We start from the raw sequence: 72,089 nt of genomic DNA on the forward strand, positions 1-72,089 counted from the left end.
GGCTTGCCCAGCGGCAGCCTCGGGCGGCGGCGAGGGGGGAGGGGAGGGAGGAGGGCTGCGGCGGGGCTAGGGTTTGGGGCCCCCGAGTCGTCCTGGAGGGGAAGACGCGGGGGGAGGGGGAGGAAAGTACCAACTCACTGTCTCACGAGCTTACAGAGGAATTCTTCTCAGTAGCCTGGGCCTAAATCTCCTTGATGATAGTGTTGTATTTTCCTTCTGACCCCTTCTTAATTTCCTCCACAACTGTCTTGCAGTCGCACACAACAACAATATGGTCTACATACAGATTCTGAGCTAGGGCAAGAGCCTCACGACAAGCCAATGCTTCCAACATAGGTGGATCACTTATTTCATCAAAAACCATTGCTGAAGATCCAAGGAAAAGTCCATCATGGTTCCTGCATATGGTAGCGGCTGCCCCTTTTCTCCCATTTCTTGAAACTCCTCCATCGACTTGAATTTTAACAGTTCCAACTTCGGGCGCCCTCCATCCTTGCCTGGCAATAAACCGTGCAGTTGTGTGTGTCTCACCATTTGATGGCCCCGTCCCAGTCTGGAGAGTTGCGAGTTCCGCGATAAAGCTTTTTACAAATGAATGAGTCGCGTGTGGGCTTTGCAAGTCTCCCTCATGGATAGCCCTCCGTCGCGCCCACCATATTGCCCACATAGTCACCACCATCGTCACCAGATTATCTCGAGGTAAATGATCAATAGCTGCAAATAACCACACCTTGGCATTCGGCTCCGCCGATGCCTGTAAAAATTCAAGTATGTCTTCATCTACTAGGGCCCAAACACACCTGGCAACTGAGCATTCAAACAATGAGTGTCGCCATGAGTCTCTCGTCCCGCAAAGCTGGCACTTATCATCATCCGCCATTTTCTAGCATGTCTTACGTCCTCTGTTGGGATCGAAAGCTTGGATAACGTCCACATGAAATGCCAAATTTTCCAGGAACTTGAACAGACCACAAAGTCCCCCAAGATTTGGCTTCTGCTTCAATATCAGAGGAACCGGACCTTCCTTCTAACCACTCCTCCCTTCTACGTTTTGTGTTAGTGAGCATTCGGTATGCAAATCTTACCGAGAATACTCCGTTCCTTTCAAAGTTCCAAGCCCAGTGGTCGTCCATCTGCCTGGTACAAACCGGGATGGCCAAAATTGCCAAAGTACCCGTCGTAATAAAGTTTGCATCCAAGGCTTCTCTGTTCCATGCTGCTTTGTGTGCATCGATCAACTCGCTTACTAAATGAGGGGGGTTGGCCGAGAGACAAACTAACGGCCTCATAGTAGCGATCCTTGGTATCCAGTTATCCGCCCAAATTCTTGTTGTTGCACCATCTCCAACTCTCCTAATGATCCCTTTCTTGAGTACATCTCTCCCCTCCATAATAGCCCGCCATACTTGAGATGGCCGGTTGCCTAGTTCAGCTTCCAGAATTGTGTTTTGAGGGTAGTAGACTGGCTTCAATATTCTCACACACAAAGAATCTGGTTGCTGTAGAAGTCTCCATGACTGTCTTGCCAGGAGAGCTAGGTTGAAAAGCTCAAAATCACGAAAACCTTGCCCTCCCATATATTTTGGCTGAGTCATAGACTTCCAGGAAACCCAAGCTGGTTTCCTTTTACCCTCCTTGCTACCCCACCAAAATTGTCTTATCAACTTGTTTAGGTGCTCACGTAGCCCCCTTGGTAACTTGAAACAAGACATTGAGAGAAATGGCACTGCTTGTGCCACTGATTTCACCAGGACTTCCTTTCCTTGAGATGACAAGCATTTCTCCATCCAACCCTTCACCTTGCTCCATAGCCTATCTTTCAGATACTTAAAAGCCCCATTCTTTGATGTACCTATATCAGAAGGCATCCCGAGGTACTTTTCGTTCAAAGATTCATTGGGAACATTAAGGTGTTTTTAATTCATCTTTAATAGTGGTTGGGCACCCCTTACTAAAAAAGATAGAAGACTTTGAAGGGTTGACTCTCTAACCTGAAGGCTGGCAATAGTTCTCCAACAGGTTTGATACCTCATTCGCCCCTACCCCAGTTGTTTGAAAGAACAGCAGGCTATCATCCGCGAACCACAAGTGATTAACAGGTGGTGCCGAGGGCGCCACTTGTATCCCACCCAGTTGAGATGTCTGACTTAAATTTTTCAATAGGCCTGAAAGGCCCTCCGCTGCCAGTAAGAACAGGTAAGGGGAGATAGGATCTCCCTGACGAATACCTCTGCTAGGTCTAAACTCCTCCAATTTCTTTCCATTAAATAAAACTGAATATGAAACTGATGTGACCATGTTCATGACAACATCAACCCATCTATGAGGAAAACCCAGCTTCAACATTATTGCTCTTAAGTAGTCCCATTCCAACCTGTCATATGCTTTCATCATATCCAATTTAAGAACACAATGTCTGTGTTTGATAGCTTTGTTACACTTCATAAAATGCAAGCACTCATAAGAGTATATGTAGATATGTTACCGCGCTGCAGCTCCTAAGTGTCTTGATGGGCCTAGACAACCAGCCCAAAGCTGTTGGCCCAATGATAAGTGGCCCATAGCCCTGGTAGGATAGAGGGCTACTGACAGACAGGGTTAGGGTGAATGTGAGCGAAGGGGAGATGATAGGCCAACCGACCACCTGAATTTTATCATACCGTGCATGGAATTCCCCTAGAAGCTAACGCGCGCTTCGTTGCGCCGACTTTCATTGTCACGCCTGCTTGTGCACTTTTTTAGTTGGACGGCATTTTTTTTTTGTGGGCGTCTTTTGATTGCACATCAAACGAGTGTGTTGCGTTATTTGTTTCCGTAGGCCATTTGTGTAGCTCGCTTCATCCTTGTCTTTTGATTAGACATCAAATGAGCATACGAATTCTGGATGCTTCTGCTGTTCCGTTCTACAAAGGATTTCGAAGTTCATATCAACTAAAATATGCGCGTATGGAGATACCTTATTTATACTTCCTCCGTTTTAAATTACTCGTCGCTGAAATGGATGTATCTAGAACTAAAATACATCTAGATACATCCATACGTGCGACAAGTAATTCGGAACGGAGGAAGTAATATACAACACCCCGGATGCATTTATGCAAGCGGAGCAAATGATGCCCAATCGTTTATGTTGGCTGCTAGTGGCTGCTTCAGTTTACGATCAATCCATGTCCGAGTGGCTGATCCTGCTCTCATTGGAGATGGCATCTTCATTTGTTGTATGGGCAATATTCGACAAGTGTTTGTTGGCCTGGATGCTCGACTTGTCCCTAGAAACATACTACCTCGGTCCTAGTTTATTGTTTTGCTTTGCATTTCGTGGCAAATTTGACCTTAAATTTAACAAACAAAATGTTGATACATGTAATCAAAAATAGTATCACTGAAAACTATGTTCAAATACAAATGCAAGGATATAATTTCTTGTGACATGCATTATTATTTATTTAGTTAAATTTATGATCAAACTTTGGACAGAGGTAGTACTTTGCTGCTTGACTAAGAATTTCAGTGATCTGCAAAATAAATAAATAGACACTATCATTTCCAAAGCGAAACAAAAACCCACTGAGAAAAAAAAGAAACTACTTTTAGAAAGAGAGTTGACATAGCATACTTCTCATCAATTAAATATGAAAAGAACATTTAATGTGAACAAGCTGGTGCTGTGTATTTTCACTGTTCAAATCTATCTACACTTGAAAGTAAGTTACGTGGATAGCATAGTGCACTTTTCAGATTGGAATAAATTAGCCATCAACTTTTTGTCAAATGCAGGAATCATTCCCTGAAAACACCATCTCACATAGGAACTGGAAATATAATAATAAAGATCTACATCAAACATGTTACATGTTGTTGTTGTCCATTGACTCAATAATAACACGGATAAGTTGATTACTAATTTATAACCAATTGTGCAATTTAAAACGGATAAATACCCAGACAAAGTGGTGGTTCATCTGGAAAATCTGCAGCAACTAAATTAAAAAAAGTAGAAAGGGAATATTTTCTGGGTTTCATGAGTGTGAAGATATAAGAGTAACAAGAAAGGTCTTGAAATACCACCGATAAAATCAGATTAACTATCAGATGCCACCAAAAATTTAATTCTCAACCGCAGAAGATGTAGATGTATACAGTTGAAGCACCAATTTACGTATGATTTATTTGCTTCCTATAACTAAATCTAATTAGTACAAAAAGAAATGCCTGACAACCACAAGTATAGATTATTCTTGTATTACTGCTTCATTCGTGTTTTCCCTTTTACTCTTGTTCAGTGTGATGGATGATTCATCATCCTATGTAGTTTTTACAGGAATCATTATTGCCCGTATAAAAGAAATCCTAAAGCAACAAAAAAATGATAATGACTAAACTGTAAATATATAGAAGTATCCCTAACACTAAACCTCACATAAGTGAGTGCTACTTCTTATTATTTCCATCATATCCGTATGCATCACTATGAAAGAATAGAACAAACCAACTTCAAATCAAATGAAAATCGGGTATAGAATGACAAAGATGACATGTTGGTACCTGTCAGCAGATACCTAATGTCTTAACCTTCTAGATTCAGTTTCACTAATGTTGTATTCTTGTAGCTGTAACCTGCTACTGTAAGATCGAAAGTATGTCTAGAGCGGGGGTGATTAGACTACTTGACCAAATAAAAACTTATCAATTTCCCAAATTTAGTTGTAGGCAAGTTTTAACAATTCTAACAAGTCAAGTACACCCTACACATGCAAGTCTAAAAGTTGAGCAGCGAAAAGTAAAGACTTTACATTTGAATTCAAAGGAGAGATCGGAGAAATCAAACGCGATGAAGACATGATAATTTTTGTCGTGGTTCATATAGGTGGTGCTATCATACATCCACGTTGATGGAGACCTCAACCCACAGAGGGTAACAATTGCACGAGTCCGCGAAGGTCTCCACCCACGAAGGGACCATGAAGAAGCAACCTTTTCTATTTCATCATGGCCTACGCCCACGAAGGACTAGCCCCACTCAGGTAGATCTTCACGAAGTAGGCGATCTCCTTGCCCTTACAAACTCCTTGGTTCAACTCCACAATCTATTAGAGGCTCCCAAGTGACACCTAACCAATCTAGGAGACACCCCTCTTCAAAAGGTAATAGATGGTCTTGTTGATGATGCCCTCCTTGCTCTTGTGCTTCAAATGATAGTCTCCCCCGACACTCAATCACTCTCTCACGGATTTGGCTTTGGTAGAAGATGGGATTGAATTGAAAGCAACTTGGAGAAGTCTAGAAATCAAGGTTCAAATGGTAGGATTGGAATACTCAACACATGAGTAGGCGGTTCTCTCTCAGAAAATGAGTAGTGGAAGTAGTGTTCCGTTATGATGGCTCTCTTAGAGATTAAGTGGGGTGGAGGGGTATATATATAGCCCTTCACCCAAAATCCAACCGTTACAACTCTTTGCCCAACTCGGTGACACCAGACCAAAATCTCTGTGAGACCGACTAGTGTAAAAGATTCGAACGTTGGAAGTTTCGGTGAGACCAAAGCAGAACATGTCGATGCGACCGAAGTGCAATGACTAGCACAAGACCTCGTTTCGGTAGTTCCAATCATTTCATCTTTGTAATTCCAAAATGAAGCAACTTATTACAAAACTTGGTCAAGCCATCTCGGTGAGACCGAGATCCATACCGGTAGAACTGAAATGCTAGGGTTTGGCTTAGGCGGAGTATGTGATCAATTCGGTGAGTCCATGATTGGAAATTTCGGTGGGACCAAGATGATAGTTTAGGGTTTTGGACAGATATGATGTGGAGAAGTGTTTGAGGATTATTTGAGCAATATCACTAAGCCCTTGAGCAATTGAGTCATGATCATAACCTCTCCCCTTTTAATAGTATTGGCTTTCCTATATGGACTCAATGTGATATTGGATCACTTAACCAAAAATAAAGAGTCTTGAAGCTTTGCCAATTATTGTCCTTAGCATTTTGAGGGGTCCACAATCACTAGCTCTTGCCATGCCAATCATTGATCTTCTCTGAAATCTATTATCAAATGACTTACATGTTGTTATTAATTACCAAAACCACCTGGGGATTAGTTGCATTTTCAGCTATGCCAATGGTAAAGTCACTCGGAATTTCAAAAAATTCCAGGTAAAATAGGATTGAACAGAAAAAATGGGTGAGAAAAGCAAGAACAAACTGTTCAGTTTATTTTTCTTTTAAATGAGAAAAATATATACAATTGAATACACATTGTATAAATAACCTTCTAGGAGAAAAGTTGGATGATTGGGATAAGTGAATACCTTACAAAATCATTATAGTCGTATCAGATATATCTATCCCTTTCTCCAGTTATATCGTCAGATAAGTTATCTTCTGTTTTTTTGCTCTAAATTCAACACAACATTCATATGTTGCTTGTGACAAGGCTGGAGCATGAAGATAAAATCTTTGAAGGAGTAAATTAATAAGCAAGCAACAATGCGGATAGAAGACACATCCTCCAATTTTAAGGTACTTAACACCAGAAACTTTGTCCGGTTCCCTGAATTTATCCACAAACAAACCAAGAAATTAACCTAGTTGCTTCCTAAAGTCAGTCATGATCTGATACTTCCCATAATATCAAAATGTGGAGGCTTTCAAGCACTGAGGAAAATGGTATCAGTGTTGGAAGCTATGTCGAGGGGGCAATTTGGTCACTGTCACTACGGTTGAACATTCTCAAGATGAGTTTAAGCATTAGAGTTCCTTTGAGATTCAACATACCATATACAAAAATCAAGAGTCAAGCTCCATAAGTGAATTTTGAGAAGTACATGAAATAAAGTGTCATTGCCTAACTCATGGTAGCGACGCGCGCACACACACACATGATAAAAAATATGGATGAATACAAACTATTACATAACCAGTTGTACCATTAGCCAAGAAAGTTGTACACCAAATATACATGCATGCTGATAAATTCTACAAGATCAACTAAGATTTAGTAGCAAGCATTCTAAAAATAAGCACATATTAGGTGTTACAAGATCGAAAATCTATGCCACACCCAAGATGCAATTCTAACCCGATCACGTGATGAATTCATTATTGGGCATAATCGTATTTCAAGCGTATAGCAAGGTGGATACCATTACTACCACGTATTGAATATATAAGAATACCATATAAAGGTTTACACTCGCCACAAGCTACAACATGAATACATCAATACATCAATACATAGCAATCATGATACAGAAGAGCAGGATCTTGATTGAGCACTTTATTTTAATGTAGCTTGTTGTTATGTTGCTTGCAAAATGCCATGATGATGTTCTTGTCAGTTTTGCATTGCATATTGTTTTGCCCGCCGTTTGAGATCCGTGCATCCATTTTCGATGATCTCGTTATATTCATTTCATCTCAAATCTTCCATTCTTTCCAGTTGCATAATTGGATTTCCAACAATTTGCCCATATCCATCTTGTATTCATCATTTCCTTCCCAGCATCTAACCTTCGGTAGAACCGTAGCTCCGACCTTAGCATTCTTCATATGCATTGATGACATAATTGTATGTAGAATATGTTCATTGCCATGCCTTGGTTGTTTATTGGATGCTTGTTCTTCTTTGGGTAGTACCGGGATGAGAGTTTGAGTCTGTGGTTTACGAGGAGCCAAGTTTCGATCTCATAGAGGAACAATTAGGCAAGATGATCATTCCTTGATATCACAACTATCTTTGTTTTGCTAGTTGTCTCATTGATATCGCTTTGTCATGCTACCTACTAGTTTTTCAGCCTCTCAAATTACCATGGAACAACCTCTAACCCCACCTTTCTAGCAAATCGTTGTTTGGCTATGTTACCGCTTGCCAAGCCCCTCTTATAGCGTTGCTAGTTGCAGGTGCAGTGCAGGTTGTTCCATGTTGGGACATGGATATAATGGGATATCACAATATTTATTATTTAATTGATGCATCTATATACTTGGTTGTGTGTGGAAGGCTCGGCCTTTGGTCTGGTGTTTTGTTCCACTCATGCCGCCTTAGTTTCCTTCATACAGGTGTTATGTTCCTTGATTTGTGCTCCTTACACGGTCGGGGTTTATGGGCCCCCCTTGACAGTTCACTTTGAATAAAAATCTTCTGACAAGGCCCAACTTTGGTTTTATCATTTTCCTAATAACAACTAAAATTGCATAGGGAGTAATTAACCCGAGTATTCTTAATCAACAACCTGGGCTAGCGCTCCTCATGAGTGTTGGTCCAAAACGAGCGGCCTATGGGGCCACCACAAGGTAACTCGGGGATTGGTTTTACTCGTAGATTGTGCCATCCGATCATTGCTTGAGACGAGATATGTGTGGCTCCTATTGGGGTGTCGGCATGTCGGGAGGTCTTCCTGGTTTTGTTTTACCACTGTCGAAATGTCTTGTGCACCGGGATTTCGAGATTGATCTGGTTATCCCGAGACGGAGGTTTTTCCTCCGCGGATCGTGAGATTTTATGATGGACTAAGTTGGGACACCCCTGCAAGGTTAAATCTTTTCGAGAGGCATGCCCGCGGTTATGGGCGACTTGGAAATATATAATGTTCGGTTGTAGAGAACTTGACACTGAATTCAAATAAAATACACCCACCGCGTGTGTAACCGTGATCGTCTCTTTTCGACGAAGTTTGAGAAGAGAACATGGCGGGGTTATGTTTGACTCGTAAGTAGTTTGGGATCACTTCTTGATCATTACTAGTTGCGACCATTATGCGTAGTTTACTCATCTTATTCTTGTACTTGTAAGTTAGCCACTTAAACATGTTTAGTGCTTGCTGTAACCTCACCACTTAACCATGCCATACACACAAGCTTTGTTAGTCTTGATATCATGAAATGAGATTGTTGAGTCCTCGTGGATCACAAATTACTACAATAACAGCTGCAGGTACCTCTAAGACAGACACAGGTGATGATACAGATCTCCAGTGGGAGTATGACGAGGATCATGGGCGTATGTATGTCTCGTTTCTGGATGATCAGTAGACGCTCTTAGTCGGGTCGATAGGGGTTGTAGCAGGGGTGGTTATATATTTTCTTGTTTGATTTTGTCCATAGCCGGACCCTGTCTCACTAGTAGAAAAAGGGTCAAATCTAAGACACATTAGTACCGGTTTGCATATGATCCGGCACTAATGTCTCCATTAGTGCAGGTTCAATTGACTAGGCGGGAGGAGATCTTTAGTACCGGTTCAATGCGAATCTTTAGTACCGGTTCGTGCCACGAACCGGTACTAAAGGTGCTGGCCGGGCACCAGCATCTTTAGTACCGGTTCGTGGCACGAACCGGTAGTAAAGAGGTTGTGGCAGGGCTATTTTTAGTCCCACCTCGCTCCCCTAGCAAGATTTTGACCACCTTAAATATGTTACTTCCTAAACTATCACAAGCATTTGGTCTTCATTAAACTCTATGTGTAGGATCTGTGGCTGCAATAGGAGTCTTCGCTGGTTCTTAAATCGGTGATAGATTCCTATTGACAAATTAGATTCTATACAAAAAGATCATTGATGATCAATGTATTTTTTATGTACTTCCCTGTAGCAGTAGCGTGTTTTGGCTGAAAGGCGGTACTGATCAATATATTTTTTCTGCGTTCATATCCACAATTCAAATATGTTACTTCTCAAACTATCACAAGCATTTGGTCTTTATTGAACTCTATGTGTATAATTTGTGGACTCAATATGAGTCTTCACCGGTTTCTAAACCGTTGAGGACTCATATTGACAATTCAGATTGTACACAAAAGATCATTGATAATCAATGTAATTTTTATGTATATTTTTATATGTTAACGCCCTCACTCTTTCCACTCACTCGGTCTCCACCTCGATCCCCCGCGACGTCATCAATTTTCAACATGTTCTGACATCATTTGCCATTTTTCAGTAACCGATTTGTTTAGATCAGAGCTAAATGACCGTGAAATTGAAAATCATAGCAAAATACTCAGAAATAAAGCAGAAAAGAAAAAAACTATATAAAAAAATTACTCCAAAATAAATAGAAGAAAATAAATAATGCAGAAAAGAAAAAAACTATATAAAGCAAAAATATTCACAAAGAAACTAAATACAGAAAAAATAACTACACCGAAATAAATAGAAGAAAAAAATAAAGTAGAAAAGAAAAAACTATATAAAAAATTACTCAAAAATAAATAGAAACAAAAATAAATAGAAGAAAATGAATAATGCAGAAAAGAAAAAAACTATATAAAGCAAAAATATTCACAAAGAAACTAAATACAGCAAAAAAACTACTCAGAAATAAATAAAAGAAAAAATAAAGCAGAAAAGAAAAAACTATATAAAAAATTACTCAAAAATAAATAATGCAGAAAAGAAAAAAACCATATAAAGCAAAAATATTCACAAAGAAACTAAATACAGCAAAAAAAACTACTCGGAAATAAATAGAAGAAAAAAATAAAGCACAAAAAAAACTATAAAAATTACTCAAAAATAAATAATGTAGAAAAGAAAAAAACTATATAAAAAAGAGTTGGTGCGCTGCCTGGTGGGCCTGCCAGACCTAGGGTCTGCAAATTCGGGCCCAGAAGGGCCGGCAGACTCACAGGGCAGCGTGCTCTCGTTAGAACCAGAAGCCTGCTATGTAGAGGAGTTCGAAAGAGCACACGCGGATGGGTTTATAAACCAGTGCGACTGCCCTTCGCTCGGCGAGGTGGGACTAAACATAGTGCACCGCGGGTAGCACCGCACAACCATTAGTATCGGTTGGTGGCTCCAACTGGTACTAATGGGTGGGACTTTAGTATCGGTTGGAGCCGCCAACCGACACTAAAGGATCTCGTTTCCTGCCGCTTGGCCTGGCCAAAATTGGCCTTTAGTACCGGTTGGTGGCTCCAACCGGTACTAAAGGCCCCTTCTATATATATAGCACTTACAAAAAACTCAGTTTCGTCGGCCACTTCTTCTCCAACTTCTCGCGTGACATCGCCGCCGCCGCCGCGCCATCGCACCGTCGCCCCCGCCGCCCTCGATCGCCGCCCCCGCCGCACGTCATCGCCGTCCTCGCCGCCCTCGTCGCCCATCGTTGCCGTCCCCGTCGTCGCCGCCCCCGCCGCCCGGCCGTGCCGCCTGTCATCGTTGCCGCCCCCGTCGCCCGTCGTCGCTGCCCTTGCCGCCCGTATGCCCGCTCAATCGTACCCACACACACATACACACATACACTACACACACACACTACACACACACATGTACGTAAACACATACACACACAGTACTATACACACACACACACATATTTTTTACTTATTTTCTGTTTTCTATTGTTTAGATGAATTAATTAATATAACTAGTATAGAATGTTAGAATGTTAATGTTAGATGAATTAGAACTAGTTGAATTAATAGAACTAGTTTATTTTTAGTAAGAAAATTTAGGTATATGAGATTATTTGAACTAGTTGAATTAATAGAACTAGTTTATTTTTTGTAAGAAAATTTAGGTATATGAGATTATTTGAACTAGTTGAATTAATATAACTAGTTTTTTTTTAGTAAATGCTTAGTTGAACTAGTTGAATTAATAGAACTAGTTTATTTTTAGTAAGAAAATTTAGGTATATGAGATTATTTGAACTAGTTGAATTAATAGAACTAGTTTATTTTTAGTAAGAAAATTTAGGTATATGAGATTATTTGAACTAGTTGAATTAATAGAACTAGTTTATTTTTAGTAAGAAAATTTAGGTATATGAGATTATTTGAACTAGTTGAATTAATATAACTAGTTTATTTTTAGTAAATGATTAGTTGAACTAGTTGAATTAATATAATTAGTTAAACTAGATTATTTGAACTAGTTGAACTAGATTATTTGAACTAGTTGAATTAATATAATTAGTTGAATTAATAGAACTAGTTGAATTAATAGAAGTAGTTGAATTAGTTGAATTAATTGAATTAGTAAGTGTTTAATGTTTTGCCTATATAAACATAGGAAATGTCATCTGACGACGAAAAAGATTTTATTATGTGCGAATACTGTGAAGACCAGCGCGGCATGTGCGACAGAAATTTCCTTGTTGATGATAGGCGATTCAGCATCAAGCTGGATGAGACATTCGAATTCGATACAGTAAGTCACAGCGACAAGTCTGTTTTCGTAATTAAGCATGTCTTATATATGCTTCATTTGTCTGACTTATAATTTTTAATTTTCACTATTCTACTAGCGCAGCCCCTGCCGTGCAAGAATTTTTGTCTTGGATAAAATAGATTTCAATGCTATGGAAATTATGGAGGTAAAAAGAGTTTACCTGAAAATTGAGCATGGTTATACTTTCAACGTCAAAGTATACAATGCAAACACGTACACCTATTTTGAATGCAAAACTTGGCAAGCACTATGCAAGGCTTATGCATTTTAGCCTGATATGGTTATCACCTTTGATATTTATCCGAAAGATGATATTGAAGGTAATAGAGACATATGGGTCGATGTGCAGACGCCTCCAGTTCTACCATTATGTGAGTTCTTCTCAATTATATTTTTGTCTTTGATATTGCTTATTCAAAAATAATTGACAACTAATTTCTATTGACAGCTTATTTCCATCCAAGCAAACATGTCCGGCGCTTGGTAGACAGGACATACTACTGTCCCAGAGCTGAACTAAACTGCGAGGAGATAAGTCATTATGTTTCATGGTTTGAGGATCTTCATACTGTCAAGACAAATTTTCTTCCGGCACTTAGAAATGTTAGTACTCAAAACGTGCGACCAATAGTGATCATATTGAACTACGGTCACATCTATTTAGGAATGATGGTAAGGTTTTTACTATTTGTACTTAGTGCATCTTTTGCATACATATTTTTTTTGCTAAACTTTCATTGCTAAGTATATTAATTAAGTATTATACGATGTTGTTCAACAGGGACTCCCGGTGATAGTTGTGCCTCAGGGGATCGAGACTAAAGGTCGCATGTCAATTGTTAGCTTATGGCCAAGATATCCTACATTGCACATGAGTGCATTCAGGATTTCTAGAAGCGATGAATGCTTAATAGTGAAAGATTGGAGGAAAATTATTAACGATCGCAGAGAAGTACTAGGGGGCAGCAATGAGAAGCGCAACCCACGATTAGGAGACAGGTTCATCTGCATGCTCCAGTATGATGAATCAGGAGAGCTATACATGTTCTATGCTATTTTACCTGGGAGATAGCAGCAGGAGTGATTTAGCTAGTTCATGCTCTTAGTACTTGTTCATTCATGTTCGTGTTCTTCGTTCTGAACTTAATCTCAAAGAGTGATTTGCTTTTGTGGTGTTATGAACGCTTATAATATCATGACAATCATGTTGAACTCGATGATATTTTTGCTTCTGGTACAAGTGAATGTTTCTTCTTTAAGAGCTAGTGTTGGTGGTGATTAGATAGCGGTAATGACCATGATGATTAAATAATGATAATGACGACTACGATGATTTTTAGCTAGCTAGCTAGAGTATATATACTCATGTTTGATGATATGATGCAAGAGTTTTTATATTAATATAATGATGATGATGAGTTATTATATCATTTAATGAAAGAAACCGCAGATTAGTTTCAGCTGGATGGATCCTACCTAAGTGATCAAGTATATGTCATATCCATATATATTATACTTGATCACCTAATTAGGTGATCAAGTATAATATATATGGATATGGCATATATTTGATCACTTAGCTAGTAGCTAGATCCAATGCATCCAATCGAAACTAGTCCACGGTACTTTCACCTAATGATTTAACAACTCATTATAATGTAAAACAATCACTAAATTAGATTGAAAACACAAAATGAAAAGGAATCTTTTTTAAAAAAACAAACATTTAGTACGGGTTGGTGTTACCAACCGGTACTAATGTCCTACACGCACCCGGGCCTGGCTCGTGACACGTGGTGGCACTTTAGCGCCGGTTTGTGACCAACTGGTACTAAAGGGGGGACCTTTAGTCCCCACTCTTTAGTGCCGGCTGGCGAACCGGCACTAAAGGCCGTTACGAACCGGCACTAAAGGCCGGTTCTGCACTACTTCTTTTGGATGAATGTATGAATGATTGAATATTATGTTGTAGACATGTGGCGAGTGTAAGCCTTTATCTAGTATACTCTCTTGTTCAATACATGGTTTGCACGAAGATATAACCATTCTTGCGACAGGCCTAATATGCGCTTATGTCCCTAAGTCGTGCCTCGACACGTGTGGGATATAATCGCATATGGGGTGTTACACATTGGCAATGGAAGAAATGCCCCAAAGGATTGTGGTGAATGCGTCAAGGTCATACCAAAAAGGCCACCATCATACTGGACACAACAGAACATGACTTATGAATTTGGCATGCTTTCTATGGAATGTCGGGTTCTCACAACGACATCAACATACTTCAACGATCTCCCACATTCAGGAGGCTTTGTAATGGGGAATCACCGCCGTGTAACTACATTTGTTATTTATGTGCGACATTGGCGTGTGTGATGGACCTGCATGGATTCGCATATATTTGAGTCTTTTTTTCATGAATACACAAAGAATTGCATATGGTTTTATTGACAGGTGGAAGAGAACATTTACAACAAAGAGCAGAGATTTAACCCGAACTCTAGCAAACACATCCTAAACACTCGCCTAGCCCAAACATTGCTAGGCGAGTGTTTAGCGGGGAGCACCACACTAACAAGCAACACATCCTAAATACTCGCCTAGCCCGAACTCTAGCCACATATGGCAAAGAGAAGGACACAGGGCACGCAGAACGCGTCACGACCAATACAAGAAACCTCCATCGCATGGCCACCACTCCATCACAGACAAAATCAATGTACCCCCATTTTATGCGTCTAGAGGAGTTGGCAAGTGGGATGCAGGATCCGATGGTGCTAGTGATGTCATAAATTGCGCCCCAGCAGCCCACGCCCTGTGAAGCAGCCCAGACCAAACAAAGTGTCCAACATCACATTCCAATGCTGGAGACTTCACGAGCACCCAAGACAACGCCTTCATGAAGGGTGCGACGTCCACTACTAGGAAAAGGCCTACTAATGGCGCACCTGTTTTGGCTACTAATGGCGCACTACAGGTGCGCCATTAGTACCACGCCACTAGTATATTTTAGTAATGGCGCACCACAGGTGCGCCATTAGTATCCCACAGGTGCGCCATTAGTATCTGGTACACTAATGGCGCACCACATGGAAGTGCGCCATTAGTAACAATTTTTTTAAAAAAAAATCGTTTTTCATAATCTCAGGTCACTACTTCACATATGAGATATCCAACACATATATATACAACAAGCATCCATATAACAATCATATCCAGCACACAAGTTTCATCATATATACATGCATAGCCAACACATAGTTCCATCGTTACATATTACAAAAGTTTCACATTGTTCATCCAACACCGTTATCCATCAATTCACAAAAGTTTCACATTGATACAAAATAAAAACACAAATGGAAAAGAAGCACTCCATCCATGCAAGCTTCCGTGAATTAAATCAAATCTGAAAAATGATAAACAAGAAGTTAGAAGAAGAAGAAGAAGAGAAGAAGAAGAAGAAGACTAGAAGAATACTAGAAGAAGAAGAAGAACACTAGAAGAATACTAGAAGAAGAATAAGAAGAAGAATAAGAAGAATAAGAAGAAGACTATAAGCTTATTATGTAAACTTGATCATTTTGTGCTAACATAAGTAATTTTGGAGCTAACCTATAGGAAACTAAGCATATAAGCTCTAAGTTAGCATATTAGAGCCAACTTAGATAAAATGAAGCTAACCTATGCCATTTTGGAAAAGAAGAAGAATAATAAGAAGACTATAATCTTATTGTGTAAACTTGGTCATTTTGTGCTAACATAAGTAATTTTGGAGCTAACCTATAGGAAACTAAGCATATTAGAGATAACATAGATAACTAAGTATATATATATATATATCATTTTGGAGATCTGACATACATGACATAGTTCAGTTCTCATTGTTCTTCTCCTTCTCCTTCCTCAGCCTGATGCACCAAGAGCGGCGAGGCGGTGGAGGCACCTGTGGGATGTACTCTTCTACCACAATTGGCGTGGTCATGTTGCCCAGTTGTGGGATCGCCGGCGCCACCATCGATGCGTGGTCATTGTCAGGCACCACCACCATCGCGAGGCCACATTCAGGCAGGACGGGCACGACCATCTCTAGGTCATCCTCAGCCACCACCATCTCTTGCCCATGGTCAGCCACCACCATCTCTTGCCCATGGTCAGCCGCCACCATCTCTTGCCCTTGGTCAGCCACCACCAGCGCTAGGTCATCCTCAGCCTGATGCTCATCATCATCTTGCAGCTCCTCATCCCCACTCTGCTGCTCTTCTCCCCCACTCCAGTCCGGACCATCCTTCTTGTTGTCTTTACTGCTGCCAGAATCGCTGCTGCTTTCGCTAAAGCCAGAATCACTGTTGCTTTTGCTACAGCCATAATCGCTGCTGCTTTGGCTGTAGCCAGTGTCGCTGCTGCTGCTCCCATTGCCTATCCAAATGCAACAATGACCGTTAACAATCGATGTGAGACAAAGCCAAATGTAAAGGAATAAGAAGAGGCAGAACGTACTGGCATCATCATCGTCAGCGTAGTGCATGCGACACATAGTCGCGTTGAACACCTTCACGATGAGCATGGTGGCGTCGTCGTCGTACCTGAAGAGAAGGAAGTACCCCAGCCGCAGGTCGTAGGCACGGTAGAACTTCTCCCACCCACGATACAAGTACATGTGGCCCTCCTTGATCACCAACTCCACATCCCATGGCCTGTGTAACCCGCTGCCGGCCTGTCGCAGCTTCACATTATTTGGCAGATCTTCACCCAGCATGTTCATAAAACTATCAGGCAGCCTCTGCAGTTTGGGACAATGAGTGATGTAGCAAACAATAGATATCATAATGAGATGGATGAAGGGGAGATCTCTCGTTTTATATACCTGCGTCATGGATGATACTGAAGTCCCAAGTATGATACTGAAGAACTCGGAAGCATCCAACTCGTACTGCGGTGTGGCAAAGCGGCGGTGGCTGCTTCCCCCCATCTCTAATAAGCAGCAGAAGAGACCAATTAGTACCCTTACAACATTATCATACAACATTATAGTAGCATAAATTTTGAGCAGAAGATAATCAACTACACCAATGCATTTCCGAAGTTCCCGCTTCCCATCCATGATGTTGTTAAGCAAGGACTATTTAAGACAAAATTCTTCTGGCACGAGTATACCAAGGTTATAGCAACAAGATGCAGGAATACTTGATGAGTTGTTTAGGTTTAATTCTACTGTCAACTTGTGCCTTTGCCCTTTTTTATTTGAAACTGAATACGTCCATCCATCCTTGTGTTAGTTCTGGGGTTATATCTACATATGGGTAAAGTACATAGAATCTTGGAGTTTTGAGATATGATTGATTCATCTTCCTCCTCTTTTAGTTAGTTTGGTATTGATCTCACATGTTCAACCAGTACGAATTAATTACCTCATTGGCATGTACTATGCTCACTTTGTTGCTTTCATTCAACCACCCGCTTCCACATGCAGATATATGGAAAGATTAGAATGCCAAATTGTTGCTTTGTTTTGTACTAGGAACACCCACCCAACCCAAGCATGCATACAAAGTTAAGCAGCAGGGTACATACCCAAAGCTTAACACAGTGACATTTCTTCTTCCATGGAGCTAGCATACCTCAGCTAGGAACAAAAATACAAGGAAGCAAGACTGGAGCATACCTTGTTAGTTAGGAGCAATGTTCATCTCTAGTTAGTTAGTTGGGGGCAAAACCCATTCCAGTCGCTATAGCTGAACTAGTTACTCCAACTCATCAAGTATGCTCACTTGTTAGGATAGTAGTAGAGTTAGGTGTCTCCGTTTACCAGCCAAAACAGTTCATGAGTTCATGAGTTGATAGTAGAATTAAACCAAAACAGCCTATCAATAACCTAATTAAACCTAAACAACAAAGAAAAACAGTTCCCCCCATCTCTGATAAAGTATTCGTCATAAGTAATTTTGTGCAAGTATCAGAACAAGGCAGTGAAATGATATAATTACTGAAGCCGCTATTGTGGTTAGAGTGTATGCAAGTGACTTCACACAGAAAAAATATTGCACACATGGGCATAAAAAGAGCCACAAGGACAAACATATCCCGCAAGTAAACACTAACATCGATGTTGTTCAACAATGTCTGCACCTACAGTATATAAATACAAGAACTATAAACACAGAGTAGAAGAAAACTAATAATTAGGGTGCATGACTAATCTTGCTCCCTTGGCTGTTGACTGATTTCATACATGTGCTATAAATAAACAAAGAAAATAGAACAGTTGGCACTAAAACCGTCCATTAGAAACAGAAGGAATCAGTTAGCAACTCTTGAGTCCATTAAGACATGAAGTTTTACAACATTAGTGAACACTGCAAGGGAGTGGTGTTACTATGGAATATGGCATGCCCTCCTCGTGAGCCCTTATGGCAAAAAACATCCCATTACATGAAGGCAGCAAGCTAAACATAACATATTCGAGACCTACTTACTTCACGCATATCCCCACTAACATATTTCTACTACATAAATCCCAGTTTCTCCCTAAACAAACTATCTAGCTTCTCGGAACAGCCAATTCTTACAACCTAAGAAGTAAATCGAACACATCAATCCAGCCAATTCTCTGAGCAGCTTCTGTGAGCATAATTCTACCACAGAAATCTATGGTCAAGTGTCTGGATCGAAGCTACAGGCTCAAGCTCGACACAAACGAAACGAGACGGATAATGGAGGAGGAGGAGCTAGCCGTACCTGCTTGATGGTGGTGGACGGCCGCGGTTAGGGCAGCGGCGGCGGGCCTGGCTCCGGGGGGGCGCGAGGCGGATGTAGGGGGCCTGCGGTGAGCCTGGCTCCGGGGAGGCGCGGGCGCAGGGGTGGCGGCGAGCCTGGCCCCGGGGGCGGCGCGGGCGCAGGGGCCGATGGGCAGGTTGTGGGGGCGGCGGGACACCAGGGGGGCGCCGTTCGGGCGACGGGGTGCCGGGGCGGGGCGCCGTTCGGGCGACGGGGCGGTGGCGGGTGGTGGGGACGACGGGGCGAGGGGCGGTGGGGCCAGGGGGCGGTGGCGGGTGGCGGCGGCGGCGGCGGGTGGTTGGGACGGTGGGGCGACGGGGCGAGGGGAGGTGGGGCAAGGGGGCGACGGGGCGAGGGGGCGACGGGGCGAGGGGAGGTGGGGCAAGGGGGCGGTGAGGGGAGGGGGCGACGGGGCGAGGGGAGGTGGGGCTCGGCATTACTAACAAAAAAAATATTTTTTTTCAAAACTACTAATGGCGCACGGTGGGTGTGGTGCGCCATTACTATGTCAACTAGTAATGGCGCACTACACCACGGTGCGCCATTAGTAACAATTTTTTTTTCAAAACTACTAATGACGCACCACACACCAGGTGTGTCACTAGTAATATATTACTAATGGCGCACCGACACATGGTGCGCCATTAGTATATAGTAATGGCACACCACATGTCTGGTACGCCATTAGTGATCATAAGGTCTATAGCCCTTTTCCTAGTAGTGGTCATGACACCGCTGTTGTCTGGCCTGCAATCCGGACCAAGGGTTTCCCCTAGCGCTCAAGGGGCACGGTAGAGAGACCATGGTAGCGCCTTCAAAAAAAAGACCACACCCACATATGCCGCCACTACCAGCATCGGCAAGACGAGTAGGGCTTTCGCCTGCCCTGAGACCGAACAATCCCAAAGAAGCCGCCAGTTGGAGACGTGGACATGAAAACGCTGACTGGAGCAGCCACCCACAGGAAGGAGGAACGCGGCCGCGTGACCCACCACCACTCGGGGGCGCCCTCACCCGAGCCGCCACGGACAGAGGGACCTCCTATAGGGCGCCTTCAGCGCCGCGCAAGGGATCTGGCGCCCGCAGCAGCTGTTGGATGGGCCGGCCGACGATCACGCAACAAAAGCAACACGAAAAATGACAGCAAAAAATACCTCCCCACCAAGATTCGACCTCACACCCAGCCGCTTCCACACAGTGAGGCTAGCCACTGCACTAGCTAACTGCTAGCGGATATTCACACCGCAAATGTTTCAATAAACAAAAAATAGACGCGCTATTTATTGCACAATACACTGTGACATTTATACATTTCAATTATTGAAAATATGTTCAAATATTACGGATGGAGTTCTCGACCATGCAAAAAAAAATCCGCATATTCAAAAATAGTTATGAATACACATTGAACATTTTCTTAGTATAGGGTGAACATTATTCAAAGAAACACAGAACATTTTTTCAAAATATGCTGAACTTTTTTTGAATACATGCTACAAAATTTCTCTGCACGATGAACATTTTTTATACACACTGAACATTTTTTCAATGTATGGTGAACAATATTCAAATACACGTAGAACTTTTTTTTAAATACGATGAACTCCTTTTGAATGCATGCTGAACAAAATTTCTATACATGATGAACATTATTTTATACACACTGAACATTCTTTCAATGTATGGTGAACATTTTTCTTCAATACGTTAACAAAAAATTGGAATTCATAACTATTTTTGAAATGTGAAAAAAATTAGAAAACATGAACAAAATTTGGAATTTCGAAAAACTTTTTCTGAAAAGTCAAACGAATTCCGAAAAATCTGAACATATTTTGGATATTGAATATAGTTCATCCAATTCGAAAATAGTTCATCGAATTTAAAAAAGTTCACCGACTTCAAAAAAAGTTCATTAGTTTTGAAAAAGGTTCACAAACCTGAGAAAAAGTTTATCAAACTTGAAAAAAAGTTCATTGAATTTGGAAAAAGTTCATCGACTTCAAAAAAGAGTTCACCCAAATTTTAAAAAAAGAACATTGAATTTGAAAATAGTTCACCGGTTTTGATAAAATGTCATCGAATTGGAAAAAAGTTCATTGAATTTGAGAAAAAGTTCACCAATTTTGAAAAAAGTTCATCGAATTTGAATAATATTCATAAATTCGGTGAACTTTTTATATCGAATTAGAAAAAAGAAAAAGAAGAAAGAAGACTAAAAAAGAAAAAGAATACTAAAAAGAAAAAGAAAGAAATAAAAAGAAAAAGAAAAAAAGAAACGGAAAAGAAAGAATGGAAGAATAAAAAAGGAAGAAGCTCTATGCAATCGCATAACTCAGCTAGCGCGGGTGGCAAGCGAGTGCTGCGCTGTGACCCCGCATCGCAGGATCGAATCTTTCTCAGCACGTTTTCTTTTTGCATCATTTTACAAAAGAAAAAAAAAATAAAACATGGGCTGGCCCATCACAGAGGAGGGGTGTGCGCCCTGTACCATTAACGCTATAACGGGCACTACGGGCGCCATTTAGGGTTTGCCACGGACAGATCTAGGCAGAGAAGACCCAGACCTGCCACCACCAGCACCAAACGGCCAGCCCAAAGAGGTGGCTGGGCCGGGCCGCTAGGAAAGACGCCGGAATAGCATGCACCGGAAGCTGGGTGGCCCGTCGCAGGATCGAATCTTTCTCAGCACATTTTCTTTTTGCATCATTTTACAAAAGAAAAAAAATAAAACATGGGCTGGCCCATCCCGGAGGAGGGGTGTGCGCCCTGTACCATTAACGTTATAACGGGCGCTACGGGCGCCGTTTAGGGTTTGCCACGGACAGATCTAGGCAGAGAAGTCCCAGACCTGCCACCACCAGCACCAAACGGCCAGCCCAAAGAGGTGGCTGGGCCGGGCCGCTAGGAAAGACGCCGGAAGCATGCGCCGGAAGCTGGGTGGCCCGCAGGGGCAGAACATCACTGCAACCGCGCGTCAGGCTGCAAATATAGGGGCCCGGATTTGAAGTATGCGGATGTCTGGCACGAGATATGAGGGACGACAAACTTAATCTTTAGACAATAGAAGAGATACCTCTCCTGTACTAACACTTACAAACCGATCAATCTTGCTAAACAGTGAAGATATGAAAGAGTGCGGAGCATTTCGCATACTTATGGGCGTATGCGACAATGACACAGAAACATAAAACCCATGACACACCAAAATATATGGAAAAGCATAAACAACATCAGCAGCACATCAGCCCCTTATTGACACACACTGAAACACACAGGGCATGCATGCTGTATCGTCAGAGTCAGAGGTAGCACTCGTAGAGCTTGATGTCCATCTGGAGGCGGAAGTAGTAGAGGCCCTCGATGGCATCGGTGCGGATGGTTGCGACGCCGCGCGCCATGAAGAAGTCGCCGGTGCCGCCGACGACGGAGAAGTCCCGCGTGGCGTCGCCCATGAGGTCGGCGCCGACGAGGTTGAGCGTGCCCTTGTGCGCCGTGGAGTTGAACACGATGGAGAAGCCGAACCAGGAGGTCAGCGACTCCTGCTTGTCATAGAAGTAGAACCCCTGCGCGCGTGCCGCCGGCTCCTCCCCGGCCAGGGGCAGCGCCTTCCCCACCGTCATGGGGTCGTTGAACACCATCAGCGCGCCGAAGTAGGTGCTGTTCTTCCAGTAGGTCGTGGCCAGCGCCGTCGGCTTGGTGGCCGCCGCCGTCGTCGCGTTGGCCGTGTTGTTGCCGTTGTAGAGGATGTCGTGGTAGTAGAGCGTCATGTTCATGCACGGCTCGTCGGGGCTGCTGGCGACGACCCTCGTCAGGCCGTGGGCGGCGCCCGCCATGCCGAGCAGAAAAACCACGACGGCGACGGTCAGAGACAGCTTGGAAGATGCCATGAGGCCTTGCATTGTTCACAGCGCAACTGCTCCGAAGAATCGACAAGCTAGATGTAGTGCCAGGCAGGTCGTGTTGTGGTGGTGTTGAGAGCTGGACTTGTGCATGCTATTTATAGAGGTGCATGCATGCATGGAGCCGTGGGGCATGCGTACTGAAAGTACTCAGTTTAGTAACTTAGATTCTAAGCTCTCTTGCACTCCAAGTGACCAATCTTGTTTATAGTTGATTCGGCTGCGCGGTGGGTAGCTCCATATAACAAAGTAAAGCAAACCCTAAAAACGATTAAGCATTTTTGCTATTGGGCAGCCGACTCCTTTCCCTTGCTGGCAGTCAGACGTCAGCCTCGCGATGAGGTGTACACGAGCGTCCCAGGTTAGGTCGGCTTCCAAAAGCCACACACATGAACTGCGGTCTCTTAGTTTGGATCAGAGAATATTCCTTCATGGGATAAAATTAGTTGGTTCACTGGAACGGACGCAATGCCCAGAGAGGCAGCGCATGGTTGGTACGTCAAAGTAAACGTATGTCGATTCTTTTTTTCATTCCAAAGTATAAAAGCTAATCAAATTGTAATATACTCCGTACGAGTATGTCTTGGCATCACTTTTTCCCTTTTCGATGTAGTATTGCTGCTGACATGCCAACCGTATCCGGGGATTGAGAATATCAGGGGCCAAATAGCAATTTAGTGTGAACCAGATATCAAGACATTACACTGGATCACAGGGGTGTGGAGACACTGAGTGAGGAGGAACAAAAATTCTTCACTAGGAAATTCACACTTGAGGAGTTGAAGGAAGCCGTCTTTGGAATGGAAAAAAAAATACGTTGTACTGTATTTGGGTTCGGCCTAGCATGCAGGTGGTCGGCCCATGCAGTGATGGTCTAGCGCTGAATCGCCGCTGCGGCCTGCGGCCCGCGCCCTAGTGTTACCTTTGGAAGCTGTTGATACCAACTCTGGGAGGCTGTTGTCCCACTTGTATGCATGCCTCTCACTTGCTCCCGCTACTATTAATTCACATGCATTTTCTATTTTAGATGACTGATATTTTCTAAATAAAAATTTGATTTTTGAAACTTCTTATATATTGGAATTCATAGCCAGAAGATCTTTAGAACAAGATCAAATTTTGATACATTTTAAGTAGTTTTAATTATCCACTCTTTTGAAATAATTGAAATACGTGAAAAGTATGATTGATGTTTAAGTAAAACAAAAATATGCACTAAAATTACTGGGATGTATGTTTCAAAAATATTCTAAATAAGTGAAATGGGTGATATGTGAAATATTTCAAATAAGCAAAGTTGAAAAAGATACTAAAATTACTGAAATACATGTTTCTGGAATATTTTAAATAGTGAAAAGGGAAAACGTGAAAATCATTGTTTTGGTATAACTTAATTCACTTTTTGGTTTTTTGAAAAGAAAACAATTTTGAAATATTAAATCATTTTCATAGTTACAGTTAATTGAAATTATTTTTGGAATAATATAAAATCATTTTGGAATTAATTAAAAGCATTTTTAATAGTTGTTATCACTTGTGAATTTTATTTCAATCAATTTGTGAAACAACAAAATATAAATGAGTACAAAATATATTCAGTATCAATCTTGTTTGAAATGTCTTCTCGTCAGGATTTAAAATATATATTAAAAAACAAAAGAAAATTCTAGTGTAAGGATATGAAGCATCTAAATCACTAAGAAAATTAAAATGCACCTTAATTGCAACATCATCCCTCTTCATTAGCTTGTCGACATTTTGTGTATACCTTTTAGTCAGGGTGTCGATGTAGTTCCTGCTACTCACATTTCTAATTTTTTTTGGAGATAATGGTTTCTTCCTTGATGTTGAGAATAGTGTTTTTCATCTGCAAATCTGAGGATGAAATCACGTAGCCCCTCCCTATGTCCTACTAGATACGGAAATTCAAACTATTTGCTAGTCGAGAGAAGGAACACCGGAAGTTGCTTCCAAACATACCCTAAGGAAGATTCATGAGACGTCGTCTTGTTGGTCCTGTTAAAATGGTAATGAAGTGTTTAACCATTCCGCAAGAACTGGTACTTGCAACGCCCATGGTGTGTGTGGGTGTGGGCGTGTGTGTGTGTGTTGGGGGGGGGGGGGGGGGCGGGGTAGACAGCTAGGAACTCATCATGATCAGTCATCTCATCATAACTATCGATGGAGTGCCAACACGAGGGGGCATGGAGTGCGCATGAGCTCCCAAGACAAGGCGTGGCACTCAAATGGACCCCATATAGTGCCGCGTAAGCTGATGGGAGATGGTTGCACGGGATACGTACAACTAGTTTGGATGGCGCTCTAACAATAGGATAAGTGTTTAGTCTCTCTTCCTATTTTCACCGGTTATTGCAGATTATTTTTTATGGTTTCACACTACTGTTTGAAACTTTGTTTTGAACCTGGATTTTTAATAATATGGTTGTGTGCATCAAGAGATGCAGAGGCCAGGGGTATTCCTCCTTTCGAAAAAAAATAGCGCCCCCGTAAGGGTCGCCAAAGTCTTATCTTATTTGTAATCGGGGCAAAAAGTCCGGACCAAGTATTCTCTCTACAGCTTAATCAACAATAACAAGAGCCACATGGGAGATAGATAACTAATTAGCAGTGTAATCATCATATAACCAATGATTAATTAGCATAACAAGTTCAGATGTATGCTTTAGCAAATTGATCAAGAATTCATTGTTACCACTGTATGTTACATGCTCCAACCAGTAGACCTCAACTGACCCCCTCTCATAAAACAAGGCGCCACCACTGTAGGTTTCTTAAGCTAGCCACCACACCAAATGGATGGGGGAGTTGGCTAGAACCAGTTCCACCTTGCCTTAAATGTGTCGGGGGATCCGACAGTACCTAACATTGCACACCATCGCGTAACTGCAACCGTGTTAATACCGTGTCTCGTTTCAAACCGGCCATCTGAAATGTTCGGTGACTAATATGTTATGGTGGAGAGATGATTTTGGTGAGACTATATCTGAAACCGACAAACTTAATCTGTAAAAAAATTCTCTAGAAGAGATACCTCTCCTGAACTAACACTTACAAACCGATCAATCTTGCTCAACAGTAAATATATGAATAAGAGTGCGCGGAGCATTTCGCATAGTTATGGGCGTATGCGACAATGACACACAAGCATAAAACCCATCACACACACCAAAAAGAATAAGAGAAAAACAAAAACAACATCAGGAACACATCAATTGACACACGCACACAGGGTATGCATGCATGCACGTTGTCAGAGCCAGACGTAGCACTCGTACAGCTTGATGTCCATCTGCTGGCGGAAGTAGTAGAGGCCCTCGATGGCATCGGTGCGGATGGTTGCGACGCCGCGCGCCATGAAGAAGTCGCCGGTGCCGCCGACGACGGAGAAGTCCCGCGTGGCGTCGCCCATGAGGTCGGCGCCGACGAGGTTGAGCGTGCCCTTGTGCGCCGTCGAGTTGAAGACGATGGAGAAGCCGAACCAGGAGGTCAGCGACTCCCGCTTGTCGTAGAAGTAGAACCCCTGCGCGCGCGCCGCCGGCTCCTCCCCGGTCAGGGGCAGCGCCTTCCCCACCGTCACCGGGTCGTTGAAAACAATCAGCGTGCCGAAGAAGGTGCTGTTCTTCCAGTAGGTCGTGGCCAGCGCCGTCGGCTTGGTGGCCGCCGCCGCCGCCGCGTTGGCCGTGTTGTTGCCGTTGTAGAGGATGTTATGGTAGTAGAGTGTCATGTTCATGCACGGCTCATCGGGGCTGCTGGCGACGACCCTCGTCAGGCCGTGGGCGGCGCCTGCCATGCCGAGGAGAAGCACCACGACCACGATGGTCAGAGACAGCTTGGAAGATGGCGCGAGGCCTTGCATGGTTGACAGAGCAACTGTTACCGAGTTTAAGCTGTTGTAGAGCACTGCTAAGTGAGTAAGCTCGTGTTGTGGTGGTGTTGAGAGCTCGACTCGCGCATGGAACTGTGGGGCATGCATGCTGAAAGTATCGGTTTAGTAACTTTAGCTTAGATTCTAATCTCTCTTGTACGCCAAGTGACCATTCTTGTCTACTAGTAGAACCCCGTGCATTGCTACGAGCTCCTTGTATATGATAATGGTTCAACCTCAGTTATATATAATACTCCCTCAGTTCCTAAATACAAGTTCTTTTAGAATCATGCTTATGCCCATTGCCAGCCTTTTTCGATGTAAAGACCCTCTTTCTCACTCTGTCTCTCATCCCCGAGCTCTCTTCTTTATCTTTCTTTCTCTCTCCACCCATTTCCCTATTTTTCTCTTTCTCTCTCCACCTCCATCCTCTGTAATTCCCTCAGTCAGTTATTTAAGTGTTTGATTATACACACAAAAATATTTTTCAGTGTAATGTTTCAGGACTAATTAGATTTGCCACCACAATAGAAGGACTTTCGTGGAAATTGTTGTGGGTGACTCGCTCTATCCTTATTCGTTAAAAGTTTTCTGGAGTCATGGAAAATATTTTATGGAGCACTACAACACACTCCACACACATGGTGGTGTAATTTTTCAGTTTCTGATAAGAAAACTTACAAAAAATATTTGTGTGAAGCATAGTAAGCAAGATAGTTAGGTCATTGTGGATGCGATGATATGAACAAGAATATCTACAAGTTTAAAAGATTTCATAACAATGATCTATGAACTCTATTTATAATTTATTTTGCACTACCATAAACCAAGTCATTACAAACACTACTTGCCTTCATGCCTTGGTCCATCAAGTATTCTCAAGATTTTAGTGTAATATCAAGTCAACATTGTTTAGAAAACTTAGCCCATTGAATAACCTTAACAAGAACATTTTCACAGAGCGATGTGTTACTATTTATACATCAAAGCTTAACCAGCTGCAGATTTTTCCTACATCAAAACTAATTACTCGTCTATGAGGTAGTTATTTCACCACATGCAAATTTCTTCTGATTACCGCCAGCACCCCTCATAAGCAGTCCTGCTTTCTATCAAGAAGTTGCATCTTCATCAAATGTTAATGTCTCATTTTCTTCCTTGATGTCTGAATCCCAATACTATTTATTTTCATGGATATAGGACGCTTTGCTTCCACCTTAGTATATATATTCCTGCCATGTCGTTTGTAAAGACATGTCTACTTTGTAGTATGCAATGTATCGTGCACCTGTGTCTTCTCAGCTATCTGCAGGCATTCTCCAGTCACCAGCTCTGACTGTTTCGCATACACGCTGATAATTTTGCCTTGGTTGTAGGCAAGTAGGCTGGTATATTCAGCTATCATCAGGAACTCCTCTTCACAACTGTATTTTGGCGGTAAAAAATTCTACTGAGACCAGATGCATAATCATGGAGGTAGCTCAATTTTCAAGGCATAAGATGGGTAAGTTATCCCAAAAAATGAACAACCATCATGCATATCCATATGGGAACGGAGTATTAATTACTAACCTTGAAGAACTTTTTTTTGAGAAAATTACTAACCTTGAAAAACTTTTTTCTTGAACTTGATGCTGCGGAATGGTCATTATGCGTGTCCAAATAAAAGGAACTGCTTATAACTTGGCAGATTATGCAAAGCTAAAAGAATAACTGAGTAGTGGATGTTCAAGCATCAAAAAAAATCGACTGGATTTTCCTTACCACACATCAAGTCAATCTTAACATTTTTCTGACCCCATGTCTTCTTCCTTCAGCAGCAACTTAAAAGATTTCTGCAGATAGGGTAAAATCATGAAGCACTTGTAAAAGATTGTACTTAACTACAGAATAAATATAAGACATATTAGACTTGAGTATTATAAAAGAATGATGTGAGTCCAGAAAGAAGTCCAATTTAAGCCCATGATGTGCAAATAGTCCAATTTTAGTCCATGATGTGTAAAATAGTCCAGAATGTAGTCTGCTTGGCTAGCGAGTTAGTGTCACCGCACCATTTGGCAACCTCACCCTTTGAGCAGCATCGCTCTCTCGTGCTCTGGCTTCCTGGATGCCTTGCCTGCCGGCAACCTAGTGCTTCTTGACAGCCAAAACGTCAAGCCCTTCGTGGTTGCGCGTTGCCACATGGTAGCAGAGGCAACTGCAAGTAACAACGATAGTCCAAGTAGAACAAATAAGATGATTATGAATTGTTCCTTCTCTTGCTTACCTATTTGGTGGTCCATGTTGCCCACATATTTGAGGATTTACAGTGAGGAAATTGAACCTTAAATTAGATGACAGCAAGCTATATAAATAAATATTTTGCAAGAACAGAATGAATGTATACTAACTTCAAAATGTAGTGTATCATGGAATGAATACTAACTTCAAAATGATGCCTCTAGTATAGATATACAAGGAAAAGGTGCATACATTTCTCGACAGATTCCATGATCAACTACGTACTTGCTAATAATTTGGTAGGAGTAGGGCATAATTTAGGGATCAAGTAAGAGCATCTGGTTGAATCTACATAACGGATATGGAATCATTCAGAACGACACCAAGCAACAAGTTGAGTGACTGATTAGTTAATGGCGGCTACTGAAGCTAAGCTAGGTGCGGTTCGTGGGAGTCAAGTGTCGTTTTATCTGATTATCTCTCAGACGAAATCAGTAAGACCAAAAATTGCCGTGCACCCATAAGTCTGACAAAATCAATAAGACCAAAAATGTGAGTACTCATCATCTGCAGCCTGTGAGGAATCAGTGATTTGCCACCTAATGATGTGTAAAAAGGAAATGCAGCTAAAGCATCTTCAGAGAAGCACATGCCCTTGAAAATATAGAGCCAACGCTGAACATCTCTGACCCATTTCAAAAAAATGATGACAGATCCACTACGCCCCCTTGCTAGCTCAACTAAAACACCTAACAATGCCCTCAAAATCAACACTGACACTCGTGGCTGAATAAAAAAATCAACAACACTTCCCCAAAACAAACATTGGCCTGGAGACATGAAACTGTATGGATTAATTAATAACGCTCTTAGTATGCCTATGTGTGTACCCGCACGTGGTCGTAACGACAAGGCAGACTTTTGTCATCCATGGTAACAAGGCTTAAGCTGTGCACACCGGCATTGGACGAGGATCGCGTACTATTGACCGCGGCAGGGGAAGGAGGAACTACGCGAAGAGGGACTAAAGGGGTGCTCTCCCTCAGAAGTTTTCCATGGCCGACCACCACAGCGAATCGACCACCACAGATGCAGGGACCCCTTGACTGACACGTCAACCATGCGTCAACCGGCGAGCATCAGCGCATTGCCACCGCGCTGCTCTCTGCTCTCCCTCCTCTCTTTCATGGCTGGCACAAGGGATGGGATGAGACTGGCGGGAGGCAACCCCTCCCCTTCTCTCTTTCAAGCGCGTCATGGCGCTACATTTTTACATGAGATTGCAGAGTTAATCACATCAGTTACATGATAATATACTTAATCCTCAGTCTGGTCATGTGTAACTACCGAACATATCAAAATATAGTAATGTTCATGTTTAAAACCAAGATATAGCTGGAGAGAAGTTAAAAATCAATGCTTAGACTAAAATTATAACTTACTGAATGAAAACTTAGTTCGGTTCAGATTATAGATTTGTAGTTTTAAAACGTTAATCACATCAATAACACATGACCGTTTATAGCCTTCTACAATTTGGTCTATATCTTCAAAGTACTTTGGACAAAAACAACTTGATGTGCAAAAAGAAGGGATACTAATATAAATATTCATTGTACTTGAATGCAAAAAAGATCAACAAAATTGGAACCGACTGAAAAATAAGAAAAGAGCACCTACAGACTCACCTGTACGCTATGGTACTTCTGCCTCACAGACTTCGTTGACCCGCATAGTTTATGGCAACGACCCTACCTCTTCTGCTACATCCGGGCTTGGCCACCATGACGTCTCCTCCTCCTAGTGCATCCCCTCTCCCAAACTCCACCAGGAGATCCTCCCATGCTTAGTATGCAAAATAGTTGATGAAATATACGAGGCCCATGTGAAATTGGAGTTTAGTATCTTGGCACTCTGTAGTTAACTCTTAACTGCAACACTTCATTGATCTAAAAAAAGCTGCAGCACTTCATACGTTGAAAGCTTTGAAATTGCTGCAAACAATATAGAAGATGTTTGCACTATAGTCCAGCAATACATTTACTAACACTTGGAAACATATTCTGAATGCTCTACTCTTCATAGTATTGATAGCATAGTCTGAATGCTCTTCTACATAACATGGACTCGTAGACAACCAGTTATATTGACTCCACATTTTCAAGATAAATCAACATAAGCAAAATTACAGTTTTGTGTTCAAATGTGAAAAGTATACCTGAGTATCCCGAGAGAATGTATCACTTTGTACCAGATGAGAGTTATCACTGTTCTCATTCTGAAACCTTATCCAGAGAAAAACATTGGTTGCATATATGCACGCAGATGCTGCACCCAGAATAGAAAAATAGATAGTTAGATAAGTAGCATTATTCAGAATAGAAGCACATAGAAGACAAATTGAAACATTAGCAAACCACACCAACCAAATCAAAAGAGAGAGAGAGGCGGAAACTGATGTTGAGAACCTTCATAGTGGGCATCCTCACGGCCCCTTGAACACGCAGCAGCTTCTCTTTGCATCTTCGTCGCTAGATCGTAGCAAACTGCATGCACGCCTGAATCAGACGCGGAGATAAACCAAACCAGAAGAAGCGGAGGAGGGATTCATACCTGGTCGAGGTCATGGACCACAGGGTGATCTACGACGCCAACGCCAGATCGGTCATCATGGCCACGGGCTAGGGAGGCGATGATGACGTCTTGAGGAGGAGGATGAGGGTGCGGGCGTGAGGAAGAGGTCATCGCTGGGAGACACCGCGTTGGTGTGAGGTGAAGAGCCAGATTGATGATTGGGGTGGGGCGTCGGCTGCGGCAGCGGCTGGAGACCGGGAGACTGTTATTTACTTGACTGCTCGGCCTTAACGGGAAAGGTTAGGAAAAGTGCCTTTCCTTTTTTGCAGTTTAAGTGCAAGGAACTTGAAATAGGGCCCTACTGCGTTTTTAGTGGAATGCCTTTTAAGGTGGATTCCTTTAGTAATATATAATCTATACACCCGATTCATCAACGAAGAGGGGCTACTCTGCACAATACCACATTCTCTGAAAAATAAACAACACAAAGATGAAATTGAGAAGGGGAGAGATGACATGCTCATTAGTCATTACCTTCTAGCTATGATGAATGGGAGATGTGGTTTGAGGTTGTGTCCGCTGGGGTGCCGACCTCAAACTTCACGACGCCGGGCGGTGCGACGATGGGCTTCTCGAGGTCCTGCTGGTCCTCGTCCATGACAAGCGCCTTGACGCTCAGGCCATAGACCTCCTCGACGACATTTGTTGTTGATTGTTATTAACAATATTGGCAATGGCAATTCAGTTTTCTTTGTAGTCATGTTCGGTATTAACTGAACCATCCATATTTATTGAGAAATATTATTCTGTAGCTCTCGTTGTGTACATTGGCCATGAATTTAATTTAGAGCATTCATGTTCTCATCTGATCCTAAAGCAGGCAAGTTGGAAACTATCAATGCTGCTCTGAAAATGTTATGTTCACAGAATTCATAAGTTGGATTATGCACCAATGCATGGACCTTTTTTTTGTTAGCTTCATATTTTCTATAAAATAAAGAATCATACATGTTTAAACAAGTTGTGTTCCATATCATAGAAAAAAGGTAAGAATGTGGAATATTCCATACAGAGGAGATTTACAACCAATGATGAAATGTATACATAAGGATATAACATTTTGGCCAAGAAGTTTCAAAGATGAACGAGAACTTACCGGCGGGTTGTGAATGTCAATACTCTAAGGAGTACATCTTAAATCACCATCACTGATTACTGCCTTTCCACTAAAAAGTGATTATTGGATTTAAAATGTGTGGTTTCTACAGAACTGAAGGTTAACATTAGTTTACTTTTTGTAAAGTATCTTTCAAAGATAATATGGAGATGTGGTCACCAGTTGTAGTAAATGCAGATAAGAACTACTATAATATCCCTCAGGTGCACTTACAACAATATATAATACAAACAAAGTGAATCTGCAGAAAATGATTGAGGGATGCCAAATAGAAAATGAGGCCAGAAATCTAGCTAAGCAAACGTACTTGTATAAAGTCGCTGAAATATGGACCCCAATTGTTAACCCTGTAAACCTGAAGATCAAGTGAGAAAATAAAATAAAATTAGAACCTTTTCTCATCAAGTAAAAGTGTAAAACATTGGGAAGTCAACTTGAAACATAGATCACAATTATCAATTTGTAAACCTGAAGATTCCGTGAAGAGCAATGAAAGAAAAGCAAAAAAGATTAGCCATACCAGCCTATTATAGGAGTGCAACATCCAAAATTTTGGCACATAAAGTACGAGTTCTGAAACTTCAAAGTAATAACTCTGCCCTCCTGAAGTCTTAATCATGTTCAGCTATGCCAATTTCGCATTGACAGAGATTGGTTTAACCTACGAGAGCACAAATCAAAACCATTTTATGGTCTACTCTTCACTGAATGATATGTTATGTGAGATCCCATGTTATGCAGAACAAGTATGTTTGTCAAGCCTCGCGAGTCGCGATACTGCAAAACCAATAGCTATAGCCATACCCTGCTATAAGGTTCTTGAAATTGTTAACAACACCCTCCTGAAAACTAAAGGAAAACAGATTGACGACAATGCCTATGGAACGGGAAAGCATGAGATGATGTCAACAACTAAAATAAAGATAAAATCGAGAGTACAACCCGCAGCACATACCTTGTCAGGGTACATGTTGATGACAGAACCAGAACCAGAGCGTCGTCGACCACCATGTTTGCGTAGATGGTGTGCTGAATTCTGCACGTGCCTTTGGTGCGACGGGCGATGAGGAGGTGCCTGGTCTTCCGGAAGCCCGAACTCGGTGGCGTCGAAGTCGACCCCGATCACGTCCAGCTCCTGACTATTGGCGAACATCCGCACAGGAAGACAAGCGCAACACGGCTTGGGCCCGCGTCCTCCATCTACACAGCGCGGCCACGCATCACGGCGAACAGCACGGCGGCGCAGTCCCATGTTGCCTCAGCTCCCCTAAATCAGAGGCATCAGGCCAAGGCGTCGCCGCGTACCCAAACTGATGTGGCGTTTGAATCCCATCCCACGGTGGCTGGGTTCGCAAACCCAAGGCGGCGACCGACGGGGAAGACGAGGACCAGCGTGGAACAAACAGCGGGGTAGGAAACATGAGAGAGAGGGGCAAGGGCGGTGAGCAGGGCCGACGATCCAGAAACGTGGATGCGAGATCCGGCGGGGTCTTCTCGAGGGGTTCCGCGGCGGCGGCGCTGTCGAGTGCGCAGATCGCGCGACGGCGGCGATCCAGAACTATCGGCGATCCCGTAACGCGGACGCGAGATCCGGCAGGGTCTGCTCGAGGGGATCGGCGGCACTGCGATCTTGATGGACTCAGGCGGCGCTGTTTCTTTGGGCTACGTGTGTGGGTGGCTGAATTTCATGTTTTGACCCTTTTTACAAAGAAATTCGAGATCTGACCCTGTCTGAAACTATTTGGGGATCTAACCCTTTTGACTACCGCCAGGAGGGCCGGCGGTAGGTTTGCATGTCCTACCGCCATCATTAGTGGCGGTAGGCCCTCTAACGGCGACTGACGGCCGTCGGCGCGTACTGACGGGGTAAGTGCCTACCGCCACAGCCTGAGGCGGTAGGGTTCGGTGGCCTACCGCCCGAGGTAGTGGCGGTAGGTACCGAAGAGGCAAGTGATGCTGCGGGCAGGCCCTACCCCACCCACCAGCCCGTTCTTCGTCCTCCGCTCGACTCGAACAGAGTCGAGCGCCGCCTCTCTCCTCATCCCGATCCCCTCCCGCGATCTCCCTCTTCCCTCCACCATTTTCGCGGATTTTTGGGGCAAATCAAAGAGGCCGGTAAGCTCCTCCATTCCCTCCAATTAGTTTTCGCAATGGTTTTTTATTTTGGAAGTTATTTTTGGCACTAGGCGCAACCTAGGTTTTGGTGTTGATTTTTTATGATGTTTTAGTTGTTTAGGAGTATATGATTTAGTAGTAGGCCTATGTGAGGATGTGTGGGTGAAACAATTGCAATATATGTGAGGATATGTTGGTGAATGCATATATGTTGGTCCATTTTATTTTGTGATGTATATATGAATTTTATAAGAAATCTTTCTGTATGTTGAATGCAAGATTGTGAGGATAAAGGCATAACAAAATTCGTAGATGGTTAATGTATTGTAAATTTGTGAAGATGTATGTTTTGCAAAATTGGTAGGTGGTTAATGCATAGTGTGAAAACGTGTGTATTTCTATTTCATATAGTTGCAAATGTATGAACCCTAGGTTTAGTCTTTCTTATAGCCATACGAGGAACCCTCTCTAGTTGATATGATGAACCCTAGAACCTAGATGAACCCTAGGTTTAGTCTTTCTTATAGCTATATGTGATGATTTATTGTGTGAATATTGTAGATATTTGTTTTGCTTGCATTAGAACAAATATTGATGTTTAATTAACTTTATCCAATCAATGCTTATATAAGGAACATGGCGCCACCACCACCAATTGACGAGGATGATGACTATGAAGACCGGAAATCCCTTTTGGAGCTCGGGCTCCAGTGAGGCCTCCAGATTCAGATTTGAAATTTCATTGAAATTCGTATTTTTACATCTCAAAAAAATCTAAAAAAATCACAGATATACATGAAGGCATAATACACATGTGTGTAAATTTTCAGTTCAAAATACATTGAAATGAGGGCTGTGCAAAAAAGACAAATATGGGGCTGTTTAACACATGATACTATTCATCTTCCCAGGCCACGGATTTGTCTTTTTTGTACAGGTCGCAACTCAAGGTATTTCATCATGAATTTTTACACACATGTGAGTTACATCCTTACATACACGCATATTTTTTTCAGAATTTTTTGAACCATAAAAGTTTGAATTTGAATTTTTTAAAAATAAAGGCCTCCATGGAGCTCGGCCTCCAAAATGCCTTTCTCCTATGAAGACCCACTTGAGGAAGCCATCTGTGCTCAAAGAGTGAGGCTGAGCGAACGGGAGGTGTGCAACCTATGGGACAACTTTCTGCCACGTGCTGAGTTGATCGGGGCGCCATTCGTGACCCGTCCGACAAGTACCATGATCGATCGACATGTCATGGTATGTTATTAGTGTAGAATCCACGGAATTGTTAATAGTTTAAATAATCCATACTTATCAATTGATATGTTTTTCTTATTCAGAAATTGCCAAAGAGCCTATCTGAGAGTTGTGGCATCGAGGCTGATGAAGAAAGCTATGCTGGAATACGCCTTACCGCAAGGGGCCCCGTCACTACTTGTGCGTACGCGCGTGGAAACGGACGGTCGCACACATTTAAGCACAGTGGGTGGAAGAGCTTCCTCGTTGACAAGAATCTTCATGTTGGACAGGCCATCCTTATTACTATCAGGAAGACCAACCGTCAAGGCTTGAAGATGATGATCGTCATCGATATCATCTAAACTATATATGCGTGTGGCTGCTGATGATCGTCATGTTTGATTGCTACCTATTTTGGCTTCGTGAAACTATTTGGATGTGATCAAACTATGTTATGTTTATGTCTATGAAATTGTGATCAAACTATGTTATGTTTATGTCTATGAAATTATGATCAAACTATGTTATTTGGTACTTGTTTCTTAATGTGTAATGGCAAAACTAATTATGCTTATGTCTATGAAATTGTGCCTATTGGTTCTTATGTTCAGGGCCCTTGCATATTTCTACGAAATTGTGATCACACTATTTGGATGTGATCAAACTTCTTATGTCTACAAAATTTTACACGAAACACAGGACCCTACCGCCAGGCTCCCTGGCGGTAGGGTCAGACAGCCTACCGCCGTGAGCCCTGGCGGTAGGGTGAACCTACCGCCAGGACGCTTGCATATCTCGTTACAGAAGGCATGCACGGCAAAACCCTGCCACACCTTACCGCCAGATCCCCTGGCGGTAGGGTTAGACAGCTTACCGGGTTGTCTGGCGGTAGGGTACTTATCCACGTCAGCGCGCAATGACGGCCCCCGTCTTCCTCCGTCACACCCTACCGCCACTGTATCGGGCGGTAGCCTGTCTAACCCTACCGCCAGGGGCTCTGGCGGTAGCAAAAGGGTCAAATCCCGAAAAAAAATCGAACGGGGGTCAGATCTTGATTTTGTTTGCAAAAAGGGTCAAAACACGAAATTTTTCCTGTGTGGGTGGGGTTGGGTGGGTGAGGGGATGAGGTGGGGTCGAGGAGGCAAGGTCGTGCGGGACTGCGGGGTGGCGGCGGAGAACGATCTGCTATGGGCACGAGGCATCGATCGTAGGGTTTCTTTTGGCACGGTTTTTTTTCGCGGGAGGAGGATGACGGAAAAAAATTAGAGGTGAAAGGATGACGAAAAAACAGCGAAAATAAAGCGCGCAGACTATTCACCAAGTCGTTCATTAGGAGTAGAGATTAGATTCGGCTGCGCAGTGGGTAGCTCTGATATAACAAACCCTAAAAACGATTAAGCATTTTTGCTATTGGGCAGTTGACTCCTTTTCCTTGGCTGCAGTCAGACGTCAGTCTCGCGATGACCGATGTTAGGTGGGCTTCCGAAAGCCCCACACATGAACTGAGGTTTCTTAATCTTTTTTTTAAAGGAGAGGTTTATTAATTTGGAGCAGAGAATATTCATGGAATAAATTGGCAAAAGTACAAATTTGATGTGTGGACGAAAAGAATTCATAAATTGAACTGTCTTAAATTCGCTTCGCTGACCCTTTCATGTAGCGCCCAACAGCCAAACGCCACACTGCACTGTGTAGCGCCTGACTGACAGGCGCTACACTTCTGACCAACGTGGCACTCTGGGGTCAAGCCGGGGTCATCCCTGGTTGTGCAGCGCCTAACACAAAGACGCTACACTGCAATGTGCAACGTCTAACTCAAAAGCGCTACATATGGACTTAGTAACACAGCGGATAGGAAGTTTTGAATACACTTAACAGTGCAATGCCTACGATGAAGGCGTGCACTATGAGGTTAATTAGCGCTGCTGCACGAGCGTAGTAGCCCAGATGAATGAAGGGGACAAGGATTGGAGGGCAAGTTGGTACGGGACGTGGCCGAGGATAGAGCTGGTCCATTATACTCCATAGGTCCATGGTATGCTAGTACAGTGTATGATTGTTCCGATCCGGCCGTGGTAGACTGGGAGACCCCCAACCCAACCCCAAGCTCGATATGAATAAGGCCAACTTCAACGTAGACCCCATCTGGTCCGGTCCGGATGTGTTCGTTTTCGGTCATTCGGACAGACGACACAGCCGTAAAATCTGTCTGTTTCGTGACCGGCTCGTCCCATCATCGACGAAAATTTGAGCGGCCTTTGCGGTCAAACGGACGCCCACGCATCCTCGCACCGTCCGTTTCGAGCCGGCGTGTCGGCCGTCCAACTACCTCCCAACGAGGAAGGCTCGTCGTCCGCATCGTTTGGAAGCACGATCACCCACTCTACCTCGCCGGCCGCATTCTCCATCTCCCCTTCGGTGCCCTTCTGGCCGTATGTCAAGGTGGACGACATGCGGCGACAAACCTACTTTTGCCGGTCGTGCTCGTAGGGCGCGCGTCGCGGTGTCTACGTGCCAGGGCTGGACGTCAAACAGGAGGTGAAGGAGGATACATGGAGGAGGACCGGCGGCCCATCCCGGTGTGGAACGAGGCTCTGCACGGGTAGTTGTGGACATGGACGGCCATGGTGCCATGTAGCCTGTTGTCGATGCCGCCACCAGCACCGCGGGCGGTGTGGACGACGTGGTCACCAGCACCAATGCCTCCACCACCGTCGCCTGCGCAGGATGCCAGCCCATTTTGGGGACCGCCGCCCCACCTCTGGACGCCACCTCCCTACATCGACCTGACCAACGACGACGACGGCGAGGACGGTGACGCGTGAAGACGGCCATGACATCGACAACGGGACCGGCGGCGCAGGCGGCCGATAGATCTGCCATTTTTTTAGTTTTTCTAAATTTAAACTTAAGTACTATGTGCGGCATGTAACTATCGTTTTTTTTATAGAAAGACTGTAAGGGAACCCCTATAGTATAGTTGGTGCAACAAACCCAAATTGCAAGTACCGTGCCTTGAATCTGGGTGGGTGGGAAGGCATCAGACCCTTCCTACCACTAGGCTATGCCTTAGTCTGCGCCGTAACTATCGTGAACTCTCTTAAATTAAGTTCGTCTATATTTTAGTTTTTAAGGTTATTTGCATTGCCACTTTTTGTTTTTTAAAGTTGCAATGCCTTTTTTTGAAAAAAATTAGAGTCTGTTGGCCATGTTTAGAGTTGGCCTAAAGATACAAACACGCATCACATGGCCATGTTTATTAGAGTCTGTTGGTTGCTTACGTTAACAATCTTTGCTAGTTGCACCTCGCATAAAAAGAAATATTTTTTTCCATGCTTGTCAGGGAAATCTAGAATCGTGAGGGTAAGGAATACGCCTCGTTCGACATGGGGATCGTGAGGAGGGGCCGGCGGGGGCGAGGCGATTACCGCGTCCGTGGATTCGCATTCCATCTCTTGGCGGCGTGTGCGGTTGATAGGCGAACCGCCGCCTCCTCACGGCGGTGGCTTGTATAGGATCGTAGAATTGAGGGTGTGCCACAAGTTTACTGATTCAAATGTTTGAAATCTGTGAAAATTATACCAGAAGCCTTATATATTTGGTCTTGATATCATCAAGTTGTAGGCATCTAGTGCTAAATATCTCGTATTGGTATACAATTTCTTTTGCATTGTTGTAGGGGGTGCCTCACACACAGCCCCTAAAACCCTTCCCTCCGCCTCCGTCGAATCCAAAAAAGCCGACGCACATCCTCAGTCACATCAGATCCACCGTCTCGCAATACGCTTACTTATGTTTTGGTTTATCTGTGTGAGATAATGTAAAGCGTCTCAACCTCCAAACAGGAGGCCCGCAGGGTTTATATTGATTCGGTTGGGGCGCACCTCCCAATAGCGCATACATGCATCCTAAAAGAGAGGAGATACAATCGGGATACGGGAGAAGATATAGAAAGATAAATGAATACATTGGTAAGATAAATCTATCTCTAACTACCTATGCATGTTACACAAGATAATGTTTAACACCCCCCCTTAATCACAACTGCACAAGTTGAGATTACGCTTAAACTCTTCAAAGCTTCTCGTTGGAAGTACCTTTGTGAACCCATCTGCAATCTGATCCTTGGAAGGTATGAATCTGATCTCCAATTCTTTGTTTGCAACTCTTTCTCTGACAAAATGGAAATCTATCTCAATGTGTTTAGTTTTTGCATGAAAAACAGGATTAGCAGAAAGATATGTTGCACCAAGGTTGTCACACCAAAGTATAGGCGTCTGAGTATGTGATACTCCAAATTAACTTAGCAAAGCTTGTACCCAAGTAATTTCAGTTGTAGCATTAGCTAATGCTTTATACTTTGCCTCAGTATTGGACCTGGAAACAGTAGCTTGTTTCTTTGCACACCATGAAATTAAAGTAGGTCCATAAAAGATAGCAAATCCCCCTGTTGAGCGTCTATCATCCACACAACTAGCCCAATCCGCATCAAAGAAGGCACTGATGCGAAGAGAGGAGGATTTATTTATAGCTAGACCAATGTTTGTTGTATTCTTTACATACCTCAAGATGCGCTTTGAAGCTGTCCAATGGGTTGTAGTGGGTGCATGCAAAAACTGGCAAACTTTATTGACTGCAAAGGAAGTGTCAGGTCGAGTAAGAGTCAAGTATTGTAATGCTCCAACTGTACTCCTGTAGTTGGTGCTATCTTCCTGATCCAAAGGTGCTCCTTTTGTCAAGGATAGCTGTTCTGAGCTGGACAAGGGAGTTGGCGAAGGTTTACAATTTTGCCTACCAACTCTGCCTAACAGATCAGTCACATACTTTCCTTGTGATAAGTGAATGTCATGTTCAGTTTTGTTGACTTCTATGCCTAAGAAGTAATGCAAATCTCCCAGATCTTTCAAAGCAAAATTTGCCCTAAGATCTTTTAACAGTGTTGTTATTGCTTCACTAGATGAACTAGTCACAATAATATCAGCAACGTAAATGAGAACAAAAATGATGGTCTGAAACTTGTTGTAAATGAAAAGAGAAGTGTCAGACTTGGATGGAAGAAACCCAAGGTTTTGCAGTTTCATACTCAGCCAAGAGTACCATGCTCGAGGTGCTTGCTTGAGCCCATACAAAGCCTTGTCAAGTTTGCAGACATGAAAAGGCACATTTTTGTCCTCAAACCCAGGAGGTTGTTTCATGTAGACCTCCTCTTCCAGAACACCATGAAGAAACGCATTCTGTACATCTAGCTGTCTGAGACTCCACCCCCTGGAAACAGTAACGAAGAGCACAAGACGAATAGATGCAGCTTTGACAACAGGACTAAAAGTATCTTCATAGTCAATACCATAGCGTTGTTTAAATCCTTTTGCTACCAAACGTGCTTTGAACCGATCAATTTTACCATCTGACTTTCTCTTAATTCTATAGACCCATTTGCAATCAATTAAATTGATACCTTCACGACGAGGAACTAAGTGCCACGTCTTATTTCATTGCAAAGCAGAAAATTCATCCTCCATTGCTTGTTTCCAGCAAGTATCACCAAGAGCTTCATCTAGAATCTTGGGTTCACTAGATTCACCTGTCAAACAAGTCAATCCATATTTTGCAATATTTCTGTAATTAATTCTGGAGGTAACCCCCTGTTGAAGCCTTGTTTGTGCTGGTGTAGGAGCGGCCACAGGAGAGGCAACCGCAAGAGATCCGAGCGACTGCAGCAGTGAATCCTCTACAGCGGGGGATCCCAAAGCAGATTCGAGATCAGCGGCGCGCGATCCAACCGCATTGGGGGAACTGGGTGCCGGTCGGACCTCGGGAACAGGCCGGTCGGCTGGTGCAGGCCTACGCCAATGAGACGCGGTGGGTGGAGTAGTGGCGGGCCCAGTAGTGCTTGTTGTTGGTGTCAAAACCGGCGGATCTCGGGTAGGGGGTCCCGAACTATGCGTCTAAGGCTAATGGTAATAGGAGGCGGGGGACACAATGTTTACCTAGGTTCGGTCCCTCTCTACGGAGGTAATACCCTACTTCCTGCTTGATTGATCTTGATGATATGAGTATTACAAGAGTTGATCTACCACGAGATCATAGGGGCTAAACCCTAGAAGCTAGCCTATGATTATGATTGTTGTTCTTGTCCTACGGACGAAATCCTCCGGTTTATATAGACACCGGAGGGGGTTAGGGTTACACTGAGTCAGTTACAGAGAAGGGAATCTACATATCCGAATTGCCAAGCTTGCCTTCCACGCAAAGGAGAGTCCCACCCGGACACGGGACGAAGTCTTCAATCTTGTATCTTCATAGTCCAACTGTCCGGCATAAGCATATAGTCCGGCTGTCCGAGGACCCCCTAATCCAGGACTCCCTCAGTAGCCCCTGAACCAGGCTTCAATGACGATGAGTCCACGTGCAGATTGTCTTCGGCATTGCAAGGAGGGTTCCTTCTCCGAATATTTCATGGAAGATTTCGAACACAAAGATTGTGTCCGGCTTTGCAAAGCAAATTCCGCATACCATCGTAGAGAGCACAATATTCCACAAATCTAATCTGCTGACAACTTTTCATAGCGTGACATCACGCCGCGGCCCGGTCATTATATGAACCGTTTTTCTCAACCTGTCGTTGCACGTCTTGCGAGGCGGTTTTATTGGCACGTCTTCTCGAAGCAGAGATCGTGTTCCCCTTATTACGGGATCCTCATCAATACGGGCGTGGGTAACCCAACCGTGCCGTTAGTATGAATCCTCGGTTTTAGGCAAGTTCCAAACGGCCACGTGGAGGACGCTTGATATTCACCCTCTTTATAAAGGGGTCAAGACCTGTCCTTTTCTTTCCATGCCCCATCCTCCCCTTCCCCTACCTCGAGTTCCAACACCCAAGGTTCAGGTTAAGCGCTCCGGACCTTCAACCATGTCCGGATCCAACCTTCAAGGCCGGTGGATGGCCTCTTCTGTCACAGAGGAGGACATCAAGAAGCTTAGGGAGGCCAGGTATCTGACCGCCGAAATCCCCCACAGGCTACCTGCTCAAGGGCAGGTTATCCCCACTCCCGAACCCAACGAGAGTGTTGTATTTGTTTCTCACTTCCTCCGAGGTCTAGGCTTTAGTCTTGATCCCTTTGTTAGGGGGCTCATGTTCTATTACGGGCTAGATTTCCATTATTTGGCCCTAGATTCCTTCCTTCACATCTCGTCGTTTATCGTCGTGTGTGAGGCCTTCCTCCGTATTACCCCACACTTCGGCTTATGGCTCAAGACCTTTAATGTGAATCCAAAGATGATTGATGGATGACACGCAGAGTGCGGAGGCGCTATAATAAGCAAAGGTGTTGACGCCCTATGGCCAAAGGGTTCCTTCCCGGAGGTGTCCGACCTATGGCAACGGGAGATGTTTTACATCATAGCTCCCCGAGGTACAAAGAGGGCAACCGCCCCAGCCTTCCGCTCTGCCCCTCCGCCCCAACTGGCATCATGGGTCAACAAAGGGCTGGACTGGGGGTCTGCTAATGACGTGCTGACACTGCAAAGCCGCATCCGAGATCTCCTCAAGAGGGATATCAGTCTTGTCAAAGTAATTCAAGTAATGTTAGTCTATCGGGTCCTACCATGCCAACGTCAATCTCTCCGTATGTGGGAGTTCAACCCGGAAGGACCGTGAACCATTCAACACTTCTTCGGCATGACACCCGAAGGAATGTACTGATTGTTCTTCGGATCACGAATAAAGTGTTCGGACACCACCGAGGATGCGGGTCTCAACTGCAACCGTCCAGATACCCAAGTAAGTAACTCTGTGAACCAACATGTTGTCTTTATATTTGTCACAACATTATTCTGAAAAAAACTACCCTCTGCCAGGATTGGATAAGAAAGGCGGAGAGGATCAGGTGTTTGGCCCCTCTTCCCGAAGGCTCGCCGAATCCTATACTAACCAGGATGCTGGCTCGCGCACCATATCAAGTGCCATCGGGAGAAGACGAGGGGAGGAATAGGGAAGCCGGAAGTGGGATTCATACGTTACACATCCAAACCGAGGGAATTAGTGCCTCTACGAAGGAGGAGGATCGGGGAGGTGAATCTAGAATCCCCTCTCCCCATAGGAAGAAAAGGACCACCCCTGAAGACTTGGAAACGGAGGTTTCCAAACGAGGGAAGAAACCTTCGCCAGGGGGTCCTGCCCCGGAGGGCTTCCTTACCGCACAACACCCACAAGGGGGCCAGCCATCGACTGAGCTGTAAGTGGACAAAGCCACATTAGTAAATCCGCCCTGCTCTTTTCCTGAGAATAACAACCGCGACATATGTTTGCAGTCCGGCTCATAGCCCTTCTCAACCATGTTCGTCCTCGGGGGATCTTCTTCCGGAGATGATGGAGAGCGAAACGCCTCCTCTTACTTCCACGCCTCATGAGGCGGACAACCCTAAGGTGTCGTCACGGAGGATTTCTCCTCATCCACAAAGGCCAGAAGGTAACTCTTTGGCCGCCCGAAGCCCGAAGTTCTGGCTCCTAAGGAGACCGAAAGAAAAAGCCTGGGAGTGTCCAGCGTACAACCGGACACATTGATGGGTCTTCTGGAGCAAGCGGCTATCTCAGAGGCACATCGTACCTTAGTGGGTACAGTGGTTGAGAGGATTTCATCCGCAAAAAGCGGGTTGAATGAAGCTTTTACGAGCCTGCTAAGAGGCTTTGAGGTACGTAAAGTAATATGTATATTTTTGACTGTACCGCATACGCAAGGTGTGCTTTGTATAGATAGTAGCCCCTAAGACTCTGGTTGCCGTCCAGACGCGACGAGCAGAGGATCATAATCTCAGGTAATGATAGCGCTCATTTCATGCGCAGGCAGCTGCAGATCCGGCGGCTAGCCAAACTGCTGAATTTGCCGAATTGATGCGGCAACCTGACGTGGCGGATGCGGACATCATGCTTGTTAACAAGCAGAACAGGGTATGTATATTCGGGTGGTCAGCAAATATTAAGAAGATCATGATGCTAGTATTTATAGTATGCTTTGACTGCAGATGGAGCTATCCCCGTGGAGACCCTTCGGGCAGAACTTTCCCGAGCCAAGGAGCAAGCCAGGAGAAGTGATGCGGCCGCCCTGAAGGCAGCCGAAGAATTAAAAGCCAAACAGGCTGCGCATCGCCAAAGTGAGGATAAAATAGCCAGCTTGGCTATTGAGCTAAGAAATGTCACCAGCCGATATGAACTTCTCGAAAGGGAAAACCGAACGAAAACGACTGACCTGGAGAAGGCCTTGCAAGCAGCAAAGGAAACTCGCTCTGAAATCAGAGCGGCGCGGGAGGAGCTTCGGCAAGCTAGTGATATCGCGGCTGGGAAGCCCTTTTTATTGCAAACAAAGTTCGGGATCCGAAATATGCCCTTCTTGATCAATTGTGGAGTTCTGCGGACGCATACTTGGATTTAGCAAAGAGTGCTGCTGATGCGCGGAGTATTTCAAGGATCAAGAAGATCATGAGGTGGAAAGATTGTTTTGGTCGCATTTCAGTGCTCTGAAGCGCCCGCTGCAGTTGAATGAGCAAATGGCCGAGTGGGTTGATCTCCATAGGTTGTCCGGACTTGCCATGAAGGCTGTCGTGGATCATCTATGGCCGAAGGAATTGAGCCCAATCAGTTATTTTGGTTTGGTGCAACAATTTCTTTGTTTTGTGTCGCATATCGACGCTGTCAAGAGGTCGACGTGCATAGAGGGTGCGTGGATGGCTCTTGCCCGTGTCAAGACATATTGGGCGAAGATGGAGGCCACCGTAGTTGCAACCAGGGGTCCACCTGGGGGTCAGTACTCGCCTGGGCACTATTTTGAAGTAGTCCTAGAAAGTGCCCATTCAATAGAGGCTCAGTGCTCCAAGAATACCATGTTCTAGTGACATGTGCCTTGATTGTAAAAACAATGCTATTTTGATTATAAAGGCTATATTTATACTTTTGCCCGTAAGGCATTGTAGTGCCTCCTGTGCGGCCGTTTATGTATGTATGTATATAACCTGAAAGTTTGCAGTCGTCGGCTTCAGCCCCCACGCATATAATGCAGTGGTGTTTAGAAAAGCGCGTACTCATACCTTATCCAACGTCTTGGTCCGTTAAGGAGGTGATAGCGCGGCGAACAAGGCAATCGGACTATATAGCTTTAACACTTTCACTTAGCCATAGGAGTTTGACGGTGGGGCTACTATATAGCCCCTGGTATGTCCGCGTTCATCCGAATACGGGGCGCGTACATACGTGACCGGGAAACCGGTCCTTTGTTAATGCGGAGGAATCGCGAAGATTCCGCTGAGTCATCGAGTGGTTGACCAGTCTCTCGCCTTATGTTGACAGTCAGTTTTCGGCTTTCTCTACTAAGGTGCTCATCCAGATGAACCAGGGCACAATCGAGTAGTTCTCCCAGTGCCACCTTAGCTGATAGAGCAGAACGTAAGGTAGCAAAACATGGAAGCCGGGCAAACCCAACTATTGACCAAAGACATGATTCAGAGCTGATGCATATAAGGCCAAACTCGCGACACCGAACACTCTCGAAGGTATTCGGACTTTACAACATACGCTGGGCTGAGTATCGCCCTCGATAATTAGCCCTGAATTTCTAGGTACATGCATTAATCTGGCATGATGAAAGATCTTGTCAGCAACGCCAGTGTCCCTCTCGGTTATTTTAAGTGCCCGGGGGGTATGAGGCAACATGAGACGATAAAAAAGGTTTACACAGGGTCTTAATCTAAAAAGAAACCTTTGAACGGGGCCCTGCTGCACGTCTGCGCCTTCATCTTTGTTGTGCTGTATCCTGGAAGGGTGTAGCAAGGTGATCATCTATAAAAAGAAAAACCCAGGTGAAAGAATCCGGTGTGATCATGCGAAAAGTTAGTTATTCTTAATGAACCATGAAAATTCAATCTATTGTGTATTAATAGGGTCGAGACGAACTATGGGCCCTTTTACATGCAGGCAACCCCTAGCACCACATATGGGGGCATATCCGTCGACCAAGCTCAGGTTTATCTGGGATGCTACAGCTAGTGGTGCGCCGGACACTTCTAGCCGTGTCCGTGGTCTCGACGAGCGATCATTTATTTGGGCTGGAGAGGCCGTTCAGTGGTTCGTCTCCTAGAGCCGCCACATATTCTTCCGCACGCAAAGAACGCTTTGTATTTCCGCTGATTGTGATGACGCCACGTGGACCGGGCATCTTAAGTTTAAGATAAGCATAATGCGGTACTGCATTGAAGCGAGCGAAGGCCGTTCTTCCAAGTAGTGTGTGATAGCCGCTTCGGAATGGAGCGATGTCGAAGATTAGTTCTTCGCTTCGGAAGTTGTCGGGAGAACCGAATACAACTTCTAATGTTAGAGAGCCCGTACAGCGGGCCTCTACACCTGGTATTACTCCTTTAAAGGTAGTACTGCTTTGGCTAATTCTTGATGGGTCTATCCCCATTTTACGGACAGTGTCCTGATATATCAGATTAAGACTACTTCCGTCGTCCATTAGGACTCAGTGAGATGGTATCCGTCAATTATTGGGTCGAGCACCAAGGCAGCCGAACCTCCATGTCGGATACTAGTCGGATGATCCCTGTGATCGAAAGTGATCAGGCAGGCCGACCATGGGTTGAATTTGGGGGCGACGGGCTCTACGGCGTATATGTCTCGGAGTGCGAGTTTGCGCTTCCTCTTTGGTATATGGGTGACGTAGATCATGTTCACTGATTTGACCTCAGGTGGAAAATTTTTCTGTCCCCCAGTGCTCGGCTGGCGAGGTTCGTCCTCGTCTTCACTTGGCGGCTCCCTCCCCTTGTGTTCGGCGTTTAGTTTGCCGGCCTACTTGAAGACCCAGCATTCTCTGTTGGTGTGATTTGCAGGTTTCTCAGGGGTGCCATGAATCTGACATGATCTGTCCAGAATTTTGTTTAGGCTGGAAAGTCCATCTATGTTGCCTTTAAATGGCTTTTTCCGTGACCAGGTCAAGAGCCCCTGAACCCGGCGTTTACCGCCGTGTTATCCGGGTTGTCTTCATTATTTCGACGCTTGTTTTTATTGCGTCGTGGCTTTCCATTGCTGTCCCTGATTTCGGATGTGCCTGGGTCGCTGGTGCCGCTACGGGCCAACCAACTGTCCTCGCCCGCGCAAAAGCGGGTCATAAGGCTTGTTAGGGCTACCATTGTCCTCGACTTTTCTTGGCCGTGTGTCTGGAGAGCCATTCGTCCCAGACACTATGTTTGAAAGCCGCTAAGGCTTCGGCATCCGGGCAGTCAACAATTTGGTTTTTCTTGGTGAGGAATCTGTTCCAAAGCTTATGGGCTGACTCTTCGGGCTGTTAGATTATGTAACTTAAATCGTCTGCATCCGGAAGTCGGACATATGTCCCTTGGAAATTAGCCCTGAAAGCGTCCTCGAGTTCCTCCCAACTTCCAATGGATTTTTCGGGGAGGCTTTTCAACCAGTGCCGAGCTGGTCCTTTCAACTTGAGGGGTAGGTATTTGATGGCGTGGAGATAGTCTCCACGAGCCATGTGGATATGAAGAATAAAGTCTTCAATCTAGACTACAGGGTCTGTTGTTTCGTCATATGCCTCGATGTTCACGGGTTTCAACCCCTCTGGGAATTCGTGATCTAGCACCTCATCGGTGAAGCACAGGGGGTGTGCGGTGCCCCTGTATCTGGATGTGTCGTGGCGTAGGTCCGACGGCTGTAGTGTTCGATGTTGATTCTGAGCTGGTAGTTGATCAGTATAGACAGTTTGGTTGCCTTGATCTTGTGTAGGAACACGCTTCCTGGATCCATAGATGGACCTAGCCATACCAGCTTTCTTGTCAAGGTGCTCACGCAGATCGTGTGCTGGCTTATGTGCGGCGTCATCAGCCGCCCTGTCCCGGCCACGGGGTGGTCGGTCCGGCCGATCGGCCGTATTGTTTTTAGGAGGGATGGGCTCTATGGCCTCGTCGTCAAATTCGGGCAGCAGCGTGCGCTTTGGGTAGCTCTTTGTATGGCGATCGCAGCCGTGTTCTTCGTTAGTGTCGAGCACTTTGCTCCATCTGTGGTTGAGCGCATCCTGCAAGGCTTTGAGCCTTTGCTTCTGCTTCTTCAAGATCCTCGCGGTGGCGATAAGCCTTTTGTGGAGGTTCTCTTATTCCAAGTGCTTCTCCGGGATGATGCGTGCATCGTCGTCCGGAATGTTCTCCTCTCCGGAGACAGGTTTATAAGTTTTGTCTTCGGCATCACCGTGATCGGACTATGGCCCCGGACTATGTTCGCCGTCCTCTGGCTCATCCTGCTCCATCGCTGGGTCCATGGGGTTGTCGCTAGCTTTTGCGTCGGCCGGGGTATTATTCTTCCTTGTGCCGTTATCGCTGTTTTTGTTGTGGCGGGATTTAGAGCGGAGCCGCTGACGTCGGTGCTTTGGTTGCTTTTCAAGAGGATTATCCTTCGTTGCTTCCTTCCATTCCTCGTCCTTGTTTTCTTTGGGTGTGTCCACCATGTATATATCATACGATGAGGTGGCTGTCCAGCGCCCTGTGGGCGGTGGTTCCTGTTCTTCTCTGGCATTGTCATTCATACCGTCGATGTCTTCGGAGTTGAAATCAAGCATGTCAGTTGAGTCGTCGACAGTGGCTATTAAGTGGGTGGTGGGTGGGAAACGAATTTCTTCGTCGTCCGCTTCCCACTCGAGCCAGACATAGTTCGGCTAGGAGTCTCCTGACAGAGAGAGAGATTTCAATGAATTTAGCACGTCAACCAAGGGCGAGTGCTAAAAGATATCCGCTGAGGTAAACTCCATGATCGGCGCTCGATCAGGTCCGATGGGCGCGGATATACGCGGTTCGGAGCCTGCGGCCAGAGATGAGTCGGAGGGTCCGCAGACCTCATTGGAGGCGAAGTCTGTGTTCATCTCTATCTCCGATGAGTGTGTGGCTTCCGTGGTGGGGTCTATCCACCCATCCTCGGATGGCACGGTCTGCTCCAGATTTAAGGCCAGGGCAGCTGCAGGTGCGTTCTCGCGAACACCGTCCGATGGTAGATCTAAGTCATGCTCATCGTGACTGTTCGGCGCATCTGTTATGGGCTCGAATCCATCGAAGATCAAGTCTCCGCGGATATTGGCAGTGTAGTTCAGGCTTCCAAACCTGACCTGATGGCCAAGGGCGTAGCTATCGATCTGCTCCAGATGGCCAAGTGAGTTGGCCCGCAGTGTGAAGCCGCCGAATACGAAGATCTGTCCGGGGAGGAAGACCTCACCCTAGATCGCATCACTGTGGATGATTGAAGGAGCCGTCAAGCCTTACCGTGATGACACAGTGGAACTCTCAATGAAAGCACCAATGTCGGTGTCAAAACCGGCGGATCTCGGGTCGGGGGTCCCGAACTGTGCGTCTAAGGCTAATGGTAACAGGAGGCGGGGGACACAATGTTTACCCAGGTTCGGGCCCTCTCTACGGAGGTAATACCCTACTTCCTGCTTGATTGATCTTGATGATATGAGTATTACAAAAGTTGATCTACCACGGGATCGTAGAGGCTAAACCCTAGAAGCTAGCCAATGATTATGATTGTTGTTCTTGTCCTACGGACTAAATCCTCCGGTTTATATAGACACTGGAGGGGGTTAGGGTTACATAGAGTCGGTTACAGAGAAGGGAATCTACATATCCGAATTGCCAAGCTTGCCTTCCACGCAAAGGAGAGTCCCACCCGGACACGGGACGAAGTCTTCAATCTTGTATCTTCATAATCCAACAGTCTGGCATAAGCATATAGTCCGGCTATCCGAGGGCCCCCTAATTCAGGACTCCCTCACCTGTGGTAGGACCAGTAGCGCCTGCCGAGGGAGACATGGCGCCCTCAGACCGGGCAGCTCAGTGCGCGCGTGAAAACTCGGGCGGGGAGCCCGACAGGAGCGGGGAGGCTGGGCCTGGCGGTGATCCCGCGGTAGATTCGCCTGACCCACCTGGCATAGTCACCTGGGGTAATCCCGAAGCAGATCCACCGGGGAAATTTGTGCACATGAAATATTGCTCTGTAGCTTGATTTTGTACACTATTTTCAGCACTGTTTGCACCATTGCGATCTGTAATAACTTCTGAAATAGAATACTCAGGGAAACCATTAGGAGGGTTAGGCAAATATTGATCATCACAATTACTTACTTCCTCACTACCGGTTCTTGTGAGATGAGGGGGTAAAAGTAGTATCTCTTTGCGAAGGAGAGCGCTGGCATTTGGATGAAGTTTAGCAAAGGGAAACTGGGTTTCGTCGAAGACAACATCGCGAGAAATATAGACACGACTAGTCGAGACATCTAGACACTTGACTCCCTCGTGTTGGGTACTATAACCCAGAAAAACGCACTGTTTGGAACGAAACATGAGTTTTCTATTGTTATATGGACGAAGATTAGGCCAACATGCACAACCAAAAATATGAAGAGGAGCATAATCTGGTTTAGTGTGGAAAAGACGCTCAGTGGGTGTTTCATTCTTAATAACACGGCTGGGTAGTATGTTAATAAGATGAACAACGGTGAGATAAGCTTCGTCCCAAAACTTGAGAGGCATGGAAGTAGCCGCTGATACGTCTCCAACGTATCTATAATTTTTGATTGTTCCATGCTATTATATTACCCCTTTTGGATGTTTATGGGCTTTATTTTACACATTTTTATCATTTTTGGGACTAACCTACTAACAGGAGGCCCAACCCATATTGCTGTTTTTTTGCCTATTTCAGTATTTCGAAGAAAAGGAATATCAAACGGAGTCCAAACGGAATGAAACCTTCGGGAGCGTGATTTTTGGAACGAACGTGATACGGAGAGCTTGGAGTGCAAGTCAAGAAGCTGCCGAGGAAGCCACAAGATAGGAGGCTGCGCCCCCCTTGTAGGGCGTGCCCCTGTCTCGTGGGCCCCTTGGGCGGCCACCAACATACTTCTTCCTCCTATATATACCTACTTACCCCGAAAACATCCAGGAGCACCACGAAACACAATTTCCACCGCCGTAACCTTCTGTATCCGCAAGATCCTATCTTGGAGCCTTCGCCGACACTCTGCCGGCGGGGGAATCGACCATGGAGGGATTCTACATCAACATCCTTGCCCCTCCGATGAGTTGTGAGTAGTTTACCACAGACCTACGGGTCCATAGTTATTAGCTAGATGGCTTCTTCTCTCTTTTTGGATCTCAATACAATGTTCTCTCCCTCTCTTGTGGAGATCTATTCGATGTAATCTCTTTTTGCGGTGTGTTTGTCGAGATCCGATGAATTGTGGGTTTATGATCAAGTTTATCTATGAATAATATTTGAATCTTCTCTAAATTCTTTTATGTATGATTGAGTTATCTTTGCAAGTCTTTTCGAATTATCAGTTTGGTTTGGCCTACTAGATTGGTCTTTCTTGCCATGGGAGAAGTGCTTAGCTTTGGGTTCAATCTTGCGGTGTTCTTACCCAGTGACAGAAAGGGTTGCAAGACACGTATTGTATTGTTGCCATCGAGGATAACAAGATGGGGTTTATATCATATTGCATGAGTTCATCCCTCTACATCATGTCATCTTGCTTAATGCATTACTCTGTTCTTATGAACTTAATACTCTAGATGCAGGCAGGAGTCGGTCGATGTGTGGAGTAATAGTAGTAGATGCAGGCAGGAGTCGGTCTACTTGTTGCGGACATGATGCCTATATACATGATCATGCCTAGATAATCTCATAACTATGCGCTTTTCTATCAATTGCTCGACAGTAATTTGTTCACCCACCGTAATACTTATGCTATCTTGAGAGAAGCCTCTAGTGAAACCTATGGCCCCCGGGTCTATCTCTTTTCATATTTGCTTTCAATCTACCTTTATTTGCATCTTTACTTTTTGCATCTATATTATAAAATGCTAAAAATATATTTATCTTATCTTACTATCTTTATTAGATCTCACTTTCGCAAGTGGCCGTGAAGGGATTGACAACCCCTTTATTGCGTTGGTTGCGAGTTCTCAGTTTGTTTGTGTAGGTGCGTGGGACTTTTGAGGAGCCTCCTACTGGATTGATACCTTGGTTCTCAAAACTGAGGGAAATACTTACGCTGCACTTGCTGCATCACCCTCTCCTCTTCGGGGAAAACCAACGCTAGCTCAAGACGTAGCAAGAAGGATTTCTGGCGCCATTGCCGGGGAGGTCTTCGCTCAAGTCAAGACATACCAAGTACCTATCACAAACCCATCTCCCTCGAATTTACATTATTTGTCATTTGCCTCTCGTTTTCCTCTCCCCCACTTCACCCTTGCCGTTTTATTTGCCCTCTCTTTCCCAATCTTCTCCTCTCTCTTTCGCTTGCCTTTTTGTTTGCTTGTGTCTCCATGTGCCTTCTATATGCTTGCATCTTCGCTTGCTGAAAATCTATTGATATGGATCCACTTAAAGTGTTCTACTTGGATCATCTTTGATCCTTATGCGCTCGTGCTGAAACCCCAACTAGCCTAGTTGATGGGAAATCTTTAGATGAGCATGCTCATTTTGTGCGTCATCGTTTGTCTGAAAAAGGGAAGGTCTTATGGTATCATATGAATAGTTTGCTATGCTATGCTTGGAATCTTTGTGAAATTTGTGATTTTACTTGTTGCTCTAAGAACCCTAAAAAACACCTTCCCTACCTATGTGAGTTCAATGATAATGAAATCTTATCTTCTTATGCAAAGGGTATTTATAGTTACTATGATATCAAACAAATTGAAGAATTTGTCGTTTTTAAGGGTACTCATGAAGTTGCTTCTTTGATTGAAAAGTATCATTTTACTCTTAACAAGTCTGAAAATTCTGTCATACTTAAATATTGCAATGAAAACATTGCTCATAATGTCTATGTCCAAGAATTTATTGAAAGAATGATCGTTGCTTTGGAAGAAAATAATGATATGCATGAATCTCTAGATAATGATGATTCTGATGATTTGGTTGAAATATCCCTTGACGAACATTATGCTTGTTATTCTTGTGGCCATGATGCCAATATTTATGAAGACGAATTTGCTATAGTTCCTTATGTTAAACATGAGATCGTTGCTATTGCACCCATACTTGGTAGTTCCTTCGATATAAAGCATAATTGCAATGATTTTACTATAAATTCTCTTGATGTCAATTGTGCTAATAATATGCAAAACCCTAAGCTTGGGGATGCTAGTTTTGCTATGTCTACTACTTGTTTCAATCATCGTGATTGGGTGATTCTTCTTATAACCTTGAAAATTTATTTAAGCCCCATGATGAATATGAGATTGATAATAGTGTTTGCAATAATATTGAAAGTGGGTTTGGAAGAGTGTCAACTTTAGATCCCACATATTTGGAGTATGTTCAATCTTATGATATTTTTGATAAAAGTGGGTTCGGAAAGGTCATGACTCTAGTTAATGTTAATCCCACTATCTTGGAAGAGTGTCAACTTTGCATGCATGTGGATCATGTTGAGAATATGTTTTCTGATAGCTATTTTGTTGAATTTGCCTATGATCCTACATGTAATTATTATGAGAGAGGAAAATATGGTCGTAGAAATTTTTATCTTATTAAATTACCTCTCGTCATGTTGAGATTGCTATCGTCTCTTTCTTCTTCCTTGCATATGCTAGTTTTTGCTTGCCTTGCAAATTTTTTTGCTTATAGTATGCCTATGCATAGTAAGTATGTTAGACTTAAGTGTGTTTGTCACATGTTTTATGATGCTCTATTTATGCTTCAATTTTTGTCTTTCATGTGAGCATCATTGAAATCTCAATGCCTAGCTAAAAAGGCTTTAAAGAAAAACGCTTGTTGGGAGATAACCCAATATTTTTCCTTGTTGTTATTCAATAAATCTTGCATCTACTCTCTGTTTAGATGTGTTTTTATCTTTTAGTTAGTGTTTGTGCCAAGTAGAACCTACAGGATAACCTATGATGATAGTTGATTTGATTCTGCTGAAAAACAGAAACTTTGCGCTCATGAGAAAACATTCAATAAATCACAGAAATGTGATTTTGCATTGATTCTTTTTGCTGCTGATCAATAAACAAATTTTCCAGTACGTCCTATTTTAGTAGGATTTTTAGAGTTCCAGAAGTTTGCGTTAGTTACAGATTGCTACAGACTGTTCTGTTTTTGACAGATTCTGTTTTTCGTGTGTTGTTTGCTTATTTCAATGCATCTATGGCTAGTAAATTAGTTGATAAACCATAAGGAAGTTGGAATACAGTAGGTTTAACACCAAAATAAATAAAGAATGAGTTCATTGCAGTACCTTATGTGGTGGTTTTTTTTCTTTCACTAACGGAGCTTATAAGATTTCCTGTTGAGTTTTGTGTTGTGAAGTTTTCAAGTTTTGGGTAAAGCTTTTATGGACTATGGAATAAAGGGTGGCAAGAGCATAAGGTTGGGGATTCCCATGGCACCCCAAGATATTCAAGGATAGCCAAGAGCCTAAGCTTGGGTATGCCCCGGGAAGGCATCCCCTCTTTCGTCTTCGTTCATTGGTAACTTTACTTGGAGCTATATTTTTATTCGCCACATGATATGTGTTTTGCTTGGAGCGTCGTGTATTATATTAGTCTTTGCTTTTTAGTTTGCCACAATCATCCTTGATGTACACACCTTTTGGGAGAAGCCTATTTGATTAGAATTTGCTAGAATACTCTATGTGCTTCACTTATATCTTTTGAGCTTGATAGTTTTTGCTCTAGTGATTCACTTATATCTTTTAGAGCACGGTGGTAACTTAATTTTGAAGAAATTGCTAGTCTATCATGCTTCACTTATATTATTTTGAGAGTCTTTTAGAACAGCATGGTTTTTGCTATGATCATAAAGTTGGTCCTAAAATGATGAGCATCCAAGTTGGGTATAATAAAAACTATCATAGAAAGTGAATTGGATGCTATGATCAATTTGATGCTTGATAATTGTTTTGAGATATGGAGGTAGTAATATTAAAGTTATGCTAGTTGGGTGATTATGAATTTAAAGAATGCTTGTGCTGAAGTTTGTGATTCCTGTAGCATGCACGTATGGTGAACCGCTTTGTGATGAAGTTGGAGCACAATTTTGTTTATTGATTGTCTTCCTTATGAGTGGCGGTCGGGGACGAGCGATGGTCTTTTCCTACCAATCTATCCCCCTAGGAGCATGCGCGTAGTGCTTTGTTTTTGATGACTTCTAAATTTTTTGCAATAAGTACATGAGTTCTCTTGATTAATGTTGAGTCCATGGATTATACGCACCCTTTCACCCTTCCACCATTGCTAGCCTCTCTTGTGCCGCGCAACTTTCGCTGGTACCATACACCCACCATACTCCTTCCTCAAAACAGACACCATACCTACCTATTATGGCATTTCCATAGCCATTCCGAGATATATTGCCATGCAACTTTCCACCATTCCGTTCATATGACATACATTACTTTTGTCATATTGCTCTTTGCATGATCATGTAGTTGAGATCGTATTTGTGGCAAGGCCACCTTCATAATTTTCATACATGTCGCTCTTGATTCATTGCATATCCCGGTACACCGCCGGAGGCATTCATATAGAGTCATATCTTGTTCTAGCTTTGAGTTGTAAACCCATAAAAGTGTGATGATCTTCATTATTAGAGCATTGTCCTCGTGAGGAAAGGATGATGAAGGCTATGATTCCCCCACAAGTCGGGATGAGACTTCGGACTTTACAAAAAAAGGAAAATAAAAAGAAAATAAAAAGAGAAAGGCCAAAAAGGAAAAAAGAAGAAGACCAAAGAAAAGAAAAAAATAGAAAAAGAAAAACAAAAACAAAAAAAATAACATGAGAGAAAAAGAGAGAAGGGACAATGCTACTATCTCTTTTTCCACACTTGTGCTTCAAAATAGCACCATGATCTTCATGATAGAGAGTCTCATATGTTGTCACTTTCATATACTAGTGGGAATTTTTCATTATAGAACTTGGCTTGTATATTTCAATGATGGGCTTCCTCAAAAGTGCCCTAGGTCTTCGTGAGCAAACGAGTTGGATGCACACCCACTTAGTTTCTTTTGTTGAGCTTTCATATTTTTATAGCTCTAGTGCACCCGTTGCATGGCAATCCCTACTCACTCACATTGATATCTATTAATGGGCATCTCCATAGCCCGTTGATACGCCTAGTTGATGTGAGACTATCTTCTCCTTTTTGTCTTCTCCACAACCACCATTCTATTCCACATATAGTGCTATGTCCATGGCTCACGCTCATGTATTGCGTGAAAGTTGAATGAGTTTGAGATTATTAAAGTATGAAACAATTGCTTGGCTTGTCATCGGGGTTGTGCATGATTAAATACTTTGTGTGATGAAGATAGAGTAACAGCCAGACTATATGATTTTATAGGGATAACTTTCTTTAGCCATGTTATTTTGAGAAGACATGATTACTTTGATTAGTATGCTTGAAGTATTACTATTTCTTTTATCATTATGAACTTTTATTTTGCATTCATTTGGACCTAAACATTCATGCCACAATAAAGAAAATTACATTATGAATTATGCTAGGTAGCATTCCACATCAAAAATTCTCTTTTTATCATTTACCTACTCGAGGACGAGCAGGCATTAAGCTTGGGGATGCTTGATACGTCTCCAACGTATCTATAATTTTTGATTGTTCCATGTTATTATATTACCCCTTTTGGATGTTTATGGGCTTTATTTTACACATTTTTATCATTTTTGGGACTAACCTATTAACCGGAGGCCCAGCCAATATTACTGTTTTTTTTGCCTATTTCAGTATTTCGAAGAAAAGGAATATCAAACGGAGTCCAAATGAATGAAACCTTCAGGAGCGTGATTTTTGGAACGAACGTGATCCGGAGAGCTCAGAGAGCAAGTCAAGAAGCTGTCGAGGAAGCCACGAGATAGGAGCCCCCCCCTTGTAGGGTGTGCCCCCTGTCTCGTGGGCCCCTTGGGCTGCCACCAACATACTTCTTCCTCCTATATATACCTACGTACCCCGAAAACATCCAGGAGCACCACGAAACACAATTTCCACCGCCGTAACCTTCTGTATCCGCGAGATCCTATCTTGGAGCCTTCGCCGACACTCTGCCGGAGGGGGAATCGACCATGGAGGGATTCTACATCAACATCCTTGCCCCTCCGATGAGTTGTGAGTAGTTTACCACAGACCTACGGGTCCATAGTTATTATCTAGATGGCTTCTTCTCTCTTTTTGGATCTCAATACAATGTTCTCTCCCTCTCTTGTGGAGATCTATTCGATGTAATCTCTTTTTGCGGTGTGTTTGTCGAGATCCGATGAATTGTGGGTTTATGATCAAGTTTATCTATGAATAATATTTGAATCTTCTCTGAATTCTTTTATGTATGATTGAGTTATCTTTGCAAGTCTCTTCGAATTATCAGTCTGGTTTGGCCTACTAGATTGGTCTTTCTTGCCATGGGGGAAGTGATTAGCTTTGGGTTCAATCTTGCGGTGTTCTTACCCAGTGACAGAAAGGGTTGCAAGACACATATTGTATTGTTGCCATCGAGGATAACAAGATGGGGTTTATATCATATTGCATGAGTTTATCCCTCTACATCATGTCATCTTGCTTAATGCATTACTCTGTTCTTATGAACTTAATACTCTAGATGCAGGCAGGAGTCGGTCGATGTGTGGAGTAATAGTAGTAGATACAGGCAGGAGTCGGTCTACTTGTTGCAGACATGATGCCTATATACATGATCATGCCTAGATAATCTCATAACTATGCGCTTTTCTATCAATTGCTCGACAGTAATTTGTTCACCCACCGTAATACTTATGCTATCTTGAGAGAAGCCTCTAGTGAAACCTATGGCCCCCGGGTCTATCTCTTTTCATATTTGCTTTCAATCTACCTTTATTTGCATCTTTACTTTTTGCATCTATATTATAAAATGCTAAAAATATATTTATCTTATCTTACTATCTTTATTAGATCTCACTTTCGCAAGTGGCCGTGAAGGGATTGACAACCCCTTTATTGCGTTGGTTGCGAGTTCTCAGTTTGTTTGTGTAGGTGCGTGGGACTTTTGAGGAGCCTCCTACTGGATTGATACCTTGGTTCTCAAAACTAAGGGAAATACTTACGGTGCACTTGCTGCATCACCCTCTCCTCTTCGGGGAAAACCAACGCTAGCTCAAGACGTAGCAGCCGCAAGTAGGGAGAGTCCTACTTTGACAATGTGTCTTTGTTTCCGCTCTGCGGAGCCATTTTGCTGGTGTGCGTGGGGGCATGATACATGGTGAGAAATGCCTAGCTTCTAAAAGAAAGAGTTTTGCTTTTCATATTCGCCGCCCTAGTCAGACTGGACAGCGATGATCTTCCTATCAAACTTCCTTTCTACAAGAGCTTGGAAATTGAGGAAGACTTGAAACACATCAGACCTTTTCTTAAGAAGATAGATCCATGTATACTTGCTATAATCATCAATAAAGCTAACATAGTAGGCATGTTTCCCAACAGAAATAGGAGTATGACCCCATACATCTAAAAATATGAGTTCCAATGGCTTAACAGAAATGCTAGTGGAAACAGGATAAGGCAACTGATGGCTTTTTGCTCTTTGGAAAGAGTCACAAATAGTTTCAGAATTATGCTCCCCAACAAACGGGAGTTTATTTTTACTAAGAACTTGTTTGACAATGGAAAAGGAAGGGTGGCCTAAACGAGCATGCCATCTCTCCAAAGACAATTTGATGGCACTACACACTTGTTTATTGAATCTGCTAACTTGAGGAATCAACAGGTACAGTCCATCCAGGCATCTACCTCGATAGAGGATTTGCTTCGTGACCTGATCCTTGATCAAAAAGAAGAATGGGTGAAATTCTAAAAATACATGATTGTCAAGGGCAATGCGATGAACGGAAAGGAGATTTTTTGATGAAGTGGGACAATGCAAGATATTTGTCGGGGGGATGGACCCCAGGCAGGCAACGGAACCCGGATCTATTTCAAAAACAGCGGGGCCCGCACCACCCTACAAACTGGTGTGCGCCAGGCCGGGTCGCTCGACCCGGCAAGGCGCGCAACCCGGGCAAGACCCTCGACTCGGCAAGGTACGTCGACCCGGCCACAGCGGCTGGCGCAAGGCAACTCAGCCCGGCGCAACCTTGGCTTCCCCAGCAAGTCAACTCACCCGCGGCGTCCACGGCAACCCAGCCACGGGTCAGCTCCCGTCCCATCCAGGTCGTACAATGGGACGAGACCTCAATCACCGATGACCAAGACTACAGTGGCCCCGCCCATGCCCGTGGTCAGTCGGAGCGTGGCAACAGTGCCCCTTACCTACCCGCTGACTAGGGCTGGCACGGCAACAGTGTTCCCGCCCTCACCGCTGACGACAGCAAGCGGCGGCCTGACGGAAAACATTGTGCGTGGCTCGACTCGGCCACGCCATGATGATCGACAAGACGGCGCACAGTCCCCCTAGGCATGCAGGGCCCGCGCCTAGGGGAACCCAGCGAACCACAAGCCCCCGAGCGGGACCCAGTCCGGGACCCCAGACACCAACAATACAGACCCACCGACTCGGCATATTACCATTGTAACCCTGGGTGGGTTGATCTATAAACCCCCCCAGGAGTCCACGCCTACAGGGGCACGGCATGATATGTAAGATCCCCGGCATGCAAAGCCACACCAGATAGGACTAGCCACTACATAGCCACACCAGAGGGAAGGAGTAGCCCGAGCCTTGGCCAGCCTCCTTCCTCCTCCATACAGCTCCAGGAGCGACATTGTACTATTGACCATCCAACTAAACTCGGCAGGACTAGGGGTGTTATCTCCCCGGAGAGCCCCGAACCTGGGTATGTCCGGTGTCCCGCACCCGCGCATATCAACCTCGCCTCCGAAGCCCACCAGCGCTCTCGAGCCTCCTCCTCTCTTTAGCCATCCCGTGGCATCAGCCGTGCGCCCACCACGACAGTTGGCGCCCACCATGGGGCAGCTCGAGGAGCTGGCCGGAAGCATGCTTCGGACGGGGCCCGTCTCCTACTCCGACGAGTCCGTCGCTCTGGCAGACGACATCATCGGCGCGCTCGAGGGCGAGAAGAGCCGCCGAAGCCGCGAGCACCACGGCACGAACGGAGCCGTCCGACCCACTGCGCGCCGCGATGCAGAGCCTCTGCATCCCCATCGGCACCGACGTTGACGCCACCAACGTCGCTGAAGCCCGAACCCAGCTTGAGGACAGGTGCCAGCAAATGCTGGACCTGTCCGAGACGCTGGCCGCCACCAGGCGCCGCCTGGAAGTTGCTCAGATGGAGCACGACGCCGCCCACGGATTCTCGCCCGCCGCGGCCGAGCCAAGCCGGGTCGCCGACACTCGCGCCCAGGGAGGAGCGATCGGCTGGGCTTTCGGCGTTGTCTGAACCGTCTACGAGACCCCAGTCATGAACATGCGCGCTACGGAGGCAGCCGCGGTCGGCCTCGACCAACTCGCGGGCGAGGAGCTCAAGGAGCGCATCGGGCGGATGTGCGAGCTCCTCCACGCCGCCAACACCCAGCAGGATCGCCTCAACCAGCTCGCCAAGCCGGCGGGTTCCGGCTCCGCCCGCCTTGGCGGACCCGGCGAACTCCTGCTCACGGCCTCTTTGCCGCCCGGTGAAGCGCACTCCAGCCAAGCCCGGACCTGGCGCAACCTGACCGGCACCGCCGCCGACGCTCTGGGCAATGAGCCCGCCCCAGAGACCCAGCGCGGACCCGGCCAGCCTGGCCGGCGTCCGGCTCCAGCCGACCCGGCCCCTCGGGGCCTGGCCGCCAGTCGACTCGGCCCGCGCGCCATCGGCGACGCCGACGCGCGCCACCGCCTCGATCAGCTCGCTCGCTCTCTGGAGATGGAGGAGAGCGGCGCTATCGGGCCGGCGTGTTTCGGCCCACACATCCGGGAGGAGCCCTTCCCCAAGGTGTTGGTGCTTCCCCGCGACACCCCCAAGTACAATGGGACCGTGAAGCCAGAAGACTGGCTCACCGACTACACCACGGCCATTGGCATCACCGGTGCCAATCGTCGTCTCGCCGTGCGCTACGCACCGCTCATGCTCCAAGGATCATCTCGCACATGGTTGAACAGCCTGCCGATGGGCAGCATCAACACATGGGTCGATTTCTAGGAAGCATTTGTCCGCAACTTCACGGGGACGTACAAGCGGCCCGGTCGCCCCAGCCAGCTCGCCATGTGCGTGCAGGGGCTGACGGAGACCGGCCGTGAGTACCTCGCACGATGGACCAAGCTCCGAACAGCTGCGAGGGCGTCCATGAAGTCCATGTGATCCAATACTTCATCAGCGGGTGCCGAGACGGCACCCTCCTCAAGCACAAGCTTCTATGCTCCAAGCCGGCCACCATGGCCGCGCTCATGGTGACGGCGGACAAGTACGCCAACGCCGACTCTGCCATGAAGATCCAGGTGGCACTGGATGAGGCCAGCAAGGCGAAGCCGGTCCCTCCATAGAAGCCGGCCGGCGAAAGTAGCCGGCAACAGCACCACCAGAACAACAAGCGCAAGGCCGAGCAGCCGGCGCAACGTCACGACAACCGGCTCATCGCGGCCGCCGAGCCCGCGGCGGACCCGGCAGCGAAGCGCCGGCAGACCGGCAAGATGGCATGGCAACCCGCCATGAGCTTTGAAGAGATTCTCGACGCACCTTGCAAGCACCACAGCGGCGCAAGACCTTCCACGCACACGCTTCGACAGTGCGCCATCACCAAGCGCATCATGAGGGGCGATGTCCCGCCTCCCCAGGCTCCGGCTCCGGCTCCGGGCGCGGGGCAGCCGCCTCCGCCTCCACCGCCGCCTCCCGCCGGCGGCGCGATGCGTAACGACGCCTACCTGGACTAGAACGCGGCCTACATCGTCTTCACCAGCCTCGGCGATGACAAACGCAGCGAGCGCCTCCACCGGCGGTAGGTGAACACCGTCGTCCCGGCCAAGACGGATTTCATGCATTGGTCAGATCGCCCGATCACCTGGACCCGGGAGGATCACCCGGCAGTCATGCCGAGTCCGGGTGGATACGCCCTCATCCTCAACCCTACCATCGTCGCACGGCGCACCTGCAAGTTCTCCCGAGTCCTCATCGATGGCGGCAGCAGCATCAACATCCTCTACCACGACACGATGACCAAGCTCGGCCTCAAGGCCGAGGACCTGGAGCCTACCCGGACCGTCTTCCACGGCATCGTACCCGGCCTCTCCTGTTCACCCATTGGCCGGGTCCGGCTTGGCATCATGTTCAGCGACAACAACCACTTCCGATGCGAACCAATCTGGTTCGAGGTGGTGGACCTGTCCAGCGCGTATCATGCACTGCTGGGCCGGCCCGCGCTCGCCAAATTCATGGCGGTTCCCCACTACGCATACTTGAAGATGAAGATGCCGGGTCCCAAGGGCCTCATTACCATCACCGGCGACTACCGCAAGTCTCTGGAGTGCGCCCGAGACGGCGCCAAGCTAGCCGAGTCGCTGGTCATTGCCGAGGAGCGGCGCCAGCTCGACCGGATCATCGCCCTGGCCGGCGAGGCCTCCGACGCGTTGATCCCGACCCTAGACCCGGCCGATGAGGCCGCCTTCAAGCCCTCCAAGGAGACCAAGAAAGTGAAGCTGAACCCAGAAGACCCAGCTGCAGCAAGTACATTGTCGTAGGCGCCCGCCTCGACAGCAAATAGGAAGGCGAGCTCGTCGACTTCCTCCGTGAGAATCGGGATATCTTCGCATGGACCCCCAAAGACATGCTGGGTATCCCGAGGAAGTACGCTGAGCACAAACTCCACGTCCGCAAGGATGCCAAGCCTGTCCGTCAACCCCTCCGTCGATTTTTCGAAGAGAGGAGAAGAACCATTGGTGAAGAGGTCGCCAAGCTCTTGGCGGCTGGCTTCATAATGGAAGTGTTTCACCCCGAGTGGCTGGCCAACCCAGTCCTCGTCCTGAAGAAGAACAAGACTTGGCGCATGTGTATCAACTACACCAGCCTCAACAAGGCCTGTCCCAAGGACCCGTTCGCCCTCCCGCGGATCGACCAAGTCATCGACTCGACCGCCGGGTGCGAGCTCCTGTCCTTCCTGGACGCCTACTCCGGCTATCACCAGATCAAGCTGGACCCGGCCGATGCCCTGAAGACTTCCTTCATCATGCCCTTCGGGGCGTACTGCTACATCACCATGTCGTTCGGATTGAAGAACGTCGGTGCCACCTTCCAACGCTGCATGCAGAAATGCCTGCCTCCGCAACTCGACAAGAACATCCACGTATACGTGGACGATATCGTGGTGAAGACCAAGCAGCACCTCACGCTCCTCGACGATCTAAAGGAAACATTGCCCAACCTCCGCGAATACAAGGTCAAGCTCAACCCAGAAAAGTGTGTCTTCGGCATCCCAGCCGGAAAGCTCCTCGGTTTCCTCGTCTCAGAACATGGCATCAAGGCGAACCCGGAGAAGATCAAGGCCATCGAGCGCATGCGCAAGCCAACCCGGCTGCGTGATGTCCAGAAGTTCACAGGCTGCCTGGCCTCGGTCAGCCGGTTCCTAAGCCGGCTAGGCGAGAAGGCATTGCCCCTGTACCAGCTAATGAAGAAAACAAGCCCGTTCGAGTGGAACGGCAAGGCGGACGAAGCCTTCCAAGATCTCAAGCGCATGCTCTCCACTGCACCCGTCCTGGCCGCGCCGACCGACAAGGAGCCGTTGTTGCTCTACATAGCCGCGACCTCGCGGGCGGTCAACACGGTGCTGGTGGTCGAGCGACCGGAGAAGGGCAAGATCCAGGCCATCCAGCGCCTGGTCTACTACCTGAGCGAAGTGCTCTCCACCTCCAAGCAGAACTACCCGCACTACCAGAAGATGTGTTATGGCATGTACCTCACCGCCAAGAAGCTGAAGCAGTACTTCCAAGAGCATGTCGTGACCGTTGTCAGCACAGCGCCTATCAGAGAAATCATCCGGTGCCGGGACGCCTCTGGTCGGGTCGCCAAGTGGGCGATCCAGCTAGCCGGCCACACCATCCTCTACGAGCCCCGCACCACGATCAAGTCTCAATCCCTGGCCGATTTCCTCGTCGACTGGACCGAGACCCAGTACCTGCCGCCGCCTCCCGACTCGACGCATTGGCGCATGCACTTCGACAGGTCCAAGATGCGACTCGGCTTAGGGGCCGGCATTGTACTGTCATCCCTGAAGGGTGACCGACTCTGCTACGCACTAGAGATCCACTTCGCCGCCTCCAACAACATCGCTGAGTACGAAGCACTTGTGCATGGCCTCCGGCTCGCCAAGGAACTCGGTATCCGGCGCATCCTGTGCTACGGCGACTCGGACTTGGTGGTGCAGCAGTGCTCCGGCGAGTGGGACGCCCACGACTCCAACATGGCAAGCTATCGCTTCCTCATCCAGAAGCTATCCGGATCCTTTGATGGCTGCGAGTTCCTCCACGTCCCGCATGTGGAGAACGAGGCAGTCGACATGCTCGCCAAGATCGCCTCATCACGCCAAGCCATCCCGTCCGGCGTCTCCCTCGAGCACATGCGCAAGCCGTCCGTCAAGCCGTGACGGACTCTGAGTCCATCCACGTCCCAAAAGACCCGGCCACACCGCAATCCGGCCCGGGGACTGCCGAACCTGGCTCGGGAACTGCCGAACCCGGCCCGGGGGCTGCTCAACCCAACCCGAGGGCTGCTCAGCTCAACCCGGCCACCATCACTCCAGACCTGGCCGTCGCCGTCACCAACCCGGGGGCTGCTCAACCCGGCCCAGGAGCCGCTGACTCGGAACCCACCCATGTGGCCGTCTTCACCGCCATCACGCCCCCATCTTGGGCCCTGCCGATATCAGAATGGGTGGAGAACGGGGTTCTCCCCATGGACGAGACCGAGGCTTGGCAAGTTCAGCGTCGGGCGTCCGCCTACAGCATCATTAACAACGAGCTCGTCAAGTGCAGCTCTATCGGCGTGTTCCAGCGCTGCGTCGAGCAGGACCGCGGCATCGACATCCTCCTCGACATTCACCAGGGCGAGTGCGGGCACCACGCCGCATCTCGATCCTTCGTAGCCAAGGCGTTCCACCATGGCTTCTACTGGCCAACGGCCCTCGAAGACGCCGAGTCGCTCGTCCTCAAGTGTGAAAGATGCCAGCGCTTCAGCAAACGCAGCCACCAGCCGGCGTCAGCACTCCACACCATACCGATCGCCTGGCCCTTCGCGGTCTGGGGACTCGACATGGTGGGACCCTTGAAAACCGCTCGAGGCGGCATGACGCACTTGCTGGTGGCAGTGGACAAGTTCACCAAATGGATCGAGGCAAGACCAATCAAGAAACTGGACGGGCCAACAGCCGTCCAGTTCATCAAGGACATAGCGGTGCGCTACGGCATGCCGAATAGCATCATCACCGACAACGGCACCAACTTCCCCAAGGGCGTGCTCGAGCAATACTGCTCCATCTCCGGCATCCGCCTCAACCTGGCCTCCGTGGCACATCCGCAGTCCAACGGGCAGGTCGAGCGGGCCAATGGACTCATCCTGTCCGGCATCAAGCCGCGACTCGTCGAGCCACTCGTCCGCTCACTCGGTAGTTGGCTTGATGAGTTGCCCGCGGTTCTCTGGAGTTTGCTCACAACACCAAACCGGTCGATCGGGTTCACCCCGTTCTTCCTCGTCTATGGATCCGAAGCCATCATCCTGTTGGGGAACGTAGCAGAAATTCAAAATTTTCCTACGTGTCACCAAGATCTATCTATGGAGAAACCAGCAACGAGGGGAAGGAGAGTGCATCTACATACCCTTGTAGATCGCTAAGCGGAAGCGTTCAAGAGAACGGGGTTGAAGGAGTCGTACTCGTCGTGATCCAAATCACCGGAGATCCTAGTGCCGAACGGATGACACCTCCGCGTTCAACACACGTACAGCCCGGTGACGTCTCCCATGCCTTGATCCAGCAAGGAGAGACGGAGAGGTTGAGGAAGACTCCATCCAGCAGCAGCACAACGGCGTGGTGGTGGTGGAGGAGTGTGGCAATCCTGCAGGGCTTCGCCAAGCACCTGCGGGAGAGGAGGAGGTGTCACGGGAGGGAGGGAGGCGCCAGGGCTTCTAGGTATGGATGCCCTCCCTCCCCTCCACTATATATAGGGGCAAGGGAGAGGGGGGAGGCGCAGCCTTGCCCCTTCCTCCAAGGAAGGGGTGCGGCCAAGAGGGGGGGAGGAGTCCATCCTCGCCAAGGCACCTCGGAGGTGCCTTCCCCCTTGAGGACTCTTCCCTCCCCAAGTTTCCTTGGCGCATGGGCCTCTTGGGGCTGGTGCCCTTGGCCCATATAGGCCAAGGCGCACCCCCTACAGCCCATGTGGCCCCCCGGGGCAGGTGGACCCCCCCGGTGGACCCCCGGACCCCTTTCGGCACTCCCGGTACAATACCGATAAAGTGCGAAACTTTTCCGGCGACCAAAACAGGACTTCCCATATATAAATCTTTACCTCCGGACCATTCCGGAACTCCTCGTGACGTCCGGGATCTCATCCGGGACTCCGAACAACATTCGGTAACCACATACAAACTTCCTTTATAACCCTAGCGTCATCGAACCTTAAGTGTGTAGACCCTACGGGTTCGGGAGACATGTAGACATGACCGAGACGTTCTCCGGTCAATAACCAACAGCGGGATCTGGATACCCATGTTGGCTCCCACATGTTCCACGATGATCTCATCGGATGAACCACGATGTCAAGGACTCAATCGATCCCGTATACAATTCCCTTTGTCTAACGGTATTGTACTTGCCCGAGATTCGATCGTCGGTATACCGATACCTTGTTCAATCTCGTTACCGGCAAGTCTCTTTACTCGTTCCGTAACACATCATCCCGTGATCAACCCCTTGGTCACATTGTGCACATTATGATGATGTCCTACCGAGTGGGCCCAGAGATACCTCTCCGTTTACACGGAGTGACAAATCCCAGTCTCGATTCGTGCCAACCCAACAGACACTTTCGGAGATACCTGTAATGCACCTTTATAGCCACCCAGTTACGTTGTGACGTTTGGTACACCCAAAGCATTCCTACGGTATCCGGGAGTTGCACAATCTCATGGTCTAAGGAAAAGATACTTGACATTAGAAAAGCTTTAGCATACGAACTACACGATCTTTGTGCTAGGCTTAGGATTGGGTCTTGTCCATCACATCATTCTCCTAATGATGTGATCCCGTTATCAACGACATCCAATGTCCATAGCCAGGAAACCATGACTATCTGTTGATCACAACGAGCTAGTCAACTAGAGGCTCACTAGGGACATATTGTGGTCTATGTATTCACACGTGTATTACGATTTCCGGATAATACAGTTATAGCATGAATAAAAGACTATTATCATGAACAAAGAAATATAATAATAACACTTTTATTATTGCCTCTAGGGCATATTTCCAACAGTCTCCCACTTGCACTAGAGTCAATAATCTAGTTCACATCACCATGTGATTAACACTGACAGGTCACATCACCATGTGACCAACATCCAAAGAGTTTACTAGTGTCATTAAACTAGTTCACATCATCATGTGATTAAGACTCAATGAGTTCTGGGGTTTGATCATGTTCTGCTTGTGAGAGAGGTTTTAGTCAACGGATCTGTAACATTCAGATCCGTATGTACTTCGCAAATTTCTAGGTCATATTGTAAATGCTGCTTCCACGCTCCACTTGGAGCTATTCCAAATGGTTGCTCCACTATACGTATCCGGTTTGCTACTCAGAGTCATTCGGATAGGTGTTAAAGCTTGCATCAACGTAACCCTTTACGCCGAACTCTTTATCACCTCCATAATCGAGAAACATATCCTTATTCCTCTAAGGATAACTTTGACCGCTATCTGATGATCCACTCCTTGATCACCTTTGTACTCTCTTGCCAGACATGTGGCAAGGCACACATCAGGTGCGGTACTTAGCATAGCATACTGTAGAGCCTACGTCTAAAGCATAGGGGACGACCTTCGTCCTTTCTCTCTTTTCTGCCGAGGTCGAGCTTTAAGTCTTAACTTCGTACCTTACAACTCAGGCAAGAACTTCTTCTTTGACTGATCCATCTTGAACACCTTCAAGATCATGTCAAGGTATGTGCTCATTTGAAAGTATTATTAAGCATTTTGATCTATCCTTATAGATCTTGATGCTCAATGTTCAAGTAGCTTAATCCAGGTTTTCTATTGAAAAACACCTTTCAAATAACCCTATATGCTTTCTAGAAAATCATTTCTGATCATCAACATGTCAACAACATATACTCATCAGAAATTCTATAGTGCTCCCACTCACTTCTTTGGAAATACAAGTTTCTCATAAACTTTGTATAAACCCAAAATCTTTGATCATCTTATCAAAGTGCACATTCCAACTCCGAGATGCTTACTCCAGTCCATGGAAGGATCGCTAGAGCTAGCATACCTTTTAGCATCCTTAGGATCGACAAAACCTTTCTGATTGTATTACATACAACCTTTCCTTACGAAAACTGGTAAGGAAACTCGTTTTGACATCCATCTGCCAGATTTCATAAATGCAGCTAATGCTAACATGAATCCGACGGACTTAAGCATCGCTACGGATGAGAAAATCTCATCGTAGTCAACTCCTTGAACTTGTGAAAAAACTCTTCGCCACAAGTCGAGCTTCATAGACGGTGACATTACCGTCCACGTCCGTCTTCTTCTTAAAGATCCATTTATCTTAATGGCTTGCCGATCATTGGGCAAGTCCACCAAAGTCCATGCTTTGTTCTGATACATGGATCCTATCTCGGATTTCATGGTTTCTTAACCATTTGTCGGAATTTGGGCCCACCATCGCTTCTCCATAGCTCGTAGGTTCATTGTTGTCTAGCAACATGACCTTCAAGACAGGATTACTGTACCACTCTGAAGTAGTACGTATCCTTGTCACCCTACGAGGTACGGCAGTGACTTGATCCGAAACTTCATGATCACTATCATAAGCTTCTACTTCAATTGGTGTAGGTGCCACATGAACAACTTCCTGTGCCCTGATACACACTGGTTGAAGTGATGGTTCAATAACCATATCAAGTCTCCACCATCCTCCCACTCAACTCTTTCGAGAGAAACCTTTCCTCGAGAAAGGACCCGATTCAAGAAACAATCCATATTGCTTTCGGATCTGAATTAGGAGGTATACCCAACTGTTTTGGGTGTCCTATGAAGATGCATTTTATCCGCTTTGGGTTCGAGCTTATCAATCCTGAAACTTTTTCACATAAGCGTCGCAGCCCCAAACCTTTAAGAAACGACAACTTAGGTTTCTCTAAACCATAATTCATACGGTGTCATCTCAACGGAATTACGTGGTGCCCTATTTAAAGTGAATGTGGTTGTCTCTAATGCCTAACCCATGAACAATAGTGGTAATTCGATAAGAGACATCATGGTACGCACCATATCCAATAGGGTGCAACTATGATGTTCGGACACACCATCACACTATGGTGTTCCAGGCGGTATTAATTGTGAAACAATTTCCACAATGTCTTAATTGCGTGCCAAAGCTCGTAACTCAGATACTCATCTCTATGATCATATCATAGACATTTTATCCTCTTGTCACAATGATCTTCAACTTCACTCTGAAATTACTTGAACCATTCAATAATTCAGACTTGTGTTTCATCAAGTAAATATTCTCAACATCTACTCGAATCATCTGTGAAGTAAGAACATAACGATATTCACTGCATGCCTCAGCACTCATTGGACTGCACACATCAAAATGTGTTACTTCCAACAAGTTGCTATCTTGTTCCATCTTACTGAAAACGAGGCTTTTCAGTCATCTTGCCCATGTGGTATGATTTGCATATCTCAAGTGATTCAAAATCAAGTGAGTCCAAACGATCCATCTGCATGGAGTTTCTTCATGCGTATACACCAATAGACATGGTTCGCATGTCTCAAACTTTTCAAAAACGAGTGAGTCCAAAGATCCATCAACATGGAGCTTCTTCATGCGTTTTATACCATTATGACTTACATGGCAGTGCCACAAGTAAGTGGTACTATCATTACTATCTTATATCTTTTGGCATGAAAATGTGTATCACTACGATCGAGATTCAATAAACCATTCCTTTAGGTGCAAGACCATTGAAGGTATTATTCAAATAAATAGAGTAACCATTATTCTCTTTAAATGAATAGCCGTATTGCGATAGACATAATCCAATCATGTCTATGCTCAACGCAAACACACAATGACAGTTATTCAGGTTTAATAATAATCTTGATGGTAGAGGGAGCGTGCAATGTTTGATCACATCAAACTTGGAAACACTTCCAACACATATCGTCAGCTCACCTTTAGCTAGTCTCCGTTTATTCCGTAGCTTTTATTTCGAGTTACTAACACTTAGCAACCGAACCGGTATCTAATACCCTGGTGCTACTAGGAGTACTAGTAAAGTACACATTAACATAATGTATATCCAATATACTTCTATCGACCTTGCCAGCCTTCTAATCTACCAAGTATCTAGGGTAATTCTGCTCCAGTGGCTGTTTCCCTTATTACAGAAGCACTTAGTCTCTGGTTTGGGTTCAACCTTGGGTTTCTTCACTAGAGCAGCAGCTGATTTGCCGTTTCATGAAGTATCCCTTCTTGCCCTTGCCCTTCTTGAAACTAGTGGTTTCACCAACCATCAACAATTGATGCTCCTTCTTGATTTCTACTTTCGCGATGTCAAACAACGCGAATACCTCAAGGATCATCATCTCTATCCTTGATATGTTATAGTTCATCACGAAGCTCTAGCAGCTTGGTGGCAATGACTTTGGGGAAACATCACTATCTCATCTGGAAGATCAACTCCCACTCGATTCAAGTGATTGTTGCACTCAGACAATCTGAGCACAAGCTCAATGATTGAGCTTTTCTCCCTGAGTTTGCAGGCTAAGAAAATCGTCGGAGGTCTT

At 45.5% G+C, this 72,089-nt stretch overlaps 2 protein-coding genes and 1 long non-coding RNA gene across 11 annotated transcripts; all 3 read right to left on the bottom strand.

Moving 5' to 3' along the window:
- Window positions 1-22,250: 22,250 nt before the first annotated feature.
- Window positions 22,251-22,850, bottom strand: LOC123040923 (dirigent protein 5-like). Its single transcript, XM_044463640.1, has 2 exons — window positions 22,491-22,850; window positions 22,251-22,391 (listed from the first exon to the last, which is right to left on the bottom strand). The coding sequence occupies exons 1-2, from the start codon at window positions 22,848-22,850 to the stop codon at window positions 22,251-22,253; spliced, it is 501 nt and encodes a 166-aa protein (XP_044319575.1).
- Window positions 22,851-26,121: 3,271 nt separating this feature from the next.
- On the bottom strand, window positions 26,122-26,804 carry LOC123039136 (dirigent protein 5-like). Its single transcript, XM_044462414.1, has one exon. It carries the CDS (start codon window positions 26,725-26,727, stop codon window positions 26,122-26,124), a length of 606 nt encoding a protein of 201 aa, XP_044318349.1. The 5' UTR covers window positions 26,728-26,804.
- A 574-nt stretch (window positions 26,805-27,378) lies between these two features.
- Window positions 27,379-34,467, bottom strand: LOC123044060 (uncharacterized). Of its 9 annotated transcripts, none has more exons than XR_006419817.1 (8): window positions 32,068-34,467; window positions 31,573-31,780; window positions 31,428-31,505; window positions 30,648-31,287; window positions 28,807-28,936; window positions 28,501-28,571; window positions 28,342-28,370; window positions 27,379-28,160 (listed from the first exon to the last, which is right to left on the bottom strand). It is a non-coding gene; the product is annotated as an uncharacterized lncRNA (long non-coding RNA). The 9 variants fall into 9 exon arrangements; XR_006419824.1 differs by having other exon boundaries at window positions 28,791-28,936; XR_006419823.1 differs by having other exon boundaries at window positions 27,379-28,571; window positions 32,068-33,065; window positions 33,666-34,467.
- Window positions 34,468-72,089: the final 37,622 nt, after the last annotated feature.

This window comes from Triticum aestivum, chromosome 2B (assembly GCF_018294505.1).
Source record: "Triticum aestivum cultivar Chinese Spring chromosome 2B, IWGSC CS RefSeq v2.1, whole genome shotgun sequence".
NCBI lineage: Eukaryota > Viridiplantae > Streptophyta > Magnoliopsida > Poales > Poaceae > Triticum > Triticum aestivum.

What these genes read in the sequence shown, in the direction of transcription:
- LOC123039136 (XM_044462414.1), bottom strand. Translation starts at nt 26,727, where the DNA reads ATGCAAGGCCTCGCGCCATCTTCCAAGCTGTCTCTGACCATCGTGGTC.
- LOC123040923 (XM_044463640.1), bottom strand. Translation starts at nt 22,850, where the DNA reads ATGCAAGGCCTCATGGCATCTTCCAAGCTGTCTCTGACCGTCGCCGTC. An exon ending in TCTACTTCTATGACAAGCAG is followed by an intron (nt 22,392 to 22,490) that starts GAGTCGCTGACC and finishes ATGGGCGACGCC; the next exon opens with ACGCGGGACTTCTCCGTCGT.